At 42.2% G+C, this 72089-nt stretch overlaps 1 protein-coding gene and 1 long non-coding RNA gene across 2 annotated transcripts; both read right to left on the reverse strand.

The window, feature by feature from the left end:
* Window positions 1–14359: 14359 nt before the first annotated feature.
* On the reverse strand, window positions 14360–45324 carry LOC141148243 (uncharacterized). The gene is made up of 10 exons (XM_073635500.1): window positions 43883–45324; window positions 38348–38589; window positions 33202–33405; window positions 30326–30354; window positions 29160–29577; window positions 25872–26102; window positions 23193–23218; window positions 20599–20869; window positions 17929–18129; window positions 14360–16664 (listed from the first exon to the last, which is right to left on the reverse strand). The coding sequence occupies exons 1-10, from the start codon at window positions 44191–44193 to the stop codon at window positions 15172–15174; spliced, it is 3426 nt and encodes a 1141-aa protein (XP_073491601.1). The 5' UTR covers window positions 44194–45324; the 3' UTR covers window positions 14360–15171.
* Window positions 45325–58654: 13330 nt separating this feature from the next.
* On the reverse strand, window positions 58655–69072 carry LOC141147537 (uncharacterized). The gene is made up of 3 exons (XR_012245063.1): window positions 68800–69072; window positions 65864–66073; window positions 58655–59806 (listed from the first exon to the last, which is right to left on the reverse strand). It is a non-coding gene; the product is annotated as an uncharacterized lncRNA (long non-coding RNA).
* Between the last annotated feature and the right edge of the window lie 3017 nt (window positions 69073–72089).

Consider the following 72089-nt stretch of genomic DNA (forward strand, 5'->3'; position numbering starts at 1 on the left):
GGTGTTCTATCCCAGCTTAGTGCAGCTACAGGCCATTAGTATGTCTGGAAGGCCAAGAAGGAGAGGCAGACAGTCACAAGCCAATAAGAGAGGGCAAGCAGGCTCTGTGTCTAGTGCTGGTCGTGGAGACGGTGCATCCTCATCAGCACGTGGCCATGGGACACGCTTGGCCTTTTTTTCGGCAGCTGGCCATGTTGAGCCGCAACATGCGGAAGACTTGGTCGAGTGGATGACCAAGCCGTCCTCATCCTCCTCATCCTCTCTCACCCATGCCCAGGGTGCTTTGTCTGGCAAAGCAGCGGCCTCTTCCCTCAGCTCAATGTCATCAGTGACTCCTTCCCTAGCTCCACCATGTCCTCATGAGGATTCCCTCGAACTGTTTGACCACAGTGTTGGGTACATGCTTCAGGAGGATGCCCAGCGTTTGGAAGGCTCTGATGACGATACTGAGCTCGATGAAGGCAGTAACATGAGCGCGGACAGAGGGGGTGCCCAAGAAGGACAGCAATCTGGCAGTCATGCTCCCCCTGCTGCAGCATACTGCCAGGTTTGCTCCAGTGATGAGGAGGGAGGGGATGATGAGGTCACTGACTCAACGTGGGTGCCTGATAGGAGAGAGGAGGAGGAGGAGGAGGAGGAGGAGGAGGAGGAGGAGGAGGAGGCGGCAGCACATCACCAACGAGGCAGGATGCCCTCCAGGGGCCAGCCTAAGGGCAGCACATTGACTGCATCACACCCCAAAGCTCCACATGTGCAGGGCGCTGCAGTCTCTGCGCGTTATTCAAAAAGTTCTTTGGTGTGGGCCTTTTTTGAGACAAGTGCATCAGATCGCACCGCTGCTATTTGCAACATATGTCTCAAGCGTATCTCGCGTGGCCAAAATATCTCCCGCTTGGGTACCACATGCTTGACCAGACATATGTTGACCTGCCATGCAGTTCGTTGGCAAGCGTATCTAAAAGACCCACACCAAAGAACAAAGAGGATCTCTCCTTGCTCCTCATCAGCTGAGATTTCCAACCCCACTAGACCTTCAGTCCTCTCTGAGACCTGCAGTGAGAGGAATGAAGGTGTAGAATTAGGTGTGTCACAGCCAAGTACTTGTGGGCAATCTGCTTTTGGTACACCGACGTCAGATTGTACCAGGCAAATTTCCCTGCCCCAGCTGCTGCACCGCCGAAAGAAGTTTGCTCCCAGCCATCCACATGCCCAGCGGTTGAATGCTAGCTTGGCAAAATTGCTAGCACTTCAACTGCTGCCTTTTCAGTTGGTAGACTCTGCCCCCTTCCGTGAGTTTGTGGAATGTGCGGTTCCTCAGTGGCAGGTACCCAAACGCCACTTTTTCTCACGGAAGGCGATTCCGGCTCTCTACCGGCATGTGGAAGGCAATGTCCATGCCTCGCTGGACAGGGCGGTCAGCGGTAAGGTGCATATTACCGCTGACTCATGGTCCAGCAGGCATGGACAGGGACGTTACCTAAGTTTCACGGCGCATTGGGTGACTCTGCTGGCAGCTGGGAAGGATGCAGGACAAGGTGCAGTAGTGTTGGAGGTTGTTCCGCCACCACGCCTCCAAAATGCTGATTGTGACACACCTCTCTCCTCCACCCCCTCCTCTTCTTCTTCCTCCATGGCCTCTTCCTCGGAACCAGCGGTGCTCCGTAGGCGTTCAAGGGGCTACGCAAGTACGCAGGCCAAAAGATGCCATGCGGTGCTTGAGCTGGTGTGCTTGGGGGACAGGAGCTACACTGGGGCAGAGGTTCTGTCAGCTCTGCAGGGGCAGGTTCAGAGGTGGTTGACGCCACGCCAACTTAAGGCAGGAATGGTGGTTTGCGACAATGGCACCAACCTCCTCTCTGCCCTCCGACAGGGACAAATGACCCATGTGCCCTGTTTGGCTCACGTCCTTAACTTGGTGGTGCAGCGGTTCTTGGGCAGGTACCCGGGCTTACAGGATGTCCTGAGGCAGGCCAGGAAAGTCTGTGTGCATTTCCGCCGGTCATATAATGCCAGTGCTCGGCTGACGGACCTCCAAAAGGAGTTTAACCTGCCCAAGAACCGCCTAATCTGTGACATGCCCACCAGGTGGAACTCAACGTTGGCCATGCTGCAGCGGCTGCACACGCAGCAGAGGGCCATCAATGAGTACCTGTGCGACTATGGCACCAGGACAGGGTCAGGGGAGCTTGGTTTTTTTTCCCCACGCCAGTGGGCCATGATCAGGGATGCATGCACTGTCCTGTCACCATTCGAGGAGGCCACGAGGATGGTGAGCAGTGACAGTGCATGCATCAGTGACACTGTCCCCCTTGTCCACCTGTTGGAGCACACGCTGCGTGGAATAATGGACAGGGCACTTGAGGCAGAACAGAGGCAGGAAGAGGAGGACTTCCTTAGCTCTCAAGGCCCCCTTTATCCAGACAGTGTTCCTGCGTGCCCGCCGATCACACAGGAAGAGGACGAGGAGGAAGAGGAGGAGGAGGAAGATTGTGTCAGTATGGAGGTGGAGCCTGGCACTCAGCATCAGCAGCAGTCTTTAAGGGATCAGTCCCAAGAAACACATGGACTTGTACGTGGCTGGGAGGAGGTGGCTGCGGACCATGTCGTTCTTAGTGACCCAGAGGACTCCGGACCGAATGCCTCAGCAAACCTACGCTGCATGGCCTCCCTGATCCTGCAAAGCCTGCGTAAGGATCCTCGTATTCGTGGTATCAAGGAGAAGGACCAATACTGGCTGGCAACCCTCCTTGATCCACGTTACAAGGGTAAGGTTGCGGACCTTATCTTGCCATCGCAGAGGGAGCAGAGGATGAAACATCTTCGGGAGGCCTTGCAGAAAGGTCTGTGCAACGCGTTCCCAGAGACTGGGAGGTTACAAACTCCTGTTTCTGGACAACGTGTTGCTGAGGCTTCGGTCAGTCAAAGAAGGAGCGGTGGAGAAGGTGGCCGTCTGACCGATGCGTTCAGACAATTTTTTGGTCCGCAGCCCCAAGGTATGATCGGTTCCAGCAACCATCGCCAGCGTCTGTTTTACATGGTGCAGGAATACCTAGGGGCAAGATCAGACTTGGACACCTTTCCCACCGAAAATCCTCTGGGTTACTGGGTCTTGAGGATGGATCACTGGCCAGAGCTTGCACAGTATGCAATTGAGCTACTGGCCTGTCCTGCATCCAGCGTTCTTTCGGAACGCACATTCAGTGCTGCTGGAGGCGTGGTAACCGATCACAGGGTGCGTCTGTCCACCGACTCGGTCGATCGGCTGACCTTCATAAAAATGAATGAGTCTTGGATCACCACCAGCTACCAAGCACCTGATGCTGATGTAACCGAATAATTTTTTTTGAAATCTCAGATCCCTTCAAAGACTGCCTATGCTGATGCTGAGTGACTATCCCTGAGTAATTATCCTCTTCCTCCTCAATCATCACGCTGATAGCTTGTAAGAACATTTTTGGTTCTGGGCGCCACCACCAGTGCCTAAGGCACAATTTTTCAGCCCCTGTTTAACAGGGGCGTGTAATTACAATTTTTGATGTAATACTTTGCAGCAGGGCTCGTTCCTGCATTCCAACTAGAGTGTCTGTGAGGGGTTGCAGTGTTGTGGCACCAGCACCAGTGCCTAAGGCCCAATTTTTCTGCCCCTGTCTAACAGGGGCGTGTAATTACAATTTTTGATGCAATACTTTGCAGCAGGGCTCGTTCCTGCGTTCCAACTAGAGTGTCTGTGAGGGGTTGCAGTGTTGTGGCACCAGCACCAGTGCCTAAGGCCCAATTTTTCTGCCCCTGTCTAACAGGGGCGTGTAATTACAATTTTTGAAGCAATAATTTGCAGCAGGGCTCGTTCCTGCGTTCCAACTAGAGTGTCTGTGAGGGGTTGCAGTGTTGTGGCACCAGCACCAGTGCCTAAGGCCTAATTTTTCAGCTCCTGTTCAACAGGGGCATGTAATTACAATTCTTGATCTAATATTTCACAGCAGGGCCCTGTGAGGGCTTACAGTGTTGTGGCCACAGCAACACCTAAGGCCCAAATTTCTGCTGAGTATATAGGGCAGGACCCTACTTTCAAACATCTAACTTACAAACGACTCCTACTTGCAAACGGAAGGAGACAACAGGAAGTGAGATGAAATCTACCCCTAGGAAGGGAAATTCTCTCCTGTAAGAGTTAATATGGGAAAACAAGTTCTCCTTTCCACTGATGCTTTCCAATCCTTGTTCCACAAAAAAACCCAAATTTTCAAAAAACATTTTTCATTGGGACAAAAAAGTGAGGTGAAATCTTCTAAAGAGGAGGAAAGACAGCAAAACAAATGTCACAGGGGTGATAACCCTTCCCTATGTTTTCCAAAAAGCTTAGAAAAGATTTTTTGGCTGGAGCTAAACACGTTAAAAATGTTCAAAATTACAAAGAGATTCTACTTAACAACAAACCTACAGTCCCTGTCTTGTTTGCACCGCCTGTATACTGCTGTTCAGAGTATATAGGGCCTGGTGGCCCCACACCTTTCCTTATTTTAATTTGGGTGCGGGGTTCCCCTTAATATCCATACAAGACCCAAAGGGACTGGTAATGGACTGGGGGGTACCCATGCCGTTTGTCTCACTGATTTTCATCCATATTGCCATGACCCGACATGACATTAAACCCGCAAGCAGTTTTAAATGAGATTTTTTCCTTTAAAAATGACATTTGGTGCAGGGACTGTTCTAAACATGGGAAACACGCGTCACTTTACAGGCATACTATAGACACCCCCCAGGTACGATATTTAAAGGAATATTTCACTTTTTTTTTTTTACTTTAAGCATCATTAAAATCACTGCTCCCGAAAAAACGGCCGTTTTTAAAAGTTTTTTTTGCATTGATACATGTCCCCTGGGGTAGGACCCGGGTCCCCAAACCCTTTTTAGGACAATACCATGCAAATTAGCCTTTAAAATGAGCACTTTTGATTTCGAACGTTCGAGTCCCATAGACGTCAATGGGGTTCTAACGTTCGTGCGAACTTTCGGTCCGTTCGCGGGTTCTGGTGCGAACCGAACCGGGGGGTGTTCGGCTCATCCCTAGTTGGCACATTCTCTATATACTTGCTTCCTCTATCGCAGGGGACACAAATATTTCCACCAGCTTGGACAGAAGTATTTCTTTATCCTTCTTCTCTTCCGGGGTGACAAGAAGAAGATTGCGAGCGTAGTTTCGGGTGCTGGGATAAGTGTATAGAATCCTCTCCTTTTCCTTTGGTCCGCTGTCCTTGAGGTTATCAATTACCACTAAAATGTTGCACCGTCCTGTGCCAGATAGAAAGACAGTAATATCCTATTACCAGAGGTGTAGTTAGGTCTTGTGCCGCCCTAGGCCTGACTAAGCTTAACTAACTAAAATTTAAATATGACCCACCCCTTCCTATCTAACCCCCCCCTCCCTTTTTAAGATCTGCCCTGTCAGTTTCATGGGAAGAGGACAGAGGGACGCCGTGGAAGGAGGAGAGAGGGACACTGTGGGGGGAGGACAGAGGGACACCGTAGGAGGAGGGGGACAGAGGGCCACCATGGGAAGAGTACAGAGGGACGCGGTGGGAAGAGGACAGAGGGACACCGTGGGAGGAGGAGGAGAGAGGAATGCCATAGGAGGAGAAGGACAGAGGGACGCCATGGGAAGAGAACAGAGGGACGCCGTGGGAAGAGGTCAGAGAGACGCCGTGGGAAGAGGACAGAGGGACACCGTGGGAGGAGGAGGAGAGAGGGACGCCGTAGGAGGAGAAGGACAGAGGGACGCCGTGGGAAGAGGACACAGGGAAGCTGTGGGAGGACAGAGGGATGCCATGGGAGGAGGACAGAGAGGGACGTGGCATCTTTTAATTTGGGGGAAGAGGGGGGCAAGGGGATATGTGCTGGGGGAGGGTAGAGGACATGTACTAGTGGGGGGGGGATCAGACCCTTCTACCAAAGCACCTCCCAGCAAATATTCCCTTACCCCCCTCCCCTCCCTTCACTCCATGTGTGTATCTGTTATCTGCCCCCCCTTCCCAGTTAATGTGTTCACCTCCACTGTAAACTATACACAGACTTCAGACCAGCAGTGTGGCTCTTGCACTGAAGTTGTGTCCCTCCTCTGTGGCTCCTTCTCCTCCTGGCTGTGTACACTAGAACATTGGGAGCTGAGGAGGAGGAGGATCCAAGGAGTGTGTGCAGCTGTCAGTGGGGAGAGAGGTGTCGGCTGCTACAGAAAGCCGATTGCCTCTTGTGGGACCCCTAGCGGCACTGTCTGGCCAGTTACCGGAGCTCAGTGCCGTAACTTGTTGTGGCACTTAGCTCCGGGATTCAGCTGTACTCCTCTGATGGCAGGAGAGTGCGGGTACTTTTTTCGTGCAGGGGGAGTATGGGCTTTATTGCTGCCCCCCCCCCCCCCCGCACAAAGTGCCGCCCTAGGCCTGGGCCTTGTCGGCCTAGGCCAAAACACAGCACTGCCTATTACTGTTATTTTTATTATGATTACTACTATTATTTTTTAAATTAGCATTTCCAGAAAAACCAAAGCCGTGGGTGGTGGGTTTATCAATCACAAGACTTAAAGTAAACCTGTGTTTTGTCTATGGAGTGCAAAGTAACAGATTTCCCTTAGGCCCCTTTCACACTGGGGCGTTTTAGCATTAAAAAAAGCGCCTGTAAAGCGCCTGAAAGAAGCCTCATCTGCAATCCCAATGTGTAAAGCACTCGGGCTTTCACATTGGGATTGCAGATGAGGCTTCTCTCAGGCACTTTTTTAACGCTAAAGCGCCAGAAAAACACCTGAAAAACGCCCCAGTGTGAAATGGGTCTTAAAGTGGTTGAAAAAGGGTGAAGGTTTTTTTACCTTCATGCATTTTATTCATGAAGGTAAAAAAAACCTTCAGTGTGCAGCTCTCCCCACAGCCCCCCTAATACTTACCTGAGCCCCATCTCCATCCAGCGATGTGCACAAGAGTGGCTTCTGTTCCAGGTCTCTCCCTCCTCATTGGCTGAGACACACTGTCAATAACAGCCAGTGAGGAGGGAGCAGGGGACAGGCCTGAGCCACACTCTGTGTGTCCCATAAACAGACAGAGGTGGGTCAAAAGTGAGCACACACTTGCTCTGGGGCACCTACCAAGGAGAAGTGCCAGAAGCACCTGCGGGGGACCCGAGAAGAGGAGGATCTTGGCTTCTCTAAGCAAAACCATTACACAGAGAAAGTAAGTATAACATGCTTATTATTTTAATGGGAGAAAAAACTGAACCTTTGGAACCACTGTAATTTGCCCCTTACTAGTTGCATATACAGTATATGTACATTATCTTTGATACCCCACTTTTCAGTCCTTGGGAATAATAAAAATACTCCGCACTTCCTAGTATGGAGGAGCGTGTGACACGTTCCATGTGAAAGTGCTAATGTGCTTAGTGATTTGTCCGGTGCTTTAGCATTGAGGCTGGGTGGGAGGAAGTCCATAGCTTTCTGATAGCAACATGGAGCTTACAGGAGGCTGTCTTTCTTTTCTCCTGGTACTTGAACTAGGTGGTGGTTGAGTTGAGTGAAGGAAAGGTGAATATGCAATGTTTGATTGGGGGGGGGGGCATTAAAGTGTATATATAGCCAAAACTTTTTTTCTTTTTTCATTGTCTTTTTTCATTTTCAATTTTCTTGTAGAGTAGGGAGGATTGTCTCCTCTATCAAATTGTCATTGCTTTCTATTATCCCACTGGGTACATTCAGCCTGTTAGACATTTTGAGTCACTATTTTAAGTGATAAAAGTTTCTGAAAAATATATGAAACACATGAATGCTATAATGTAATTAGTATTATGCCGCGTACACACGATTGGGATTTTTGTTCGGATTCTGTCGGAAAAAGACGGCTTTTCCGACAGAATTCCGCTCAAGCTTGCCTTGCATACACACGGTCACACAAAAGTTTGCTGAACTTTCGACCGTCACAGAACGCGGTGACGTACAACACTACGACGAGCCAAGAAAATGAAGTTCAATGCTTCCGAGCATGCGTAGAATTGTTTCCGAGCATGCGTAGGAATTTTGCGCGTCAGAATTGCTACAGACGATCGCATTTTCGGATAGGAACTTTTTCAGACCGAAAAGTTGAGAACCTGCTCTCAATCTTTCGCTGGCTGGAATTCGGCCAGCAAAAGTCCGATGGAGCATACACACGGTCGCATTTTCCAATGAAAAGCTCTCATTGGTCTTTTGCTGGCCCAATTTCCGATCAATTAGTCTCTGAAGGTGACGGGACAGAGGACAGAGAAAAGTAATTTTGCTGTGTAGGTATTTCTATTCTGAGTTATAATGTCAGGACAATGGGAGGAGTTAACTATAACTATAGATTGAAGCCATATAAGCTTATATGCAACATTGTGTGATACTTTAGGAAATGCTGACATAACATTATGAAACAGTATAAGAATTGAGAAGGGTTGAATGGCTAGTTGGGAAGAGAGGTGGGAAGAGAGGGAAGGAACTCTACACTTTGGAGAATGAAGAACATCTGATATCTCTTCCTCCTTCTGAAGCCATCACCATACCATATCTTACCAGATGTCACTATGTAAGTCTTGTCTTTCCTTATCTTTCTGAACAATAAAACAACTTTTCTGGAAGTATTGTACGAACAAAGGATTCTTCAATTTCTACTAAGAAACAAATTCCTAGCATCATTTGGTGAAGATGCGGCCTTGGATAAAGACAGACACACTTCTCCTTCACACACCCATTAGGAGAGATGACACTGACATATTTACACAAAGACTTGGCTATTCATCCAGAAACGCCCCTGAGATACAAGAATATTAGATATTAATCTTCATTCTTCCCAGCCTCTATACCTGTCCTGGTGTCCATTGGACAAAAAATGATGGAAAAATTGGAATACTGGAATAGAGAGGAAAATGTCCAAGTGGGGACAACTATTTATGTGACAACTGTCGGCAATCGGGGGAGTCCACTTACTTTGTAGAGATTTCCTCCCACTTTCTCTTGCTTCTCTGACACAGGAAATGAAGGGAAATCTCCCCAACAGGACATAGCAAGAAAAAACTCCCAAAAAAGTTAATGAATACATACACTGTAAAGTGAACATGTTGATTTTTTTTTGCATGGGCAAAACTTGGGTTGCCATTAAACTCTTGTAATGTATGTTGGTATAGTAAGCTTTGGCTGCATACACATGTAAAGTTGGTGGGTTAATTCTGCTATAATGAGTTATACAAATGTACAGTGCCTTGAAAAAGTATTCATAGCCCTTGAGATTTTCCACATTTTGTCATGTTACAACCAAAAACATGAATGTATTTTATTGGGATTTTATGTGATAGACCAACACAAAGTGGCACATAATTGTGAAGTGGAAGGAAAATGATAAATGGTTTTCATTTTTTTTTACAAATAAATATGTGAAAAGTGTGGGGGGCATTTGTATGGCGCCCCCCGGAGTCAATACTTTGTAGAACCCCCTTTCACTGCAATTACAGCTGCAAGTCTTTTTGGGGATGTCTCTACCAGCTTTGCACATCTAGAGAGGGACATTTTTGCCCATTCTTCTTTGCAAAATAGCTCAAGTTCTGTCAAATTGGATGGAGAGCGTCTGTGAACAGCAATTTTCAAGTTTTGCCACAGATTCTCAATTGGATTGAGGTCTGGACTTTGACTGGGCCATTCTAACACATGAATATGCTTTGATCTAAACCATTCCATTGTAGCTCTGGCTGTATGTATAACAACACTGGCTGTATACACTGGTGCCGGTACACAGGCACTGCAGCATGTGAGTGTAATCTTCTATTTTTATTGGTTGTTCTTCTTTTACAAATAAATACTACTCTATGATACTTTTTATAGTATCTCCCGCTTTGTCACTCTAGTTGCCAACATACTGAAGAACAATCCGGGGAATATTTAAAATTGCAAGAACCTTTGAGAGCCGAAAAGTCGCTGTTTGACCTACCTGTGAAAAAAGGGGTCATGCACTTCTGGTGAGTGTGCGTTTGTGTTTTGAGCACAAGTTGTGAAGAAATCGGGAAACTAGTGTGATAGAAGAATTGAGGGTAACTGTATCCCAGTTTGGTGTTGGGTGCACCATATTGGAGTTTCTTATTTGATTATTTTTTTCATAATTTATCACTTATTTTATTATTAGTTTGGGATTGGCTATTTGTGTTACACAGTAAAGACTGCGAAGCACCACACATTCATGTTTTATATTATATGAGGAAGAAGTTGTTTAACTCTGCCATTTATTTAGTAAGCTGAGATGCTGGTTAAGTGAATCTTTTGATCTGATTTACCGGGAGTATGGAGTGAGAGGGATATCCTACAGTGAAGTGCTCTTGTATGAAGCTCAGATATTCCACAATATATAAATGCATAAAAAAAATCTACTGGTCATTATATATCGAAATCAACAATGCAAGAAAAATTGAACTATTTTATCACACTGGTTTTTGTATAAGATAGTAGTTGTGATTATATTATATTTATTGAATATCTTTCTTGCATTGTTGACTTTGATATATAATCACCAGTAGATTTTTTTATGCATTTATATATTGTGGAATATCTGAGCTTCATACAAGAGCACTTCACTTTATTATTTGTGTTTTTTGATATACAGTTATAGTGTAGTGTATGCACTGTTTTAGTGGTAGCAGCTCTTTTTTTTTTTTATTCTTTTCTTGATTTAATTTTTTCACATAACGATCACAGGGATTTTTCTTTACATTTTGATATCCTGCAGTGCATGAAACAGGAAAAAAGTGTAAACATCCATGTTAAGCTTATGGGTAATGGACAAGTCAGAGATAAAAAGGAAGAAGAAGCATCCAGTAGACATGTGCAATTTGTTTAGTTCGAAATTCGTTTCCCGACTTTTTTTTTTTCTGAATAACCAAATTTTCGAATTTCTGAATTTTTCCAAATATTCGGAAATTTAAAAATTAAAAATTTCAGAAATTCGGAAATTCGAAAATCCAAAAATTCAAAATTTCGAAAATTTGGAGATTTGAAAATTCCAAAATTCGGAAATTGGAAATTCGAAAACCCGAAAATTCGAAATTTTGGAAATTCGAAAATCCAAAAATTCAAAATTTTGGAAATTCGGAATTCAAAGATTTGGAAATTCAGAGATTCAGAAATTCGAAAATCTTAAAATCCGGAAATTTGAAAATGCGTAAATTCAGAAATCCAAAAACAGAATGAAAATCCAAAAATTCTAAAGAACAAAAATCAGAAAATAAGAACAAAAATCTGAAAATTCAAAAACCTGAAAACTCGAAAATCTGAAATAATAACTAACTAATAATAACTTAACTACTACTAACTATTAAATTATAGGTATTGGAATTTCCTTTCAAATTTGGCTGTTAGTGAACGTAACGAATACAAATTTATCCGAAGTTACGAATTATCCATAATAATGACTGCCATATCTAAACAAATGGAACGTAACAAATAAATAATAATAAATAACAATAATAATAAAAACTTATAATTATTATTATTTAGTTTCGTTCCAAGTTTTTATTTATTTCGGATAATTCATAACTTCAGATAAATTTGTTTTTGTTACATTCACTAACAGCCAAATTTGAAAGGAAATTCCCACACCTATAGTTTAATAGTTAGTTATTATTAGTTAGTTAGTTATTTAGAATTTTTGAATTTTTGGATTTTCGTTCTTTCTAATTTTCGGATTTTCCTTTCTTATTTTCATATTTTCGGATTTTTAAATTTCCAAATTTCCGAATTTTCAATTTTATGAATTTTCGAGTTCCGAATTTACGGATACCAAATTTTAGAATTTTCGCATTTACGAATTTATCGAATTTACAAATTTTGAATTTACAAATTTACAAATTTATTGAATTTCCGAATTTTGAATTTTATGAATTTCTGAATTTTGAAATTTACGAATGCCGAAATTTCGAATTTGCGAATTTATGAAATTTCAAATTTACGAATTCACGGAACTTAGAATTTCTGAATTTTCAAATTTATGAATTTCTTCATTTACAATGTTTTTTTAATTCTCTCATTTCCGAATTTCCAAAAAAAAACCCAAAAAAACAAATGAATTGAAAACTAAAACGAACACATTTTTCGGCAGTGCACATGTCCAGCATTCAGTTCAGGAGAGACCCTAAGTTGGACGCTGCATAACAAAACAGTCCAATGGAGAAGGCCTGTACCACGAGTGTTCAAGGCCTTGCAAAATATACAGTATCTTCCCTCCATACCTTTAGATTGAGGAGTAATTGTAATGTGTGTAAAATAACTGGTTGAGGGAAATCAGTTTTTCCTGCTATTTCCCTCAAAATTACTTTTTGGTCGGTGCCATTCTACCGGCCACCAGGGGCATTAACCCACACAAAAGAGAGCATTACCATAAGGCGAATACTTGATAAAAGTAACCATAAAGTTGGTGACATGTGGTTCCTCCATGAACCCACCAACACTACTGATTACCAGTTATTCAGTATTCTATGGAGAACTGTATACGTGCTTTTCTCCACCTTTGCACAAGATGGCCAAGACAAGGAGAAGAATTGCTGAAGGACTCTTTTGTGTGAACATTTTAACATAGGAGAAGCAGGTTTTTTATCATAATAGATCCTCCACTTCTGGCCACTGTACGGGCAGGAATAGATTTTGGTATAAATATTTCAATGAAGTCCAAACTGAGACATTGCAATACCTGTAGACTACAAAGGGTTCTACAACATGTGACTGTTACTAGGACGTGAGAGCTTTGATACAACTGTGGTGTGAGCTGTTGAGCAGGATGATGAAGGCACATCCCACTCTGAATTCTTCTAGTAGATCAGCACAGAGCCATGCATGGACACTGAACCGAGAAACTTTTATTTAAATTAATATACCTAACAACCATCAGCTTGTGGTTCTATGTTTGCAAAATCAGAAGTCCAAAGTATGAACACAAAAATACAAATGGATAAGTAGTATGAGAATGAGAACGGCACTGCCCTCTCCGTTGTTAAATAATGGGTACAGGTGTCATAAATTGCAAACTAATTTTATATAGCTACAGTATATAAAAAACTTTACCATCAGCTATCATAATAGGGTCCCAAACAAGAAAACCCATAATATTCGGGCATAACCAAAATACTCAAAGCACCAGTGATTTGGAAATTGCTAAATAAAACTACTAAATAAAATATGTCCCCCCAGTGAAATAGAATGTCTGCCAAGGTGAAATATATGATAAATCAGTGGGAAAATAGTATGGTGAATGATGCAGTAATTTACGAATAAAAAATAATAAGTTGACCCCAGAGCTCAAAAATATTGAGACAAAATGGCGCCAGAAAATTTTTTAAAATCGATGAAAATTGAATGTGCATAGTGGTGTCATTGTAATATCCATGTTAACCCTTCCATGAGTGTATAAAAAAAATTGAGTGAGGTTGTGATTGATCCCAATGTTCAAAAGTATTGGGACAGTATGGCGTTTATAATCCTAAAAATTTTCTTTATTTGTGACAAAATAAAGATCAAATCAAACACTCCCTGTGCATTAAATACAATAAGATAGGAACATATAAATATATAAATATAAGGATGACATGCATAAAAGGTAGATTCCAATTGTTCTTGTTTATACCAGGTGATGATTAACTACTAAAAAGTATTTTATATATATAGTCCATGCAAAAATGGGTGTTTTTAACCAGATAGGAAAACAGAGTTCAAATGTGAAAGTTGATTATTTCACCCTTAAGGGCTCACCACAGTGACTTCTGTGCATTTTGTTCAGATGGTGACTTGAAGTGCTCACCCCCCAATGCTACCCCACTCACCAGAGATAATCACCCCTACAGGGGTACCGAGCGACAGAGTGGGTGCCTCAGGACAAATGATAATGACTCCAGTAATGCTGCCGTTCCTCTGCTCAATGCGATCCTTACGGCTGTTCCAAAGGAGATATGTGCTTTTTATGTAACCTTGCTACTCCATCGATATACCACCTTAATCTGTTAGACTCTCCAGAGATGCAGAGAAAAGAGAAAACACAAGGGGGCTGTAGTGATGGAATTCTTCCGCTGTATCCTACATATCACTATCCCACCAGCAGCTCTTCTGTAATCAGCAGCAACACAGGAAGCAGCTGTTCTGCAGGGGAAGTACTGCAAGTCAGAGATTAACCCTCTATGGACAGTAGCTTCAATTTCATGAAAGCAGTCACAGGTAATCTCAAGCCATTAGGGCTCTTTCACACAGACGTGCACAGGGAGTGTTTGATTTGATCTTTATTTTGTCACACATAAAGAAAATTTTTAGGATTATAAACGCCATACTGTCCCAATACTTTTGAACATTGGGATCAATCACAACCTCACTCAATTTTTTTATACACTCATGGAAGGGTTAACACGGATATTACAATGACACCACTATGCACATTCAATTTTCATCAATTTTAAAAAATTTTCTGGCGCCATTTTGTCTCAATATTTTTGAGCTCTGGGGTCAACTTATTATTTTTTATTCGTAAATTACTGCATCATTCACCATACTATTTTCCCACTGATTTATCATATATTTCACCTTGGCAGACATTCTATTTCACTGGGGGGACATATTTTATTTTGTAGTTTTATTTAGCAATTTCTAAATCACTGGTGCTTTGAGTATTTTGGTTATGCCCGAATATTATGGGTTTTCTTGTTTGGGACCCTATTATGATAGCTGATGGTAAAGTTTTTTATATACTGTAGCTATATAAAATTAGTTTGCAATTTATGACACCTGTACCCATTATTTAACAACGGAGAGGGCAGCGCCGTTCTCATTCTCATACTACTTATCCACTTATGCAATTAGACCCCTAGGGGTACTAATTAGGGATAGGCAGCAGCCCTCACACTGTCCTAAGCGCGGATTCATTTATCTATATCTACAAAAATACAAATGTCCATATTCCTTGTATTTCCCTGGGTTAGATTATCCCTTTGATATTGTCTCTGAAAGTTCACTGTTCATGAGGATCTTTTTGTCTGAGTTTTCATCAGGTCTATTAGTTGGCATCTCAGGTGTCCCAGTAGCCTCACAAACACCTGATGGCTCAGCATTTTCAGAGTTGCGATGACACTTCCGTTTCATTAGTTTCTTTTGCTGTATTTGGTTCAGTCTCCGGCAGAATTATTTGTGTCCTCTCTGGTGGAATTCCTTTTGTCCTTCTCTCCGGCAGAATTCTTTGTGTTCCTCTCTCCAGCAGAATTCTTTGTGTCCCTCTCTCCAGCAGAACTCGGTGTGTCCTTCTCTCCAGCAGAATTCTTCGTGTCCTTCTCTCCAGCAGAACTCGTTGTGTCCTTCTCTCCAGCAGAACTCGCTGTGTCCTTCTCTCCAGCAGAACTCGTTGTGTCCTTCTCTCCAGCAGAACTCGTTGTGTCCTTCTCTCCAGCAGAATTCTTTGTGTCCTTCTCTCCAGCAGAACTCGTTGTGTCCTTCTCTCCAGCAGAACTCGTTGTGTCCTTCTCTCCAGAAGTATTATTTGTGTCCTTCTCTCCAGCAGAATTCTTTGTGTCCTTCTCTCCAGCAGAACTTGTTGTGTCCTTCTCTCCAGCAGAACTCGTTGTGTCCTTCTCTCCAGCAGAACTCGTTGTGTCCTTCTCTCCAGCAGAATTATTTGTGTCCTTCTCTCCAGCAGAACTCGTTGTGTCCTTCTCTCCAGCAGAACTCGTTGTGTCCTTCTCTCCAGCAGAATTCTTTGTGTCCTTTTCTCCAGCAGAACTCGTTGTGTCCTTCTCTCCAGCAGAATTTTTTGTGTCCTTCTCTCCAGCAGAACTCGTTGTGTCCTTCTCTCCAGCAGAATTCTTTGTGTCCTTCTCTCCAGCAGAACTCGTTGTGTCCTTCTCTCCAGCAGAACTCGTTGTGTCCTTCTCTCCAGCAGTATTATTTGTGTCCTTCTCTCCAGCAGAATTCTTTGTGTCCTTCTCTCCAGCAGAACTCGTTGTGTCCTTCTCTCCAGCAGAACTCGTTGTGTCCTTCTCTCCAGCAGAACTCGTTGTGTCCTTCTCTCCAGCAGAATTCTTTGTGTCCTTCTCTCCAGCAGAACTCGTTGTGTCCTTCTCTCCAGCAGAACTCGTTGTGTCCTTCTCTCCAGCAGTATTATTTGTGTCCTTCTCTCCAGCAGAATTCTTTGTGTCCTTCTCTCCAGCAGAACTCGTTGTGTCCTTCTCTCCAGCAGAACTCGTTGTGTCCTTCTCTCCAGCAGAACTCGTTGTGTCCTTCTCTCCAGCAGAATTCTTTGTGTCCTTCTCTCCAGCAGAACTCGTTGTGTCCTTCTCTCCAGCAGAACTCGTTGTGTCCTTCTCTCCAGCAGTATTATTTGTGTCCTTCTCTCCAGCAGAATTCTTTGTGTCCTTCTCTCCAGCAGAACTCGTTGTGTCCTTCTCTCCAGCAGAATTCTTTGTGTCCTTCTCTTCAGCAGAACTCGTTGTGTCCTTCTCTCCAGCAGAACTCGTTGTGTCCTTCTCTCCAGCAGTATTATTTGTGTCCTTCTCTCCGGCAGAATTATTTGTGTCCTTCTCTCCGGCAGAATTATTTGTGTCCTTCTCTCCGGCAGAATTCTTTGTATCCATCTCTCTGACTGATGCCTCTGCTTCTTGTGGTGTTTCTGTATAAAGCGAAAAAACATTATTTTTTTTATTTTTTTTTTATCCAAATGCACATTGCTACACAGTATATAAAACAATATGAAGAATGTAGAATAGAATGTTCATACTTTCTTAGTTAAAGGTTTGACCCCTATTTTTATTAAGTTTATTCTTTCTCAGATTACACATTGGTTATTTATTTTCTTAAAGCGGAGTTCCACTCATAAATGGAACTTCCGCTGATCCCCCCCCCCCCCCGGTGTCACATTTGGCACCTTTCAGGGGGGGAGCAGATACCTGTCTAATCCAGGTATTTGCTCCCACTTCCGGAGAAAGTTCACTGCAGTATTCACGGCGCTCTACGCCATGTCTGGCCCCTCCTCAGACACACGGGTCCCAGGAGACAACAAGGACCATTCAGAATGTACAGCGAGACTCGTGTATACGCAGTAGGGAACCAGACTGTGAAGCCACAAGGCTTCATTTTCTGATTCCCTTACTGAAGATGGCGGCGCCTCCACCCAGAGCTGAGGGACGGGTCGGCTTCGGTGAGAACATTGCGGGCGCCCTGGACAGGTAAGTGTCCTTATTTTAAAAGTCAGAAGCTGCAGTATTTGTAGCTGCTGCCTTTAATTTTTTTTTTTTTTTTTAGGCAGAACTCCACTTCAAGACTACTAAAAACATTTTAAGAAATACCTGCTTCCTCTATTATTTTACCAATAAATGATAAAGATACGCGCCCTCTGGTTTAATTCTCCCATATCCACTGGGTAGACTTTTTGACTTGTGGGTCCATATACGTGGTTAAGTTGTGAGTAAGATAAGGGTGCACTCCATATTGTTATTGAATGGTATACACACTATTTCTTTTCTCTCGGTTCATAGAAATCAAGTTGATGCTTGCTCTGTTAATATATTTAAGCGCCTGAAAAAGTGGAAGTGCATCCGCAAATTATGTTGAGCAATAGCTATACAACTACATGTGACAACTAAAGAGCACTCGCCTTTTGATGTCACTGCATTTGTGTCTTATTGAATATACAGAGCAATTAAGTATACCATAGCGACACATACCGGTGTCTCTATTTTATAAATGTTTGTCTTTTTTAACCAATGAATATTTGTAATGAACTTAATTTTTTTAAATAATGTTGCGTTTGTAAAGCCTTTGTATACGGTACCATGAAAAGTCCATAGTAGCCTCAATTCAATCCTCCTCTCTTCAATGTTTAGGATATAGGTACCTTTTATGGATGTTATATAGTTGGCACATTCTCTATATACCTGCTTCCTTTATCGCAGGGGACACAAATATTTCCATCAGCTTGGACAGAAGTGTTTCTTTATCCTTCTTCTCTTCCGGGGTGACAAGAAGAAGATTGCGAGCGTACTTTCGGATGCTGGGCTGAGTGTATAGAATCCTCTCCTTTTCATTTGATCTGCTGTCCTTGAGGTCATCTATTACCACTAAAATGTTGCACCGTCCTGTGCCAGATAGAAAGACAGTAATATCCTATTACCAGTGGTGTATTTAGGTTTTATGCCGCCCTAGGCCTGACTAAGCTTGTGCACCCCCTAATTTAAATATGACCCACCCCTTTCTATCAAGGCCCCCCCTCCCTTTTTAAGACCTGCCCTGTCATCTTCATGGGAGGAGGACAGAGGGGCGCCGTGGGAGGAGGACAGAGCGATGCCATGGGAGGAGGACAGAGGGATGCCATGGGAAGAAGATAGAGGGACGCCGTGGGAGGAGGACAGAGGGATGCCGTGGGAGGAGGACAGAGGGACGCCATGGGAGAAGGACAGAGGGACGCTGTGGGAAGAGGACAGAAGGACGCTGTGGGAAGAGGACAGAGGGACACCGTGGGAGAAGGACAGAGGGACGCTGTGGGAAGAGGACAGAGGGACGCCGTGGGAAGGGGACAGTCCTTGAGAATAATAAAAACACTCCACACTTCCTAGTATGGAGGAGCATGTGACACGTTCCATGTGAAAGTGCTAATGTGCTTAGTCATTTGTCCGGTGCTTTAGCATTGAGGCTGGGTGGGAGGAAGTCCATAGCTTTCTGTTAGCAACATGGAGCTTACAGGAGGCTGTCTTTCTTTTCTCCTGGTACTTGAACTAGGTGGCGGTTGAGTGAAGGAAAGGTGAATATGTAATGTTTGATTGGGGTGGGGGGGACATTAAAGTGTATATATAGCCAAAAGTGTTTTCTTTTTTCATTTTCTAGAGTAGGGAGGATTGTCTCCGCTATCAAATTGTCATTGTTTTCTAGTATCCCACTGGGTACATTCAGCCTCTGTACTTGTCCTGGTGCCCATTGTCTTTGGGACAAAACATGATGGAAAATTGTAATACTGGAAAAGAGAGGAAAAGTGGGGACAACTATTCATGTGACAACTGTCCTCCCACTTTTTCTTGCATCTCTGACACAGGAAATTAAGGGAAATCTCCCCAACAGGACATAGACAGCAAGAAAAAAAAAAAAAAAAAAGTGAATGAATACATACACTGTAAGGTGAACCTGTTGCTTTTCTTTGCATGGACAAAACTTGGGTTGCCATAATGCCCAGTACACACGATAGGATTTTCCGATGGAAAATGTGTGATAGGACCTTGTTGTAGGAAATTCCGACTGTGTGTAGGCTTCATCACACATTTTTCATAGGGATTCCCGTCACACAAAATTTGAGATCTGGTTCTCAAATTTTCCGACAACAAAATCCGTTGTCGGAAATTCCCATCATGTGTACACAATTCTGACGCACAAAGTGCCACGCATGCTCGGAATCAAGCAGCAGAGCAGCACTGGCTATTGAACTTCATTTTTCTCGGCTCGTCGTACGTGTCATACGTCACCGCGTTCTTGACGTTCGGAATTTCCGACCAACTTTGTGTGACCGTGTGTATGCAAGACAAGTTTGAGCCAACATCCGTTGGAAAAAATCTCATGGATTTTTTTGTCGGAAAATCCTATTGTGTGTATGGGGCATTAAACTCTTGTAATGTATGTTGGTATAGTAAGCTTTGGCTGCATATACATGTAAAGTTGGTGGGTAAATTCTGCTATAATGAGTTATACAAATGTACAGTACATGCTGCCTCCCAACGTTCTGAGATGTGTAAGACAATTTATAGATTAAATATTACTTTGCACAGGGCTTTTTTTCTCAGAGAATAGGTTCAGGAACTCCCCTTTTCAAGTCACCCCTTGTCTTCGGCCCCTATCCAACTCTGAGCACCGCCCCTTGGTTCCATCCTCTACCCACCTTCCAGTACGGACCTTTTTAGAGAATACAGAACCAAGTATCATTTTGTGGTGCTAAGTAATTTGTATAGATTTTATTAATAAGCATTAAGATATATACCCTTCTTTCAACAATAGACCCCCGCAACAAAATGACCCTCCAGTAACAAAAGATCCACCCTAGTAACAACAGATCCACCCCAGCAACAGTAGACCCCTGTCAGCAACAACAGATCTCCCAGAAGCCAGCATCAATAGACCCTCCAGCAGCCAGCAACAATAAACCCCTCTCTCATCAGTAGATCCCTCCCAGCAACAATTGGCCCCCAGCAACGATAGACCCCCCATCAGCCAGCATCAATGGACCCTCCAGTAGCCAACAACAATAGACCCTTCCCATCAACAATAGATCTCCCAGCCTCCAGCACACCCCAGCACCCTTTGCCATTACATACATTCAGTGCAGAAGGTGCCGGAACTGCGTTCCCCCACGTTCCCGCTGAAAAAAAAAATCCCTGGCTTTGCATAATTTTTTTAACCTCTAATTTTTCTATTCTACATTTCATAGCCAATATCTGTCCTGTGTCTTGTCCTGGTATTCCAAAGCATGCATTGCTTAGAAGACACACTTAAAAAATTTTACCTTAAGGGTCAAATTAAATTTGTTCAGTCGAAGACTTTACCACTGGTTACATGTGACTATTTACCAAGTGCAGATGACATATATTCTATTTCCATGTCATACAAGGAGTCTGTGACATCAGTGATATTGACTCTCCCTCTGTTCTTGGTGTGATACAGGATCCCAAAGGTGCAATTAATGACCTCTTTATAAAAATCTTCATATCCTTTGTTAGATATATAAAACGGTCTGACATCTTTTACAAAATCCTGACATTTTGGTGATTTCAGCAGTTTCTCCAACCATTCATAGTCCTCTTTTGCAGATCTGGAGAAGATCCCGACAGTCCTAGGTCCCTACAGAGATACATTTTGGGTTAAACATCAGACATGGACCTTCTGAACCTGAGAACAATCATAAATTACACCATATTCTATGGTGTGGTTAAGAGAAGATATATAGATTTTTGAAAAGTATAAGATAAATAATAATGATTTGGGATGAGCGAAATTTAAAGTCTTTTCAAATTTTTGATAAAATTGGGACATTTTGGACACCACTTTGAAAAAATTTATTGGAGTCAATATGGGAAGTAAAATTGAGATTTTTTAATGTTTTTTTTTTTTTTCTAATTCAATAGATTTTTTTATTTTAGATTTAAATCCACATACAGAAAAGGAGAAGACATGTGCAATGAAACTACAGTTAGAGCATGGTCTAGAAGTCAACAGGATATGTAAGTAGCCTGTAGACAACCCTTATAAGTCATAAGACATTGCAGCAGTACATAGGAGAGTTGCTCCAATGATATAAATGAGGAGTTAGTGTGAAGAGGAAGAAGGAGGAATTGGGAGGGAAAGTGATATGAAGTGTAAAGGGGGATGGGAAGGGTATAGAGATACAACACAGCAATCAAAAAGATTACAACAGGTAATTGCGACCAGTCATCAAAGGAAAAAGGATGTATTAGGTCAGCAAGGGGTAACTATGCACTTAGGATGGTTTAACCATGGTGACCACAGAGTAGAACATTTTTTACACCGCAAGGTTTTACGAGCAATCAGTTTTTTGGTGGTTTGTAAGAGTGCAATGGGCTTGAAATGGCGCGTGATTGTCAAAGAATAGGGATGAGCTGAGTGATTCCCAGCTGCAAAAGCAAAGGAGTGGGGATAGGGGGTGACATTGTTGCCTAAATATGACAGGTTCTTGTCCTCTTCAACATGGGGACAAGATGGTTTGCAAGGGGCACCACTGGCAAAGTACCCCCCCAACAGTCAGGGCATGTGGCCTGGTATTGTTCAGGAGGGGGTCACACCCTCATCCTCCCCTTTCCTGGCCTGCCAAGCTACATGCACAGATAAAGGTCTGATGTGAATTTTTTCGGGGGGAGGGGGTACCTCATGCTTTCTTTTTTTTTATTTTTTGTGTGGAGTTCCAAAATTCATACCAGAGCTGAGCTTTGGGTCCCTGTGACAACATTGACCAAATATGGTTATGGCCATTTATGGTCAATGTTATTACCCGGGAGACTTTACTGTTATCCACCGGAGCTGTCAGTAGAGGGCAAGAAGTCATCAGGATGAGAGTTGGCATCAGACATCTACATTGCTGGACAACATGATTGATGATGGACATACATCGTAGGACTTTTGTTTTTATTGTTAAAGAGGGCTTCCAGATTCCAATAAGTAGACCCTCAGATGCTCACAACCAGCGAGTCAGGATTGTGGGGAAGATGCTCTTGTCCTCATCGACAAGAAGACATGAGGACAAACTGCCTTGCCAAGGAGTTCCCCCCCTGGCAAGGTAACCCCCCACATTGAGTGCATGTACAATGGAACCTTGGATTACTAGCATAGTCCATTCCAGGAGTATGCTCGTAATCCAATGTACTCGCATATCAAAGCGAGTTTTCCCATTGAAGTCAATGGAAATGAAAATAATTAGTTACGCATTGACTTCAGTGGGATGCAATACCGTATGCGGCCACAGGCGAGGGGGCGCCGGAGAGCTTCGGAAACGGCCGAAAAGGCCCGAGCACGCTTCGGCTGACCTTGGCAAATCTCGGAAAGACTCAGCAAACCTCAGAAAGACTCAGAGCCTTTCCGAGGTTTGCCGAGGTCAGCCGAACTGTCCTTGGGCGTTTCCGTGCATTTCCAAACGCCGACGATTGGCGCTGTTCGGCTCTGGCGCCCCCTACCTCAGGACGAAAGCGGTATTGCACACTGCTTTTGGCCTGAATCCTGCTTGTTTTGCGAGACAACACTCGCAAACCAAGGTAGGGTTCTTAGAAATACAGTGCTCGTTTTGGAAAACGCTCGTTAACCGCGTTACTCGCAAACACCCCCTTTCCTGGCCTGTCAGGCAGCATGCTCAGATAAAGGTCTAATATGGATTTTTTGAGTGGACCTCAGGCTTTCTCTTGATTTTTGCATGGGGTTCCCGCCTTATAGAATTTGGGGGTGACCTCCTGCTGTTTTTTTTGCATGAGCCCCCCTTAAAAATATGTTGAATTCTTAAAGGGATACACATAAATGCATTCATATGCATGAGCCCTTAAAGCGGAACAGTCATTTTGCCTAGCAGGGTCTAAAGTTATGAAAGGTGATTGGAACGCAGAGACCCAGCAAACAAAATGCTTACACTGTATATAAAAAAGATTATATTTTAAAAACTTACCGGCCATGGTGTATCAGGTCCCCCAACTGTGAGATTAAAACAGATTGGAAAAAAATTAATAAACCTTATAGATTAAAGTGGTGTTTTTCAATTATTCAATAGTCTTTCTAATACAAAGCATACCACCAAATAGAAATTTCTTTTGGCAGTATTTAAACACCACTGGGTATTTTATTTTTTATTATATAAACGAAAAAAAAAATTTTGAAAAAAAAACACATATTCTTTACTTTCTGTTATAAAACATATCCAATAAAAAATGTAAACAAAATCAAATTTCTTCACAAATTTATGTCAAAATGTATTCTGCTACATGTCTTATATAAAATCTATCTTATATATCTATCTTATATAAAATTATATAAAATCTCAATAAGTGTATATTAATTGGTTTTGAAAGTTGGAATGAAAGTTATAGCATCTACAAACCATGTTATATACAGTTTACTGGAATTTGTATTTATTTATTTATTTATTTATTTATTTATTTATACTAGACATGGCAGTAACTAGTGGGTCAGTTCCTACCCAGGGTCAGTTAGTGTCAGATTGTCGGCCGCAATATCCCATTATAAGTCGCCATTGATCGCCCCCATTAGTAGCATAAAAAAAATAATTAAAAATAAAGATTTCAGTATATATCACATACTTTTGACAAACTATAACTTTCACGCAAACCAATCAATATGCACTTATTGGGATTTGTTTAAAACCCAAAACATGTAGCAGAATATTTAAGAAATTAGGTATATGGTATTTTTAAGGTGCTAAATTAGAACAAAATAGTTTTATAAAAAGTAGAAATTTATTCAAGCAATAAAAACAGACATACGAAAATAGATATTGATATTACTGTACTGATACATGTGCTGACTGATTTCATCTCTACATGTTTCGCCTTGATAATTGGCTTCTTCAGGAGATTTAATTGATATCAGGCACAATGAGCACTAGAAATAAACAGAAATAAAAAAAAAAAGAAAAATCTGTTTATTTCTAGTGTTCATTGTGCCTGATATTAATTAAATCTCCCGAAGAAGCCAATTATCAAGGCGAAACATGTAGAGATGAAATCAGTCAGCACATGTATAAGTACTGTAATATCAATATCTATTTTTGTACGTCTGTTTTTATTGCTTGAATAAATTTCTACTTTTTATAAAACTATTTTGTTCTAATTTAGCACCCTAAAAATACCATATACCTTTCCTAATTTCTTAAATATTTCTAAGGGATATGGTGCTTTATTTTCTAGATGATGGGCAAAATACCTTCTCTCCCATGTAGCAGAATACATTTTGGACAAAATTTTGGACAGAATTCATGAAAACATTTGATTTTCTTATTTTTTTTATCGGATATGTTTTATACCAGAAAGTAGAAAATATTGTGTTTTTTTTTTTTTTTCAAAATTTTTGGTCTTTTTTTCATTTATATTGCAAAAAATAAAAAAACACAGTTGTGATTAAATACCACCAAAAGAAAGCTCTATTTGTGGCAAAAAAATGATATCAATTTAGTTTGGGTACAGCATTGCATGACCGCGCAATCGCCAATTAAAGTAGCTCAGTGCCCAATAGCAAAAAATGCCTTGGTCATGAAAGGAGTAAAATCTTCAGGAGCTGAAGTGGCTAATGTGTGCATTATACAGTTTATTTCTTTCATAAACCGCTTCAGCCCCAGAAGTTTTTAATTCCCCTTCCTGACCAGAGCACTTTTTTGCGATTCGGCACTGCGACGCTTTAACTGACAATTGCGCGGTCGTGCGACATTGCACACAAACAAAATTGATGTCCTTTTTTTCCCCACAAATAGAGCTTTCTTTTGGTGGTATTTGATCACCTCTGCGTTTTTTTTTTTTTTGCGCTATAAACAAAAAACGAGCCACAATTTTGAAAAAAATGCAATATTTTTTACTTTTTGCTATAAAAAATATCCCCCAAAAATATATAAAAAAAAACATTGTTTTTCCTCAGTTTAGGTCGATATGTATTCTTCTACATATTTTTGGTAAAAAAAAATTGCAATAAGTGTATATTGATTGGTTTGCGCAAAAGTTATAGCATCTACAAAATAGGGGATAGATTTATAGCATTTTTATTATATATTTTTTTTTTTACTAGTAATGGCGGCGATCTGCGATTTTTATCGTGACTGCGACATTATGGCGGACACATCGGACACTTTTGACACATTTTTGGGACCACTGGAATTAATACAGCGATCAGTGCTATAAAAATGCATTGATTACTGTAAAAATGTCACTGGCAATGAAGGTGTTAACACTAGGGGGTGATCAAGGGGTTAATTGTGTTCCCTCAGTGTGTGTTCTAACTGAAGGGGGGAGGGGACTGTGTAGGGGAAGAGATAGATCGCTGTTCATACTCTGTATGAACAGATGATCTGTCACTTCTTTACGCAGAGAACCGGAAATTGTGTGTTTACACACACAGATCCCGGTTCTCCATGTCGCATCGGCTCGGGGGGGCGCGCAGCCGGCGCGTGCGCGTCCCCGGTGGCGTGGCGCGTCCCTAGTGGTCACATGTTATGTTACTTCGCCCAGCCATACCATTCTGCCGCAGTAAAACTGCGGCGGCTGGTCGGCAAGTGGTTAAACATTTAAAAATAATTCAACAACTTCTAGACAGAGGAAGACGGTGATGATTCAGAAATTCTTACTTCTCTCATTTATCAGATTTTGGAACTGTTTCATTTTTTGTTCAGCTTTTTCGGCGACCTGTTGGTTCTTGGTGAGATGTGTCAGATAATCCGTCTCTTTCTCCCTCTTCCAAAAAAGAAAAAGGTGTTTGGAAAGGCTGCTGATAGGTAATTTGTGGTAGAGTTTTGTAGCTTCTTGCTCATCGTATTTATTCTCCAGATTATCTATCACTACAATTATTTTCTTATTTTCTGCAAAAAAAAAAAAAACAGTTACAGTAAGATTATTACATGGAATATTTTCAAAAACCATTTATGGACTGATGATCTTCTGTTCTTTGCTCCTATTCAATCGCTGTGTTGATACACCACCAAAGTAAAAAAAGGTTCAACACACGCAATCAAGAAAAACTTTGACTCAAAAATTAAAAAAATAAATCAAATGTATTACTTACACATCACAAAAAACAAACCCTTAAAAAACAGGGAATGTTAATCTGCAAACCCCACAAGTTGATGTTTAGACATTATTTAGGATACATATATAAACCTACGTGACTGCGTATAAATGTATAATAAGAACATAGGTCAAATGCGCCAAATAGTGGCTCATATATGTTGTATATAATTACAACAGGGTATCCCATGTGCCTACACATTTCCTGAATATTTACCACTTCTACAGGACAAGGGGAACCCTCAGAAGATAGCATGTTAGATTCCCCCCTTACATCAGAGTCCACAGAGTTCCCCTTTACATCTGAATCCACAGAGTTCCCCTTTACATCTGAATCCACAGAGTTCCCCTTTACATCTGAATCCACAGAGATCTACTTTACATCTGAATCCACAGAGCTTCCACATACACCTAAATCTTCAGAGTTCCCTTTTATATCTGAATCCAAAGAGTTCCCCTTTACATCTGAATCTGCAGAATTCCCCTTACATCTGAACTCGCAGAGTTCCCTTACAGTGTAAGGGGCAACTCTGTAGACTCTGGTGTAAGGGAGAACTCTGGGGACTTTAATTTAAGGGGGAACACTGAGAACTCTGATGTAAGGAGAGAACTCTGATGTGAGAAGGAATGCTGCAGACTCTGGTAACCAGAGCCCCCACTTACATCAGTGTTCCCAGCACTCCCCTTTAATCAGGGTTCCCAGAGCCTCTCCCTACATCAGAGTTGTCCTCTACATCAGAGATCCCAGCATTCCCCTTTACATCGAAGTCCACAAAGCCCACCTACATCAGAGTCTGCAGAGCTCCCCTTACATAAGATTCCGCAGAGCCGTGCCTTACATCAGAGTCTGCAGAATTTCCACTTACACTAAGGGGGATCTCTATGGACTCTGGAATGTAAAGGGAACCCTGATTTAAGTGGGGGGGTCTGATGTAAGGGGGAATGCTGTGGGAACTCTGATGTGAGGCGGTCTCTGCTCACCAAAGCCCCCCTTACGTCATCACATAGAGTCCACAGAGCACCCCTTACATTGGAGTCCCTCTTACAATAGTTTACTCACTGGGGGGGCAGGAGAGTGAAGGGAGGGAGGGGGGAGACTTTACTCACAGTGGACGGATGGAGAGCTCACTCAAGCATTGGCACCTTTCCTCATCTGGCAGCTGGACTTCAAACTTCCTGCCCACACTCCCCCTCCTCAGATGCATAGCACTGCTGGGGAGTGTGGGCGGGACAGACACAGGAGGAGAGGGATGGGAGGAGAAGAAGCTGATCAGCTCTCTCTCCCTCCTCTCCCATCCGTGTAGGGGGAGGGAACTGTCAGCACTGGCTCTGGGCTGTGAGAGAAAGAGACATGCAGCTCAGAGCCTTGCAGCCACTAGGGGGCCACAGTCAAGGCTCTTGGGCCCCCTCCCCCATAGTGGCAAAACTCCAGGACCCGGTCGCAAATGTGAGCTTTGTGACCCTGATAGTTCCACCACTGGTTATAAATAAATTCCAGTGTTTCTACAAGGGCAATTGGATAAACAGCTCTATATTTATACTATATCTGGTCTATAAACCAGAGGCTTTGGATGTACAGTTAGATAAATTGCTCTATATTTAGGAGGTTTATAAACCAGAGGCTCTGGATGGACAGTTGGATAAATGGTTCTATATTTAGGATGTATCTGGTCTATAAACCAGAGGCTCTGGATGGACAGTTGGATAAATGGTTCTATACTTAGGATGTATCCGGTCTATAAACCAGAGGCTCTGGATGGACAGTTGGATAAATGGTTCTATATTTAGGATGTATCCGGTCTATAAACCAGAGGCTCTGGATGGACAGTTGGATAAATGGCTCTATATTTAGGATGTATCCGGTCTATAAACCAGAGGCTATGGATGGACAGTTGGATAAATGGCTCTATATTTAGGATATATCCGGTCTATAAACCAGAGGCTATGGATTGACAGTTGGATAAATGGCTCTATATTTAGGATGTATCCGGTCTATAAACCAGAGGCTCTGGATGCACAGTTGGATACATGGCTCTATATTTAGGATGCATCTGGTCTATAAACCAGAGGCTCTGGATGGACAGTTGGATAAATGGCTCTATATTTAGGATTTATCCAGTCTATAAACCAGAGGCTCTGGATGGACAGTTGGAAAAATGGTTCTATATTGTGGATGTATCCGGTCTATAAACCAGAGGCTCTGGATGGACAGTTGGACAAATGGCTCTATATTTAGAATGTATCCGGTCTATAAACCAGAAGCTCTTGATGGACAGTTGGGTAAATCGTTCTATATTTAGGATGTATCTGTCTATAAACCAGAGGCTCTAGATGGACAGTTGGATACATAGCTCTATATTTGTATGTATCTGGTCTATAAACCAGAGGCTCTGGATGGACATTTGGATACATAACTATATTTGTATGTATCTGGTCTATAAACCAGAGGCTCTGGATGGACATTTGGATACATAACTATATTTGTATGTATCTGGTCTATAAACCAGAGGCTCTGGATGGACATTTGGATATATAGCTCTATATCGTGGATGTATCCGGTCTATAAACCAGAGGCTCTGGATGGACAGTTGGATAAATGGCTCTATATTTAAGATGTATTTGGTCTATAAATCAAAGGCTTTGGGTGCACAGTTCAATAAATGGCTGTAACTCTGCTTTAAAGATGAAGCAGCTGGTTGCCCTGGGTTGGATCTAGAGTTGTAAGAACATATTTTGTGTAAAATACTGGAAATTTCTCCCTCAACAGCCAATAGATGAAACGTCTTCATGTCCTCAAACTGGTATAGCTACTGTATATGAAGAGCCCGTTGTATAGTTGGATGTTTACTTACCAAAATTAGACAGAAGCTTCACACTGTTGTGTAGCTGAGAATTAAATAATTTCAGGCTTTCCTTGGTAAAATAAAAAATGTATGTGGTGACAGATGAGGTCTGTTCTGTGATTTTCTCAAGTTCACTTCCAGTCACGTTGATGGTCTCCACATCCTTCACTGTTTCCCTGAAATATGGAGACCGCAAAAGTGTCAGCAGCCAATGACTGTCGGTCTTTGGCCAGGACAGAATGCGGATGGCCTGATTCATTTCTCCATGCCTTTCTACTTGTGTTGTATTGTTTGATGGAGGTCCTTTCTGTAATTGTTGATTTTTCGTCATGTTGTCCTTGTTATGTTTATTTGATTGTTGCTTATTCATCTTATCTTGTTTGCCCCGTTTAATTTTCTCGGTTATTTGTGGCACTTGCTTCACTTCCTAAAGTAAAAGTACAGAAATAGATGAAATAAATAATACTGCAGTCTGCTCACATAATTTGGAATAAAAACATCTTTGCCATTTCTGAAGCTTCCCTCCAACCACTTTGCATATTATGTTATATATATTTTCTGTACTTGCCAAATATGCTGCAGAAATCTCCCTCCACTGAGTCTGGTTGCATCCATTTTAACTGTGGGCAGCTGAAGCTGCTGCCTGTTCACTTCCTGGATTTACACAGACACACACAGAGGCGCACCTCCAGCTCTGCAGCTCTCATTGGCCCTCTTATGACTCATCTCCCCCTCCCTTCCTTGCAAACTCTCATGAGAGTCAGAGAGAGAGCTGTGCATGATGTCATAAGCCTAGGATAATGACCAGACAAGAAACAGGAAATGGGCTGTATAAGGGATTTATTGAGAAGAAGGAGGGTCCTAGTTAATAAAGTACCTTAGACCAGGGTGACACTGTAGGTACTTATAAAAATGTGCCAACGTCCCTATAATTTAGATGCAAAATTGGAAGCTAAGAGAGTGGAACTCAAAGTCCCACTCTCTTAGCTTCCAATTTTGTGTATAAGGGATTTACTGAGAAAAAAAAAGTTTTACTATCCAAAGTTAAAACAACAACAAGGGCAGAAGATTTAAAGGATGGAAAGATGAAAAAATGACTGAAGTTCCTCTTTAATAATAATTATTGGCATATCTCTCTTTAGTGAAGAACTTACTGTTATGAAGGAATCTCTTACCTTATTTCCACTTGGTTTCTCTTGAAGACCTGTTAGTAAGAGAAGATCAGTGTAAGAGAAAGTTCCTGCATCTACCAATGCCTTGACCAGGCCCACTGCCTCCGGAAATCAGAATCACATCACTTTCCTCATATCTCAACTAGACCAGTTGAAGGTCCAGTAGAGGATTACCTTGACTACAGTATATATGCAGAAACGGCAGTGTCTTTTTTTTTTTTTTTGCAAGAAGGTCCAACACTATTCTGGGTATAGTATTTTAACAGTATATTAGCAGCCTTGGCACATGGAACACTTCAGCTTGCATTTTATTTTTCTAGGCTTGTTAGAGCAATATACTAATGTATAGGCATGAGGTGAAGGCCCATTATTACGGGAGGCTCAACTAAAGAATGTAGAATGTAACAAGAAACGTATTTTATTGGTATCAGCCAAAGTGAGGAGGCAGAGCAGCCAACTGAATATTACAGCATCTCCCAAATACAGTGGAACCTTGGTTAACGAGTAATGCGGTTAACGAGCTTTTTGAAAGACGAGCAACCATTGTTTTTTAAATTCTGGCTCGGTTTGCGAGTTATCAAGAATTCAAGCTAATGGGGTGTGCAGTACCGCATTTGGCCAGAGGTGCAGGGGTGCCATTGACACTCTGAACGGTTCGGAGCCATTCGGAAATACTCGGAACCACTCGGAAACACTCGGAAATACTTGGTTCCTGAGTGTTTCCGTGCCTTTCCAAGGCTTTCCAAGTTCAGCCGAGCAGTCCCCGAGTATTTTCAAGGCTCTCCGGCACCCCCCCCCACCTCTGGCTACATGCGGTATTGCATGCAATAGAAGTCAATGCGGAAACAAATTATTTTCGTTTCCATTGACTTCTATGGGGAAACTCGCTTTGATATGCGAGTGCTTTGGATTACAAGCATTCTCCTGGAATGGATTATGCTCATAGTCCAAAGTTCCACTGTACTAGAATTTCTAGCAAGTACTCAGGGCAGATTCATACTATGCATTGCATTAATGCATGTGTATTAATGCAACATAATATTGTGCATCACTTGCCGGCCAGCAGTTTAACATGTATTGCTGGTCGTCAGTTTTGCTGTTCCCCCGAAATGTACAGGTACATCACGGGGGGGAACTTTCTGATTTCTCGTGCTGTGCTTGGACAGAGCACAAGTTGGTCAGCAGGCTCGCAGCCAATGATTTACGCTGTGATTCTGCTGATGGTTGTGGTCAACTACAGCCCCAATGTGTGTGTGTGTGATAGTAAACACATGAGCCAGATTTGGCTGATTCTGCCTCCAAATGTCACTTACAAACAAACAAACAAAATCCCAATAAGTGTATATTGATTGGTTTGCGAAAGAGTTATAGCATCTACAGACTATGGGACATTTTTATTTATTTATTTTTACCAGTAATGGCCTCAATCAAAGACTTATATCGGGACTGCGACATTGCGGTGGACAAATCGGACACCTAACTGACAGTTTTTTTGGGAACCAGTGACACTAATACAGTGATCAGTGCTAAAAATATGCACTGTCACTGTACTAATGACACTGGCATGGAAGGGGTGAACATCGGGGGCGATCAAAGTGTTAAATGTGTTCCCTAGGAGTGCTTACTAACTTTTGGGGAGGTGCTTTGACTGGGGGAAGGTAACGATTTGTGTTCTTGCTTAGCAGAAACGCAGGATCAGTACATTCCCCTCTCACATGGATGGAGGTCTGCCTTGTTTACGTAGACAGACTGCCGTTCTGCCTGTGTCTAGAATGATCGTCGGGTCCCAGTGGACATCGAGTTTGCTGGACCCGCTGATTGGCTCCTACTGTGTCCTAACACAGTGGGAGGAGGTCGCCGGCGGCCCGCGCCCCAGACCCGGAAGTATCAGATCACATACTAGGTACGTGATCTGGCACAGAACGGCCACCTCTGTGTGGGGCGGTCCGCAAGCAGCTAAGCAGATCCATATGATGCCATTTTATCTTGATAGCTCTTAATTTGCTTTACACAAAACCTTTCCCATACACGTGTACACTGCCTAAAAATGTGTTCATTTTCATTTGTTTCATTCGTTTCCTTTTTTTTTTTCGCGTCATTGGTTATGATACCAATTCGAAAATTCGGAAATTCATGAATTCGTAAATTTTTGAAAAAATTGTAAATTTGTAAATTAGAAAATCCACATCCAAAAAATCCGAAAATAACAACAAAAATTCTAAAGAATAACTAACTAACTAATAATAACTAACTATTAAATGATAGGTATTGGAATTTCCTTTCAAATTTGGCTGTTTGTGAACGTAACGAAAACAAATTTATCCGAAGTTACAAACTATCCAAAGTAATGAATGCCGTATCTAAACAAATGGAACTTAACAAATTAATAATAAATAACAATAATAATAAAAAGTATTATTATTTATTATTATTTAGTTTTGTTCCATTTGTTTATTTATTTCTAAACAAATGGAACGGAATGAATTAATAATAAATAATTTATAAAAAAAGTATTATTATTGCTATTTATTATTAATTCATTACGCTACATTCATTTAGATACGGCATTCGTTATTTTGGATAATTGGTAACTTCGAATAAATCCACATTCGTTACGTTCACTAACAGCCAAATTTGAAAGGAAATTCCAATACCTATAATTTAATAGTTAGTTATTATTTCAGATTTTCAAATTTCCGATTTTCCAAATTTTCGAATATACGAATTTATGAATATTTCGAATTGGTTTTCATTTTAATTCGGTTTCCGAATTATCAAATTTCTTGAAATTAGTTAAAAAAAAATAATTTGGAACGAAACAAATTACACATGTCTACTTTCTCAGCTATTTACACTTTGACCAACAAATCCTCACATACCTGTTGGACTGATCAGGGATTTTCTCAACTTTTCTATTTTTTCCAGCATCTCTTCAACAATATCTTTCCTGGTGATACAGTCCAGCTCTGCCCGTGAAAATCTGAACTGATCAAGAGTTTTGGAAAATTGTTTTTCTTCCCACTTATCCTTCCACTTCTGTATATCATCTTCTTCTCCAATCACCACAATCACTTTTTGTGTCCCTAGCCGATGTGATACAAAAACAAAAATGACATTCAAAGCCATGATCTTCATCTAGCAACGTTTTTAATGCTTAAGGACACTGAACATTGCTATACAAAATACTGGTCCTTTATACAGTGATCTTGTGGTCATTTGACTTTGACAAGAGTACTGTAATTGGGGTGCCGATCCTTACAGGGATCGTTCATTTTCTTGCGCCTAACTTGTTTAAAAACATTGACAGCTGTTGGGCTGGCTCTAGGTTTAACACCATATCAAAGCCATTATTTTTATGTCCTGGATGTATAATTTGCACCATGGTTTGATCATGAGCCTCTATTCAATTTTGAAAGAGGGTCTTCAATCAGTTTCTGTTGGCCGATGCATGATGTGAGGAGCACAGAGCAAGGCAATGAGTTGACCTAAAGAGAGAAAAATTGGAAGGCGGACTTTTAATGCTGCCACTGTAATCCCAATGGGGAAACAGAAGTATTCAAGAGTATAGATAAAATATCAAAATGTATTAAATATCATCATAAAAACATGTCACAAGGATAAGCGCATGGGTATGCCATGGTATGTACATTCTCCCATATATGACAAATATGGCTGGACAGGAAAACCTGTACGGGTGGCCTCTGGAATAGTGAATATGCTGTCATAACAGAAATCTGAAGGCCAGCCGATGGGATTGACAATGCCAGCAGCAATGAATCTCTACGCGTTTCGCCAATAGCTTCCTCAGGAGATCCTATTGGTATGAAATCAAACACATGAGTACCAATAGCATCTCCTGAGGAAGCTATTGGCGAAATGCAGAGTATTCCATTGGTGCTGGCATTGTGATCCCGTCGGCTGGCCTTCAGATAGAAGATTCCTGTTATGACAGCATATTCACTATTCCAGAGGCCATCCATACAGGTTTCCCTGTGCAGACATATTTGTCATATATGGGAGAATGTACATACCACAGCATACCCATGCACTTATCCTTTGTGACATGTTTTTATGATGTTTTTTAATACATTTTGATATTTTATCTATACCCTTGAGTACTTCTCTTTTCCCATTGGGAATACAGTGGCAGCCTTAAAAGACCGCCTTCTAATTTTTCTCTCCTTTTGTTCATATAATCTGGATGTGGTGCCACGCATTGCGTATTGTGTCTCTATTTTCTTTCAATGAGTGGACCTAATTATCCATCATACTTGTACAATGTATATACAGTATCTCAAAAAAGTGAGTACACCCCTCACATTTTTGTAAATATTTTATTCTATCTTTTCATGTGACAACACTGAAGAAATGACACTTTGCTACAATGTAAAGTAGTGAGTGTACAGCTTGTATAACAGTGTAAATTTGCTGCCCCCTCAAAATAACACACAGCCATTAATGTCCAAACCGCTGGCAACAAAAGTGAGTACACCCCTAAGTGAAAATGTCCAAATTGGGCCCAAAGTGTCAACATTTGTGTGGCCACCATTATTTTCCAGCACTGCCTTAACCCTCTTGGGCATGGAGTTCACCAGAGCTTCACAGGTTGCCACTGGAGTCCTCTTCCACTCCTCCATGACGACATCACGGGGCTGGTGGATATTGGAGACCTTGCGCTCCTTCACCTTCCATTTGAGGATGCCCCACAGATGCTCAATAGGGTTCAGGTCTGGAGACATGCTTGGGCAGTCCATCACCTTTACCCTTGGATTCTTTAGTTTTTGCGAGTTATCAAGAATTCAATGTATAATTTGCACCATGGTTTGATCATGAGCCTCTATTCAATTTTGAAAGAGGGTCTTCAATCAGTTTCTGTTGGCTGATGCATGATGTGAGGAGCACAGAGCAAGGCAATGAGTTGACCTAAAGAGAGAAAAATTGGAAGGCGGACTTTTAATGCTGCCACTGTAATCCCAATGGGGAAACAGAAGTATTCAAGAGTATAGATAAAATATCAAAATGTATTAAATATCATCATAAAAACATGTCACAAGGATAAGCGCATGGGTATGCCATGGTATGTACATTCTCCCATATATGACAAATATGGCTGGACAGGAAAACCTGTACGGGTGGCCTCTGGAATAGTGAATATGCTGTCATAACAGAAATCTGAAGGCCAGCCGATGGGATTGACAATGCCAGCAGCAATGAATCTCTACGCGTTTCGCCAATAGCTTCCTCAGGAGATCCTATTGGTATGAAATCAAACACATGAGTACCAATAGCATCTCCTGAGGAAGCTATTGGCGAAATGCAGAGTATTCCATTGGTGCTGGCATTGTGATCCCGTCGGCTGGCCTTCAGATAGAAGATTCCTGTTATGACAGCATATTCACTATTCCAGAGGCCATCCATACAGGTTTCCCTGTGCAGACATATTTGTCATATATGGGAGAATGTACATACCACAGCATACCCATGCACTTATCCTTTGTGACATGTTTTTATGATGTTTTTTAATACATTTTGATATTTTATCTATACCCTTGAGTACTTCTCTTTTCCCATTGGGAATACAGTGGCAGCCTTAAAAGACCGCCTTCTAATTTTTCTCTCCTTTTGTTCATATAATCTGGATGTGGTGCCACGCATTGCGTATTGTGTCTCTATTTTCTTTCAATGAGTGGACCTAATTATCCATCATACTTGTACAATGTATATACAGTATCTCAAAAAAGTGAGTACACCCCTCACATTTTTGTAAATTTTTTATTCTATCTTTTCATGTGACAACACTGAAGAAATGATACTTTGCTACAATGTAAAGTAGTGAGTGTACAGCTTGTATAACAGTGTAAATTTGCTGCCCCCTCAAAATAACACACAGCCATTAATGTCCAAACCGCTGGCAACAAAAGTGAGTACACCCCTAAGTGAAAATGTCCAAATTGGGCCCAAAGTGTCAACATTTGTGTGGCCACCATTATTTTCCAGCACTGCCTTAACCCTCTTGGGCATGGAGTTCACCAGAGCTTCACAGGTTGCCACTGGAGTCCTCTTCCACTCCTCCAGAACGACATCACGGGGCTGGTGGATAATGGAGACCTTGCGCTCCTTCACCTTCCATTTGAGGATGCCCCACAGATGCTCAATAGGGTTCAGGTCTGGAGACATGCTTGGGCAGTCCATCACCTTTACCCTTGGATTCTTTAGCAAGGCAGTGGTGGTCTTGGAAGTGTGTTTGGGGTAGTTATTATGTTGGAATATTGCCTGCGGCCCAGTCTCCGAACGGAGAGGATCATGCTCTGCTTCAGTATGTCACAGTACATGTTGGCATTCATGGTTCCCTCAATGAACTGTAGCTCCCCAGTGCTGGCAGCACTCATGCAGCCCTAGACCATGACACTCCCACCACCATGCTTGTCTGTAAGCAAGACACACTTGTCTTTGTACTCCTCACCTGGTTACCACCACACACGCTTGACACCATCTGAACCAAATAAGTTTATCTTGGTCTCATCAGACCACAGGACATGCCTCCAGTAATCCATGTCCATAGTCTGCTTGTCTTCAGCAAACTGTTTGCTGGCTTTCTTGTGCATCATCTTTAGAGGAGGCTTCCTTCTGGGATGGCAGCCATACAGACCATTTTGATGCAGTGTGTGATGTATGGTCTGAGCACTAACAGGCTGACCCCCCACCCCTATAACCTCTGCAGCAATGCTGGAAGCACTCATACATCTATTTCCCACAGACCACCTCTGGATATGACGCTGAGCACGTGCACTCAACTTCTTTGGTCGACCATGGCGAGGCCTGTTCTGAGTGGAACCTGTCCTGTTAAAATGCTGTATGGTCTTGGCTACCATACTGCAGCTCAGATTCAGGGTCTTGACAATCCTTTCATAGCCTAGGCCATCTTTATGTAAAGGAACAATTCTTTTTTTCAAATCCTCAGAGAGTTCTTTGCCATGAGGTGCCATGTTGAACTTCCAGTGACCAGTATGAGAGAGTGAGAGTGATAACACCAAATTTAACACACCTGCTCCCCATTCACGCCTAAGATCTTGTAACACTAACAAGTCACATGACACCGGGGGGGAGGGAAAATGGCTAATTGGGACCAATTTGGACATTTTCACTTAGGGGTGTACTCACTTTTGTTGCCAGCGGTTTAGACATTAATGGCTGTGTGTTGAGTTATTTTGAGGGGACAGCAAATTTACACTGTTATACAAGCTGTACACTCACTACTTTACATTGTAGCAAAGTGTCATTTCTTCAGTGTTGTCACATGAAAAGATTTTATAAAATATTTACAAAAATGTGAGGGGTGCACTCACTTTTGTGAGATACTGAATATTTGCAATTAATAAGCAGGCAGAGGGTCACAGTGAAAAAAATAGTATGTCATCTCCATCATCTGCTTCCATTTCATCAAAGTAGAAAGTACAGACAGGTCCATGTCTATTGCAGGTCTAGTGTTTATGTCCTATGGTGTCCATGTTCTAAGGCTAAGCCCAGTGCACATGTCAATTCCAGAGGACTTAGAAGTACAGGAGGGTGTAGACCAGGGATCTTCAAACTACGGCCCTCCAGCTGTGGTGGAACTACATGTCCCATGAGGCATTGTAAAACTCTGACATTTACAGACATGACTAGGCATTATGGGAATCGTAGCTCCCAAACAACTGTAGGGCCATAGTTTGAAGACCCCTGGTGTAGACACTGCCTCTGGACCTGGGCAGTCAAGGCAGTGTAAAGTTGAATTTACCTGCGTCCAAAGTCTGCTTTTGTGTTGCATAATTTAATCATGAAAACCAGGGGGTAGGGGGTCGGGTTTTGTGCAATACTACAATAACCCTTTAAAGAGATGAATTAGCAACCTTGGTACTTTCCACCTACAACCAGCCAAAGTTTGCTAGCCCTTCCCAATTTCAGCTGCACCTTTTATTTTTCTCCTTTATTTCCTCTGTAAGTTCATTTACATATCACTTATCAGCATAGACAGTATTAACCAACCCTTTTTGCTGCTGCAGTAATCCAGGTAGCGTTCCATCTGGTATAGTGGTGTCTCTGATTTGGGGGAAGAGTAGATGATGACAATCGAGGATTGGTCCACTGGAGGTGTCCATTCCGAGTCTTTTGTTGGAGGTGAAAGTGCCACATAAGAGAAATCACTGACCTTATTACCGTTTGCCAAGCAGGCTGCTATACCAACGGCGTTCCAGCTTACCTCCCAGGACAGAAGCAGTGCCCTGTAACTGAAGGACAAACAGAAACAATGGATGTTATTGAAGGCTGAAAGTTAGCTGGAATTTATAGGAGACCTGTAGGGAAAAAGATATAGGAGATGCCCATACTGATCCTTTTCTGAAGACATCTGACAATGTGAAATGGAAATGTGGAACTCAAAGATGCTACATTATGCAACATTACGTTACAATGAGCTTATACTTTTTTCCATTCAGGGTATTACCACATTTTCATTTAATAGTCATACACACCCCTTCCTAACTATCTTGTACACCCACAGGAGGCCCGTGTGATATGCATGTGGGAATGGTGCAGCATATTCGTAGCAGACGGTAAACACACAAACTCACAAACTTCAGCGCCCATCAGTGCCTGCCCATCAGTGCCACCCATCAGTGCCTGCCATCAGTGCCACCCATCAGTGCCTGCCCATCAGTGCCACCCATCAGTGTCCATTAGTGCCGCCTATCAGTGCCGCCCATCAGTGCTGCCCATCAGTGCCACCTATCATTGCCCATAAGTGCTGCCTAAGCTGACTAAGAGAATTCCAAATCATGAAATGCGTTAATCTGTGCCAAGTCTGCACTTATGTCATGATGTCTATGATGTTGTCTGATGATTTTTATCTTTAATAAAGTCTTCACTTTTGCTTCAAACCTGTGAGTGTGGTAAACCTTTTCCTGTTCCAGTGCTGCCTATCAGTGCCCATCAGTGCCGCCTATCAGTGCTGCATATCAGTGCTGCATATCAGGGATGCCTATCAGTGCCCATCAGTGCCACCTATCAGTGCCCATCAGTGCTGCATATTAGTGCCTCCTCATCAGTGCCCATCAGTGCGGCCTCATCAGTGCCTATCAGTGCAGCCTCATCAGTGCCTATCAGTGCAGCCTATCAGTGCCCATTAGGGCAGCATATCAGTGCCCATCGGTGCCGCCTCTTCAGGACACATCAGTGAAGGAGAAAAATTACTTATTTACAAAATTTTCTGTTAGAAACTAAGAAAAACATATTTTTGTTTTTCTAAATTTCCAGTCTTTTTTATTTTGTTTTTTGCGAAAAAAAAAAAAAAAAACAACAGGGGTGATTAAATACCACCAAAAGAAATCTCAATTTGTGGGGAAAACATGATAAAAAATTCATTTGGGTACAGTGTTACATGACCACGCAATTGTCATTCAAAGTGTGACAGTACTGAAAGCTGAAAATTGGTCTTGGCAGGAAGGGGGTGAAAGTGCTCAGTAGGCAAGTTTGTTAAAGGTCCGATTTTCCATTATGGGGAATGTTTGACACTCATAAACATATGTCATAAAACTAAGCGTCCTTGTACCAATCTGCAAACTAGGATTTTAGCTTATAAAGGATAGTCACAAACAGGTAACAACATTTTCCTGTGACAGAATTCTTTGCTTTTTATTAAAATGACCTTCAAAGAAAAAAAAATTGTATGGTTCTAGCAGAACAGAAACCTATAAATTCACCAGTGTTATCAGTGCTCCTTTATGGCCAATAAGACAAATCATTACTTTGGCGGTATTTGTACTTTACTCCTTGTAAATACCAACCAATTTACCTGTAATAGTTCCTCATACAGAATCCAGCGCAGATAAGGACAATTATGGAACATGTAGAAGAAAAAATTGTAGAAAAAAAATGTCCACAGCAATCTAAAAGGAATGTCTTTTTCTTGGTCCTATAGAGCAGTGGTCTCCAAACTGTGGTCCTTGGCTAGCCTTTATCTGGCCCTTGAGACACTATTCCTTCCAATGATATGACAGTCTGGTACACACATTCAATTTTTTTTTTTCATTCAACCCAGCGAACCAAACAAAAGAAAAGCCTAAAAGATTGCTGTTCTAACTAAGCAATGTTATTGCAGTGATCTCTCCTGCTGTGCCTTTGTGTTCTGACAAGAACCGCTAGAACACACTAATCAACGCTCACAGCCATTGACTGATCGGATTCTGGTTTTCCAGCATGTTCCTTCGACAAAAGCTGGTCCTTAGACCAATGGAAAAAATGTCCCTTTTGAGATGGAGGAGGATATGGTGGTACTTATTATAGAGTGATTAACAGCAAGGAATGTCACATAACCGGGAGCATTAATAGACATTGTAGGGGTTGGATTGATAACCATCGCTACAGCTCTCTGGGACCATAGCAGTCATCATTCCAGGAAGCATCTAATTGTTTTGTTGTACTATGGTGCTCCATCAAATTTTCATGACCTTTTGGCCAAACGAATAGATGTGAATAGCCAAAAGTCAATACCAGACAAGCAGATGTAGTATCAGGAATTAAGACATCATAACCACAGGTAGACCAAAGTAAAACCCAGCCTGGCACATACAGAAGTGGGATGAAGCTAGTAGGCAATCCAAGGATTCAAACTAAGATGTCACTTGGGCCCTATATCAAACCCAAACTGGATGAAAGAAGTTAGAGCTGATGGCAAAGAAAGTTAGATAATGAATAAATAAAAGACTAAGATTACCAATAACAAGAACACTCTCAGAGACAAACTACACTATACAGTGGGTGAGAAGATGCTGCCATCTTGTACTAGTAAGACTGAAGCAGGGACATTTCTGATAGGTTGTTAGAGGCAAATACATTTTAGGAATGAACACCAACGAGTAGGAACTCCTTACAAAGGAATGTTGCTAATGTAGACGAATTATGATTTACATTCTCAGCTCCAAAAAAAAAGATAGAGTCATACCTCCAAAACCCAATATTTCTCTAAGGGAAGGATTACAGTAGAACCACTGACAGGTTTTTATTGCTATCTGTGTCCACACTAGAGATCTTTACCATCTATACTGTATTTGTCCTGGTGACCATTGTCTCCAGGACTAAAAATGAGGAAATATCTAAAATTTTGAGTTGTCACATTCAATACTCATCCAAAACAAGACGAACATAACATTTCGAACCCCTCTATGGAACTACCACAGATTCATGGAACTAGATGGTCACAGTGACCACCTGGTGGTCCAGTAGAGGTATTTATATATCTCTCAGCTCTTTGAGAAAGACATCTTTATATCCTTTGAGGCACGCAAGGTAAAAAAAAAATAATAATTCTGATACATTTCTTTTCAAATACCTCCTACTATATCACATCATTAGGAATCAAGTTGGCACACTGAAAGTGTAGTTGTCCACTGGCTGTGCAACTCTGGCCACACCAAACGTACCACAATTTTTTATAAACGTTTGCAAGGCAAAGGATCAATTTTAATAAATCCTACCAGAAATGGCTCCAATATATAACTGACCTTACATCTTGGTTTCAAGATGTAATCAGCACCAAGGACAAGCTGACACCATTTAAATTCATTCACCACCTGCATTACACACAGCTAAGCTATTCTGTATGGGTTTTGGGATTCATGCCCGATGCCCAAGGTATGGTGCTACACCAGCGGATGTGCTATATAGGTTCTGGACCTTTCCACGAATCATTATTCTCTGGAAAAGTTGTTTAAAGTACTGGAAACTCACTTGGGTCTTCAGACTCCGAAGACCCCTGAAGTTTGTTGCTTGGACATTCTAAACCACTTGTTCTCTCACTATATTTAGGCTCATTTTCTTTCAAGCCAAGAAAACTATTCTTCTTAATTTTAAAAATGCTCTCCAAACTTTACAACTGTTTTGTCCAATCTGTGGCCCAAGATGACTATGAATGCAGCCCAACACAAAATCGTAAACTTACTTAAAAATGTTGATTTTTGGGGGATTTTTTTTTTCTATTGAATGCGTTTAAACTGAGCAAACGCATGCAGCTGAAGAAAAATTTTACTGGACTTTTGCGAGTTTTATCTTCCCAAAGAAAAATGATCCACTCTTCACAATCAAGGCTTATTCATGTCATCAGTTTGTGGCAGCACCTACGTATATTTGTGAGCAACTATTTTCAAAGATGAGGCACACGAAGGGCAATAAAAGGGCAACCAAAATACACTATATTACCAAAAATATTGGGACACCTGCCTTTACATGCACATGAATTTTAATGGCATCCCAGTCTTAGTCCGTAGGGTTCAATATTGAGTTGGCCCACCTTTTGCAGCTATAACAACTTAAACTCTTCTAGGAAGGCTGTCCAAATGGTTTAGGAGTGTGTCTATGGGAATGTTTAAGAATTTTTCCAGAAACGCATTTGTGAGGTCAGGCACTGTTGTTGGATAAGAATGCCTGGCTCCAGGGCCGGCCCTACCATGGGTCCCGATGGGTCCATTGGACCCAGGCTGCACTCCAAGAGGGGAGGCAGGGGAGCTTCTAATTACGGGGTCGCCTTAGGCCTCGCGCTTACAGAGGCTTCGCAGCCGCCTATTAAAGAGCCGTCTCTGGGGGTGGGTAGCAGAGCTCCCTGCTCTACTGCACTGGCTGCATTTTAGTTTTGGATTCCCCGCCTGTGTGCTCATCCAGCTCCTCCGGGTCCCTCTCTTCTGCTCCATGCAGCACTGCTCAGTCCAGTGTCTGTCCTCCCCAGCCAACCCCCTGAGTCTGCTCACACTGCACTACATGCTTCTTCCGGGCAAACAAACTTTAGGAAAAGATGCAGCCCTATGAGAGCTGGCTCCCCTGAGGACACCACAGGCTTGTCTGCCAGCCCCCCCCATACACAGATGACAGATCTCCCTTGGAGGTAATGCTGATCGCCTGTCCATGATGCTGCTGGAGGGAGCCCAGGCGATCATGGATGAGTGCCCTGCAACCTGGTAATGGGGAGTGAGATGACTCCATATCCCCCACACACCATCCAATAAGCCACTCTGTCCCTTGGGGACAGGGACCCTTTCTCATCTGGAGAAAGGGACCCCATCTCACCTGGGGACAAGGCTCCCTTCTCCCCTGGGGACAGGGACCCCATCTCCCCTGGGGGCAGGGCCCCATCTCCCCTGGGGACAGGGAACCCTTCTCCCCTGGGGACAGTATGTACTGTATGTAGTATATGCTTGTGTGTATAAATGTTATTACAACTTTTGAATCTTGTTGTTCAGGCTAGATGTCATTACCTAGACAGAGCTGTGCCTGCAGGTGCATTCAAACAACCAATATGAAAAATAAAGAATAAAAAAAGATATCAGATTAATCACACCTCCTCTGGTCATAAAACATCTCATATTCTTCTCACAGAATACAAGGAGTTCTGTGAAGGAATGTGGGGAGAAATGGATGAACATTACAATCTCCCCTCATAAAATGTATGAAAACACTATGTAAAAAAAAATATTATCTGTAACTAAAAAAGTTGTAAAATAATTGGTGGCCATAAACTAACAGACCACATCCTACCGTTTTTGTTCTTCCTTTCCTAGTTGATGCTCTTTTACATCCTGGTCTCTGGGTGGCACTGTATCTTTCGAGGACACCGATGTCTTGCTTGCAGCTTTTGTTATTTGTTTTTCCGTCTCCTTTTCGTTCCGTTGGCTTTGATTGTTTTTTTTCTCAACAGTTCCTTGTGACTCAATAGCTTCAGTGTTTGATACACTTTTAACACTCTGTGATGTCTTTTTGCCTTCTGTTGGTGGTCCTGGAGTGACCTTGCCATTTTTATTTTGAACTCCTTGTTTCTCTGGAGCTTTGTCTGAATTGTTGTCCATCATTTTTAGCCGTCTTGACACATTAGGTCCTAAGATTTCTGATGCTTTACCCGGTTATGCTGGGCTCCAGCCTGGTTGACAAGGTAGGTCACAAGCCGTTGTGTCTTGCTGAGGTTTTCAGTTAACTGAGGACTTGCTATGTCCTTCTTTTCCTCCTGATCTTGGTAGGGTTCAATCATTGGGTTATTTCTTAATAAAATTTTAGAGGAAGCTTAAATCCTGCATCACTTCTAGAAGCCAAATGAGATTTCTCTTTATTTTTGCACCTTTTCTGTGTTGACTGTTAAGTTTTCATTAGCATTTTGGTTTTTACTTGGTCAGTAGTCTTTTAGGTTGGTCACTCTTCCCCAGTCCTAGTGAATCCCATGCATTTTATGGTGGATCCTTTGGTCCAGGCACTGTCTCTGTTATTAATTCTGGCCCAACGTTAGTACATACAGTTTCCTTCCAATGGATGATCTAAAAATGCTGGATTCTGTGAGCCCCTTGTCTCTTCCAGTATCACACACAGTACACGGCTCCCTCTGAATGCTTCTAGACACAAGCGCATAAACTTTAGAACCTGGTCAAGGTTTACAAGGAAAGGTGGAGCCTAGATACAAAGGTAACATAGTATAATGCAATTTATATGTTTATTGCCCTCATGCAGTGTGATTGTATCTAACACTTCCTGGATTCCAATGTTTTCTGCATAAAGTCGATAGATTTTAGTCTTTTACTTTTAATGACAATGTAACAAAATACTTTGTTGTACACAATGTGATTATCAGCATAAAAGTGAAATCTATTGTTATTAATGTAGATCTAAACCTTGACTAGCTGTGTATTGTAATTGTTATTTTTTTTTTTTTTTGTTGTTGTTCAAAAAAACCTGTTTACACCTGTTTTTTACTCTTGTTACTTGCAGATTTCCTCCATTTTCTTTCAGTCACTTACTGGTTACACGTACCACAATATTGGCTGCCCATCGTTGCTCTGCTCCTGACTATAAATGTGCATTTCATGTAAGTGCAGCTTTTGTGAAAGTATTGGGACGCCTGCCTTTACACACACAGGTATATTCGTGAGCAACTATTTTCAAGGATGAGGCACACAAAGGGCAAAAGTAGAACCAAAATACTCTATATTACCAAAAGTATTGGGACACCTTTCTTTACACGCACATGAACTTTCATGGCATCCCACTCTTATGCCCCATACACACGGTCGGATTTTCCGATGGAAAATGTCCGATCGGAGCGTGTTGTCGGAAATTCCGACCGTGTGTGGGCTCCATCGGACATTTTCCATCGGATTTTCCGACACACAAAGTTGGAGAGCAGGAGATAAAATTTTCCGACAACAAAATCCGATCGCGTCAATTCCGACCGTGTGTGGCCTGTTCCGACGCACAAAGTGCCACGCATGCTCAGAAGAAATTCCAAGACGGAACAGCTCGTTCTGGTAAACTTAGCGCTCGCAATAGATACAGCACTTTCGTCACGCTGCAATGTTCAAAATGGTTTAATACAGCGCACTCTCTTCTTCTTTATAATGTGACAAGAATTAAGTAGTTTTGCTGCTCATATTCACACACACTTCTCACAAAGTTTTATTTTTGTTTTTTTATTGGGATTCCCTAAATATATTGTTATTAGTTGTCACATCTGACAGAATTATTTTTTTTTTATTTTATTTTTTTTGGATTTTAAGCCTTTTTTTTTATTTAATGTTTGGATTTTTTCAAAGGCTGATCTTTGTTCAATGTTATTTTTATTTTTACTCCAGAATATTTTTGTGTGTGTTTTGTGTGTCAAGTTACCCCAACACCATTGATATCTTTTATTATTTAATCTCCAGGAGATTGTTTGGTGTTGGTGTCCCTTGTTCATTTCACATTTTATATTTGAAATGTACCTGAATCCTCACAAACAAACTGTCATTTTTGAAGTAAAACACATAGGAGAGTATAATTCAAAACAAAAATCCTTTATTAAGGGATCAGAACCAAACAAAGAGGAAGGCAACACTGGATCAACATGAGAAATTAGCAAAGCCTGGGACCCCCACGGCAGACATCAAATCTTGAACATTAAAATCGGTGGCCTGAGGAGTCCATATGTAAGGGAGGGCAGTCTGGTCCAGAATTCGCAGAGATCCGGAAAGCAGCAGATGACATATGTGTCCCCAGGCTGTGGTACCACAAGAGGCTGCATCTTTTGGCCGACCAGACTGGATCCAGGGTCCTCACTTTCTGGTCTTCCTTTCACGCTTCCTTCCGGGCTGTGGCTGTGCAGTTGGAGATGTGACAGGAGGAGGAGTAGGACCTGGAGGAGGACTGGGAGGACCTGGAGGAGAGGGAGGACGAGGAGGAAGACCTGCAGGAGGAGGAGGAGGACCATCGCAAAGGTGTGTCTGAGCTGTCATTTGGCCCCTCATACCTTTGTTAAGAGCCTCCGATATGAGCGCCTCACATAAGACTTGTTGGCCCTCCTCCATCCTCTGCATTTTGTATGCAATGACGGCAGCAATGTCCTCCTCCACGGTCTGTCGTGCTCCCAGGACCTCTGTAGCCCTCCAAAAGAGTCCTCCGGTAGAATCCTCTAGGGCACTCCTCTTCCTGCCACTTTCTCTTTTCAGGGGGGGTGGAGGGACCTGCAGATCAGCCAGCCGGCTCGGCCCGGCCACCTCCTGGCTGAGACTTCCCTGTGTATGAAAAAGGGACATGGTTTTAGTTGTTGCTTCATCAATCACAATCCTAAATTAGTACTCCCAACTAACATCTAGTTAACATCATTGATTGGACAAGCAGAAATATTTAGAGGAATGCTATACCTGGCTCAATCTGGGCTCCTCCACATGTTGCCTGGAAGGCCCAGGTTGGGCGTCAGAAGCCTCAGCCGGGGGGGAAGGAAGCGTGGAAGGAAGACTGGAGAGGAATGGCCTGGGTTCAGTCTGGCCTGCCAGAAAATGCAGCCTGTCGTAGTACAACATCCTGGGGACATAGATGTCATCTGCTGCTCCGGATCTCTGTGAATCCAGGACCTTCTTGCGCTCCCTTAGATATGTGCTCCTCAGGCCACCAATGAAGATGTTTAAATAGGTGATGTCTGCCGTGGGGATCACCTGCTTCACAATTTCACACAATTGTACCAGTGCTGCCTTCCTCTTTGCTTGGTTCTTGAAATGGGGGTGTTTAATCTCCCACAGACATGGCAGCTCCCTTAAGATATCTATGAATACTGACATGAAGTCATTATCTTTGAGTAGCATATCCATGTTCACTGCAAGACACAACACAAGACAAAGCCTAATGTCAGACAAAACTCTCCTAATCTTGTTACAATATAGGCTTCAATGTAGAAGCAGTATAGGCACAAGTTTGTCTCTTACCTTCGTTCTTACGATCGGCGCGTCCAATGCTCCTTCCTCCGCTCACAGATCGTACGTAATACGCACGCGTGTTACGATTTATACACACTGCGCATGCGTGTAACTCCGCCCGCCCCTGACGTTCTTTCTAGTCTATTCCCCGCCCCTTTTCGTTCGACGCAGTGGGTGAAGAGCACATGGCGGAGTCAGAGCAAGTGCGTGCTAATTATAGCAACGAGGAGGAAAGCCCGGATCCGGACACGTCCCGATCCAGAAGGAGACGTTTTAAGGCCACAAATATGTCCTTTGGGGAGATGTTGGAGATGGTCGACATCATGAAGAAGTCCGACTATGACGGAAAGTATGGGCCTTACCCCAACCCCAATATCAGAAAGGCCAAGATCATGGCGAAAGTGATCAAAAGTCTGCAGAAGAATTTCGGGGTACGACGATCGAAAGATCAGCTCAGGAAGCGGTGGTCGGACCTGAAATTGAGAGAGCCAGAGCAGTACCGAAAGATCCGGAGAGTGCTGCAAAAAAGTAAGTAGTTGTGCTGTGTTCCTATTCTTTCTGTCTTTATTGCGTTCATGCTGCTCCATATGCTTTTATTAATTGTAACGTTTAAAAGGGCAACTTTAATGTTTATGGGCCCATTATTCGTTCGTATCAAACATTTATCTTTCGGCCTCTAAAACACCATTGTTTAGGCCATATGCATTTTCCCACATTTTTTTGGGGCCTACTTGGATGCCAAATAGTTTTTTGTGTAGATGGGTTTGTTACTAGAATGAAATGCAAACTAGATTGTGTGTAAGGAGAGGACACTGAGCAGCTGTTTTCACATCTGGACACTGGAGCACTAGTGTGGGACACAAGAACAACATTTTTATTAGGGGGCCACACAGGTGCTCCAGTGTATACTATAGGGGGGTCTCCATCTGTGAAGCTTGTACTAAACAGGTAAAGTATTGCAGCTTGACAAAGGCCAATAAAAAAAATACATCTTGGAACTCGGCTAAAATTGACAATTGTACCCCACTTCCAAGCAATGTTTCCTATTTCTAGTCCTGCCATCAAATATCTGTGTGCTAATTCTACCATTTTTGTTTTACATCGGGGAGAAAAGACTCGGAGGACACCCCTCATCCGAGGAGACCAGAGACCCCCCCCCTCTGGAAGAAGGTGAAATACCACCAACCCAAGCTGAGCAGGAGGAAAAAGAAGCTGTGGTGGAGATTGGCACCACAACAGGTGAGTGTCTGCGACCACAGACTCAGGTAAAAGAGATGGATGGTGGCAGATTTTTGATACCTGTTTTTGTTTTGTTTCTCTCTTTTTAGGTGATCGTCATGTGAGGGATCCAGAACTTTTCACATCAGAAAGTGCCCAGATCCTGATTGGGGAAATCATGGGGTGTAATGTAGAACTGCAAAACATACAGCAAAAAAACAATGATGTTATTAAAAAAAATAATAACATCATTGATGTTTTGGGGCGAATTTAAAACCAAACAAAATCACTTTTTGGATTGTGGTCCAATCTTTTAAAACTTTTTGCAATGTTTTGAAAAGCCAAATTTGGAGGATGCACACAGTGTGTCAACATGTGCTATCTGCCATCACGGGAGATCAATGGACGCGTTTTGGGGGTGCAACCCCTTCCTCAATTATAAAGTAGCGTTGAGGAAGGGCTTGCTCCCCCAAAACACATCCCTTGATCCCCCCTGATGGCAGATAGCACATGTTGACATTCGTAAATTGGTGTGCATCTTCCAAATTTGGCTTTTCCAGGGGTGATTTCCCCCCATCTGAACGCTATATCAAACCCAGTTCCTAAATACTGATGTCTGATATAGCCTTCAGGTTTTACCATATGTGAACTTTGTAAGTTCAAGTTTTTTGTCTTTCTCGTTGGTTTTACACAGGCCTGTTTTATCTGAAATGGACATTTCGATTTTTGATAATGCTACTGCAAAAATTGTTAAACAACAAACATGTTGGTTTGTTTTAAAAACCTTTGGTAAATGCACATGTGATTGTGCAGGTATAAAAAAGTTGCTTACTCAAGAATGTGTGGATTATTGTCTCAACACTACAATACAACACTTTTGGGGTGATGTAATTGCCGTTTTCAGCAAAAATGGGGGATATTTCCTAAGGACAAATCCTCTTTGCACTACAAGTGCAGTTTCAGTGCAGTTGCAAGTGCACTTGTAGTGAAATGTGTTTTTGCATTTAGGAAATAACAGCCAACAGTGCTTTGTATAAGGTTACACAATCACAACATTATCTGGACTTAACACATTTCTGTCAGGGTCAGCTAAAACAAACACAAGCAGTAAATGTCCACCAAGAACTTCTTTTTTTTTTTTATTATAAAAAGGCTTCACAGATTGTCTGGCATATTGATAGCCCCCCCTACCCGCAAAGAACTCCAGGTAGCGTAACCGGACATCACGGGCACTCAGGGAGGGCAAGCCAGGACGGCCACTTTCAAGCGCCGTCAGTGTGGTTTGATGTAGGATTCCGGCCTCAGGCCCAACTGAGCCAGCATAGTTGGCCGAATGTTTCCTTAAAAAGTTATGGAGAACACAGCACGCCAGTATAATAATATAATATATTCAGTTTATACTCCGCCATATGGATGGGTGTCAGAAATAGTCGGAACCGGCTGGCCAGGATTCCAAATGTGTTCTCCACCACTCTTCGGGCTCTGGCCAGCCGGTAATTAAAAACCCTCTGTTCCGGGGTGAGGGTCCTCACCCCGGCCGCATCAGGTGGTCCCCCAGCGCAAACGCTTCATCAGCAAGGAACACAAATGGGAGTCCTTCCACATTGTCCTCTGGAGCTGGCAAGTCCGAGCTGCCATTCTGGAGACACCTGTAGAACTCCGTCTGGGTGATGACTCCATGACACCATCGGACATCCGGCCATTCTTCCCCACGTCCACATACAAGAAGTCGTAATTAGCTGACACCACCGCCAACATCACTATAGTATTAAACCCCTTGTAATTATAATAGTACGACCCCGAGTTGGGTGGTGGGATGATGTGGACGTGTTTCCCATCAATTGCCCCTCCACAGTTAGGAAAGTCCCACCGCTCGGCAGAGTGGGAGGCCACAGTCTGCCATTCCTGTGGCGTGGAAGGAAACTGTTGAGGAAAAAACAATAAACATTACTATTTTTACTCTGAAAAATGGCAAGCAGATCAGACACAAACATTATGGGCCAACCTCCAGATAGCATTTATTAAGGGGAATTTAACAAGGCCAAAGTATAAGGTACACCTATCATATTCCCCCACCCCCCCTCTCATGGGCCATTTCTAACATTATAGGGGGTGTGTGTAAATCTTGGACAGGTAACCCTCTTCACTTCATTGAGAGATGAATGCCTAAATAATGGGTATTACTTTGAACAGCCCCTCCTTAGTTACACTATTGGCAGACCACTGGACAGGTAAGAAGTGTCAGAATACAAAGATATAAATACACACTGTACACATTTGAGGACATTTGGACATTCTGCTATTACTTGTCAAGATAATAATAGGATACAAAAACTTTAAACAGTACCATTGGAAAGTATACAGGCAGGCCCTTGCACTACATGCTTTGGGGAATTCATCCATAAATCTGACCAGTAAAGAGGTGGGTATAGTGTGTATGGGTTTGGCAAAGTCAGCAGATAGATGATTGAGGATAGAGAATTGGGATTAGCTGACTTAGCAGTTGGGGGAGGGAGGGTTACTAAAAAATATTTGGGGACACCACAAAAAAAAGCCTATGGCACTCTGCCTGAATTTAAATCAAAAATAACATTTCCAAACATTTTAGGGGGTGTTTGGGGTAAAGCACTACTATGGATCTGATAAAATACATTGTTAAGTGACTACATGAGGTGAATATAGGGCAGGAGACACCATGCTGGGGAGGTTAGTGAAGGGCAAATATGTATGAAGGACCTAAAATAATAATTACATAAAAATCCAGCATGCATGAGAACAAAGGGGACATTCACAGCATATTACAATCATGGTAATTAGGGAATGAGGAAAGAAATACAATATATTAGTAAACATTCAATACAATAAAATGTGATATAAAAGGATAAAAATCTTACCTTCATATACTCCTTCTGCAGGACCTGGATGATGGCAGAACAGGTCTCTGGGATAATGATCCCCAGAGCCTGGGGGGAGATGCCTGTCGAGAACTTCAAGTCCTGCAGGCTTCTCCCTGTCACCAAATACCGCAGGGTAGCGACCAACCTCTGCTCTGGAGTGATGGCTTGCCTCATGCAGGTATCCTGCCTGCTGATATAGGGGGTCAGCGAAGCCAACAAACGGTGAAACACAGGGTCCGTCATCCTGAGAAAGTTCCTGAAATCATCAGGATTATTCTCACGGATCTCACGGAGCAAAGGCATATGACAGAACTGGTCACGCTGAAGCAACCTATTCTTGGTCCATGAACTCCTCCCCACCCTGTTCATGGACTGGACTTGTGTCAAGGTCAGGACCCCAACACCAAGCCCCCGCACAGCACGAACTCTACGAGGAGTACGCATACGAAACATGGCTAGAAAACGGTCGGCTGCTCAGAACGAAGTAACAGAACGCACTGAAGAACAGCAAGGCCTGTGAAGAGCGACCTGAAAACCAGTAACGAATGAACAAGAATACAATGACTACCTAAAGTCACGCGGAACTTGCTGCACGCACTGAAGAGCAGATACAAACCCACAAGCACAAACTGAACGGCAGAAAACGATCTGAAAGCCACGAGTCTGAAAAAGTGCGAATCGTCTCTCACCAAACTTTTACTAACACGAGATTAGCAAAAGGAGCCCAAAGGGTGCCGCGCTTGGTTCTGAACTGGCCTTTTCTAGTCTCGTCGTACGAGGTGTACGTGACCGCGTGGTTGGCGATCAGAAATTCCGACAACTTTGTGCGACCGTGTGTAGACAAAAAAAGTTTGAGCCAACATCCGTCGGAAAAAATCCTAGGATTTTGTTGTCGGAATGTCCGAACAAAGTCCGACCATGTGTACGCCCTAATAGTCCGTAGGGTTTAATATTGACTTGGCCCACCCTTTGCAGCTATAACAGCGTCAACTCTTCTGGGAAGGCTGTCCACAAGGTTTAGGAGTCATACCAAGACATTTTGGACAATTTCATGCTCCCAACTTTGTGGGAACTGTTCGGGGACGTCCCCTTCTTGTTCCAATATGACTGCGCACCGGTGCACAAAGCAAGGATGGATCTCAGATAAGAGCAGCATACATGCAGGGAAACAAAGCACACAATTCTCGTGTTCTCCATTTAAAACTCTAATTTAATGTGTAGGATAAAATATTACACTTACAAGAAATAGCACTATAGGCAGTGCTGACCATATATCACTTGTCTTTAACAACCACTAGCAGGACAGATACGCACAGAGATGGCCGTGGGGTGACGTGGGGCCCTTACTGAGGAAGTCCTGACTATTAGAGGTAATGTACTGTATGTATAGGACAAGGAACCCTGTAAATAACGTCATACCATGGCCATCTGTGCACCTAGCTGTCCTGCTAGTAACTGTTAATAGGGATGGGCGAACGGTTAGACCCGGGCATAAGTCTGGGCCGAACTTTGGTTGTTTGGATGTTCTGCGAACACGTCACCGAACAATATGCGCTGTTCGGGGCAAATTCAAAAGCCGCCGGAAGGGGGCGCTCTCTCGTCTCTCCCTCTTTTCCTGCGGCCTGCCAGGTTGCGTGCTCGGATAAGGGATGGATTTTGGGGGGGACCCCCACGCAATTTAAAAAAAAAATGTTGGTTTGGGGTTTCCCCCTAATATTCATACCAGACCTAAAGGGCGTGGTAATGGACTTGGGAGGGGGGACCCATGTCGTTTTTTTTTCAATGAGTTTTATCTATATTGCCGAGACCTGACAATTCATTACCGCCTCGATCAGTTTTAAATGACAATTTTTTCCTTTAGAAATGTCATTTTGCTGTGGTACTGTTCTAAACACAGGAAAAATGCTCCACTTTACAGGCACACTATAGACACCCCCCAGGCACGATATTTTTAATGTTTCACTTTAAGCATTAAAAAAATCACTGCTCCCAAAAAAGTTAGTTTTTAAAAAAAAATTTTGCATTGATACATGTCCTCTGGGGCAGGACCCAGGTCCCCAAACACTTTTTATGACAATAACTTGCATATAAGCCTTTAAAATTAGCACTTTTGATTATTCATGATCGTGTCCTATAGAATTTAACGGTGTTCGCATGTTCAAATGAATTTTTTGCCTGTTCGCAAGTTCTGGTGAGAACCGAACCGGGGGGGTGTTTGGCTCATCCCTAGTAATTAAAGACGAGTGATATTTGGTCAGCACTGCCTATAGTGCTATTTCTTGTCAGTGCCATATTTTATCCTATACATTAAATGAGAGTTTTAAACGGAGAACACTAGGGTTGTGTGATTTGTTTCCCTGCATGTATGCTGATCTTATCTGAGATCCATCCACTCAGAGTAGGAAACAGTGAAGATTTGGAAGTGGTAGATGTTTACTCCATCCCCAGAGAGGGAAAACTATGAGGTGTGACCTACTGGTAATGCAGGGGTCATGTCAGTGAGGTGAGAGGCCATTCTAAACGGGTGGTGGATTCACTTAATTCAGTTTTGGCACAGTGGTGATTTTTGTTGATTAAAGTTCAAATATATTCATCGGCTTATCACAATTTCTGTTGCACATTTGGACATTTGTTGGACGGTATTATAATTTCAGAAGTTTTGTGTGTGATACACAGAGAAGAAATACCGTATTATTTTTGGTATTTTTTTATTATGCACATTTAATAGGGTGTGATATATGTACGCTGTTTTTGTTAATATCGTTTATTGGCACTTATGATAGCAATTATAGTATTTTAGGAGAGCTGTGCTACACCATTTTGGATATCAGTTTATATAATAAGTTTTGAATCGCTTATAGGTGTTGGCCAGCAATTCACTGAGCCCCGATTTTTGGTTTAGTAAAGAGGATTGTTTGATTTATTATTTACACACATGCTACATTCTTTAGTCTAAGTTACTGAAAAATATCATTTCAGGAAAGAGGACTCCATTGCAGCACCACATTTTTGCAGACAGAAACTCTTAAAATTGTGTAATTAAGAAAGTAATCAAAAATAATTTTGGGTACAATGAGCATCAACAAAAATTTGTTTTGAAGTTTTTTTTTAATAGCACAATTTTGACACTTTTTTGATCACACACTTTTGACATTTTTAATATGCAAAAATTTGGAGCTGCAATGGGGGCTTCAATCCTGCCTTTCCTAAAAATCTTTCAATGAGTTGTGGGACATTTTTATAGCTATAGTATAAACAACCTACTGAAAACAAAACTCAAACTTTGCTTTCATGTGTTTACTACTAGCAACATGCAGCCTTAAATGACTGTGACAGTAATAGGTGTGTTAACCAGCACAAGGAAACAAACACCGATCTCAAATCAATTGCACACTATTCCCAGACAATAATTTCCATAATCACATGTAATTAAAGCAGAACTTAAAGGAGTTGTACAGGCAGAAGTTTTTTTTTTATCCTAATGCAGTCTATGCATTAAAATAAAAAGCCTTCTCAGTGCAGCAGCCGCCCCAGCACCCCCTAATATTTACCTGAGCCCCATCTCTCTCTTAAGTGAGGTCCACGAGTGTCTCCCTCCTGATTGGCTGAGACACAACAGCGGTGCCATTGGCTCCTGCTGCTGTCAATCAAAACCAGTCAGCCAATCAGGAGAGAGAGGGGGCTGGCCAGGCTGCAGCTCCTTGTCTGAATGGACACAGGGAGTTGTGACTTGGCTTGGGTGCCCCCATAGCAAGCTGCTTGCTGTGGGGGCGTTCACCAGGAGGGAGGGGTCCAGGATCACAGACGAGGGACCCGAGAAGAGGAGGATCCGGGCTGCTCTGTGCAAATCCACTGCAATAGAGGAGGTAAGTTTAACATGTTTATTATTTTTCTTGAAAAAAAAATGAAACTTTACAATCACTCAATTTATTTTATTTTTAATATTCAAAGCAAACTCTTTCATCTAAGTCTCCATGCTTCAATTTGTTGAGAAATCATTTTGAAATGTACCCCCTTATCATCTCTAGCCGCAGCCATCTTGAGTAAGGGCAGATGATTCATGTAGCCTTTAGGTGAGGTATGCAGGTAGGAAGGCATGCTTAGCTGAGAAAGACCCTCCTCCCATCAAGATTTCTGCAATCTATGACATCATTTTGGCCTAGGCTCCAAACCAGAAAGAAACTGTAAATGTAAAAAAAAAAAAAGATTAAAGCAGTAGTAAAGCCTGCATTGTTATTTTTACCTACAGGTAAGTCTATAATAGGGCTTCACTGTAGGTAAAATGAATATCTCCTAAACATGCACCGTTTAGGTGATATTCACCCTGGTTTCAGCCAGTTACCTCACCGGCGCATGTCTTTTGAAGGTCCGGCATACCACATCGGACCTTTAGAGATTCTTGCCGAAACCGAGGACTCCCGCGCGCATGCGTGGAAGTGATGTCATTGCTGCTCCGACCACTCACAGTGCCAGAGCTTGCAAACCCGGAAGAAAGGCCGGGGGGAGATGTCAGCCTTCTCAGCCCTGACAGCGCATCCGCTGGAAGGGCTTCGTTCTAAGGTTAGTATTTCATAATGTGCTAGTACGCGATGCATACTAGCACATTATGTCATTGTCTTACAGGGTTTTTTTTATATTTCTGCAGCGCTTTACTACCGCTTTAAAACAAGAATATGAAATATACCTCCCTATCTATTTACTAAAGCTAGCATCATAAGGATAAAAAAAGTTAATGTTGACTGAGAAGTAAATCTTCCATGAAAAAATACATATTTGGCCTAATTCTAAAAAAGTGGAATCAATGTTTTCAGAGTCTGATGGGGGCATTCTGCAACCTACCCACCCATGGTGTGGACAGGTCAGTTTATACCACTTTCCTCAATGGCTTGGGAGACGGGTCCACTGGAAACCTTACCTACTAAACATGATGCAAATATTAGCAATATATACTAAAAGCAATGTTTTATATACATATTAATACAAATTATGTAGTACTTTCATTCTCTCATTATGAGTAATGTATAGGGTATTTTAGTGATTATTATTTTTACACAACACTATGCAAGGCATGATTAGGAAGATCGAATACGAAGCCTGGTGATCAAACTTCTCTGGGGAAGCCTTACAGCTGGCTCTCACATTTAAGTTTTTTCTCTATTGGGGAAGGCATGATTGCTATAATCCCGAGGCCACACCATCATTTGGTTGTAATGTGGTACAGGAACAGAAAAGATGAGCCAGCAAGTTGTGGACACGTGCTGATCTGTATTCCTTGTGTTTGAATTTTAAGATTATATAAAATAACAGTATATACGTGTAGCACCCTCCTTGTTGGTGCAGACTAACTAACTAACTTGCTAACTAAATTTAGTTTAGCTCCTCTGTAATCAGTGGAGCAGGGACTGATTGTTCTAGGCTAATCAGTGTTTCAAAGGCTGCTGGTCTGATTGTTTCCCCCTGCATTCTGGAGGATTCTTGAGAAGTGGGAAAGCAGCCTCAATAGTTATGGGACTCCAGACAATCCCTGGGGGGGTGTGCCCAGTAGGTGGTGGGGGAACGCATAAATAGTTTGAAGCCTAAGGCAGGGGGCAGAGTGTTCCTGGGTCCAGTCCTGCTGGAGGAAACCCCTCTGTGGGGCCTCTGCCCTTGGGCAGGGGTGCTAGAGAAGCCTTTGTGAAGACACCAAGGTCCCAGCTAGGCTTAACTGGGGGGGGGGGCTCTATTTGCAACCTTAGTCCTGGATATAATGTGGGCCAGGTGAAGCTGGGGGAAATAGTGTCCAGCTGTCCTTTGGTGGTGTGAGTCTGTATCTCCCTCCTGGTGAAGAGCCTGGTAGATATTGTAAGGAGGCAACAGAAGATCCTGTGGCTGCGTGAGTAGATGGTCCATGTGCTGAAGATTCAGTGACTGTGTGTAGCTTTTGGTCTCTGGGAAAATCCATAGTCACAGTCGGCATTAGAGATTTTGTGGTACTTTTTTTTGTACAGTGCAGCAAGATAGTTAAGATGTCCTCCAAGTGTTTAGTTCTTTAGTTCTGGTGTATCCCATGCTCCCTCACCCAATCCAAGTTCTATGTTCCCATAAAAAGGTAAAAAAGACAGCCCTAGACTGTTTCTTAGAGCCAGTGGAAGAGTGAAGAAAATGTTATGTGCCTGGCTGTGTGTGCTCTAGCTGGGGGAAAAAGGCTAAGTTCACCAGTGGCCCTCTAGGGAGGTTAAAGGGTTTTTTCACCTTCATGCATCCTATGCATGAAGGTGAAAAAACACCTGGCAGTGACCGGCCCCCCAGCCCCCCCCCCCGTTTTTCTTACCTGAGCCCTGGAACTTCACCCGGCGGGGACACGCTGTCCCTCTGCCCTGAGTTCTTGGCTCTTGATTGGATAGATATATAGCAGCGCAGCCATTGGCTCCCGCTGCTGTCAATCAAATCCAATGATGCGGGCGCCGGGGGGCGGGGCCGAGTCATACATTCGGCGGCTATGGACGCCGAATAATGGACTCGGGAGTGCGCTCGCAAGGTAACCCCCCGGGAGAGCGTTTCTCCTAGGGGGTTATCTGATGTGGGGAGGAGCCACGAGAGCCGCAGAGGGACCAAAGAAGACGATGTTCGGGGCCACTCTGTACAAATTGATCTGTACAGTGGAGGTAAGTATGATATGTTTGTTATTATTTTTTTAAGTAATTGAAGCTTTACAATCACTTTAAGCAGCCAGCTTGCTTCCTAGTCCCATTTCCTGTTCTCAGCAAGACACAGGTTTGCTCAATTTTCTTTCCAGTGTGCCCCCCTAATACACAACCTTCTCTTATTGTTCCCTCCGCCCTTGCCTAAGAATCCAGGCCTATTTCTCTTTAGGTGAACTTTACTTGACTATTGACTGCTTGAATATTGACCATTTTACCTCAGGTGGACAACACCTTGATCACCCCACAAAAAGTTATTTTATGATTGAGAGATAGAGAATTAAAGGACACACACACACAAAGAGATTGTCATTTTTAGCATTTTCACTTTAATGAGGGAAATGTGTGAAATACAACTGCTTCTTAATGAAGATGTTTCAGGCTCAACGGGGCTAGCTTTGGCACGGTACATTTTTATCATATCTGTCAGTGTTATCCTCTACTTTGCATCAAGGATTCACAATTATGGCCTTCAATTCACCAAGGGGAGCACCCAACAGTAGATTAATGCTCCCTCGGGCAGAATTTTATTAGATGCTCACAATGGAGGAACTTCACATTTTGCTTCAGGCAGCCTTCACAGGAACAGAAGTGGGGGGACCATGCTGCTCCTCTCACCTCGTGATATTTAGAGGTCCATGTCACATCTGTCACCTCAGGCGTCCGTGCCCCCTAATTGCAGCTGGGACTGCAGCTGGCCTCATCTTTTCCACATGTACCAATCCCAGAATGGAGATCACATGATCTTTTAAGAACCATTGGACAGACCCTGCCCTTTACAAAATTTAACCCCCTTCGTTTTTTCCCCTTACACTTATATTGGGGGAATATTTGTAATCTAGGTTGATTCCAAATTCACTCTAATCAATTTGCTTATCTCCAGTCCCAATATTTGAGTTATCTTATCTGCATTACTGTATTTCCATGGTCCAATCGTCTCTCCGGATTCCCATGGATGAGTTTTTTTTTCACAAGATAGTCATTTCTAGTCTGTATCTCTGAAATGTTTGTACCATTTCTGTGCTTGAACAGATTTTCACTGCAATTCTGTTTTAGGATTGTCTTCAAACCTTGGTGTTCTTAGATTATTTCTGCTGGTTGATTAACCTCTCCATTGGTCGTTGACCTGGTTATTACTTCTGAAGGTCGATGCCCCAGGATTATTTTCTTTTGTTGGTATCTCAGGATGGTTTTGAGCAAGGATCAAAGCTACCAATCCGTGTGTCAGGATTATGTCCTCCAAATGGGGTGCCAGGACCATATTCACCAGTTGGTGTGTAAGGATATAATTCACTCACGGGGTTGAAGGGTCAGGATACGTTCTGTCAGTCAGTAAATCCTTTAATTTCTGTGTCAGATGTCTTAGGATCATTTCTATTACTCAGTTCTTCAGGATCATTTTTAATGGTCAGTTTTTCTTGGCTTATTCGGGATTATGTCCGTCAGTCTCCCAAGGACCTGTGTTCAACCAAGCAGATAAACCTTTACTCTTTGTCCTATTACTTACATTCAGATTGTTATATATGCAATTAGAAAATGTATACAACGTTCACATTCCAGGACTTTGATCAGCATTTAACACCTTTTTATTACAGGAAATACTCCTTTATTTTCTCTACAGAAATCAAAGTGCATTGAGATCTCACTGCAGTCAACTGGAATAGAATGAAGAATGTGGCGTGTAATTAAAATGAAAATCTATTCGCTTTCCATTATAAATAGGATGAAATAAATCGCTCATGTACTCAATGGGGTTGATTTACTAAAACTGGAGAGTGCAAAGCTTGGTACAGCTGTGCATAGTAGCCAACAAAATAAATAAATCAAATAGCAAACCCGTTATACTTACCTGCTCTGTGTAGTGTTTTTGCACAAAGCAGCCCCAATCCTCCTTTTCTCGGGAACCCCCGCCAGCGCACTTGGCCCCTCCCTCCTGCCAAGTGCCCCTAGAGCAAGCAGCTTGCAATGTGACACCCATGGAGGCTCGCTCTTGAGCCGCGGCTCTGCGTGTCCATTCACACAAGGAGCCCCGGCTCGGCCCCACCCCCTCTCTCTCCTCATTGGCTCACTGGCTGTGATTGACAGCCACTGAGGAGGGAGAGTCTGCAGACAGCCGAGGCTCTCATGCACATTGTTGGATCGTGATGGGGCTCAGGTAAATATTGGGGGGGGGCTGTTACACAGAAAAGGTTTTTTACCTCCATGCATAGAATATAGTTTTAGTAAATCAATCCCATTGCAGCTTATTTCATACACTTTAAAAGTTGCATTGTTGCTCATGTGAACTTAAAGCGGAGTTTCGCCGATTTTTTTTTTTTTTAAAGTCAGCAGCTACAAATACTGCAGCTGCTGACTTTTAAAATATGAACACTCACCTGTCCAGGGCGCCCGCGATGTTGGCCCCCGAAGCCGATTTGTCCCTCGGCTCTTGGGTGGAGGCGCCACCATCTTCAGTAAGGGAATCAGGAAGTGAAGCCTTGCCGCTTAACAGCTTTGTTCCCGACTGCGCATGCGCGAGTCGCGCTGCGTGATCCCACTGGTCCCTGCTGCCAGAAGACAGTGGGGGGGACTGAGGAGGCACAAGATATGGCATAGATAGCCGCGGATACTGTGGCTATCTATGCCCGGAAGTGGGAGCAAATACCTGGATTATACAGGTATCCGTTCCCCCCCTCCCCCCAGAAAGGTGCCAAATGTGACACTGGAGGGAGGGGATTCCAAAAAGCGGAAGTTCCATTTTGGGTGGAACTCCGCTTTAATGTACACAAGCAACAAAGTAAACTTAAATCAGAGAGGGCCACAGACCAGAGTTTCAGGGCTAAACAATTTTAGTAGGAAACATGTAATATCTTCTTTTTGTCAGAAATGTTACTTACATTTTACAGAAAGTAGGGATTTTTACAGTAAAGTAGGGGTCACTTTAAATGGAGAAATGTTCAAATCACTGTTTTCTAAATAATCCCCAAATACATTTTTAAACCATAATAATGCATTGGCATTGCAACATTCTGTAGACATCAGTTATTTTATATTGGCAATCAACGTCTATTATTTTATGCTATAGATAAGCCATATCTTGGCCCAGTTAAAACATTGTTTCCATTTTTTTATGTAATATTACCGTGTTCCTACTTATTCAGTACTGATTGTGTTACATGTTTAGATATCACCTGTCTGCTGCATTATACAGTAGATCCATTGAAAGTCCGTCCACCAGTCCTGGTGGCCTCTTCTGTTTAATTTTCATGACATCCTTTCTCTGTACCTGTACCTGTGTTCTCTGTACTTACCTTCACCCTATCCTTCCCCTTCAGTACCTATTGAATATTGTATGTCTCTGCTGCCTAATGAGCAAAATTAAAATGTCTAACTAATGCCCAGGTTTGGTATGGAGCACCATCAAGTGCCTGCTGTTACCCAGTATAAGAGGAACACGTGACACGCCCCCCTTGTCTAGCACAATGAAGGACCAAGTGCCCGATTGTCCAAAAGCTAGGAAACTGGTTCAAACATGAAAATACATTTTAAACCCCCTTCACATAGACCTGTGTAGATATGAAGGGCTCTGGCCAATTCTGGATCAAAGATTCTTACACGTGAAGGTACTCTGGATCCTCCTTGCTCTTGGGATTACCTTTACATGCTGAATTTAGCAACTAGTCATCTTCGAAACTTACCACCCATCCCAATAAGGCCCTGATATAGGGGGGTGCCAGATTTTAGTCCCCCCCCTAGATCTCTGAGTGTGCATCCACTAATCCATGAGACTTGAAGGATACAATTGATGTAAGGGGGACTCTGATGGGGGCATATGATGTGAGTGGGCACTCTGACTGGGGCAGTTGATAAATGATGTAAGTGGGACTCTGATGGGGGCATTTGGTGTAGGGGACATTCTGAAGGGGACATTCTAATGAGTCAATTGATGTAATGGGGGCACTCTGGGGGGGGGATTGATATAAGGGTGCACTCTGGTGGGGACACCTGATCTAAGGAGGTACTCTTATAGAAATTCTGATGTAAGGGTAAACTCTGCTGAGTACTCCTGATGTAAGGTGGGACTCTGATAGGGATACCTGATATAAGGGGGCAGGCATAGGTTCTGTTTAATCATCCTAAACTAATGACAGCCTTATACAGTACATACTAGTGTTCTCTGTTCACTCCTGTACCACCTCTGCACCACCCGTCAGATGTTACTTCCAGGTTGTGGCTCATGATACAGAAGCATTCAGAGTGAAGAGGGAATTCCAGTTTCCTGCATCTCTTTCAGACTATTGAATATTGTGCTCCCTGGTTATTATTATCAGATCAGATAGGCTAGATCAGGCCCTGATTCCAATTATATATTTTATAAAGAAATTATTTATTTTAGGTATTTGGTTCACACCCAGAACATCAGTTGTGTCTGCGGGCAGACAGAATAGTGATTGTTGCTGCTAGGAAACATTACATTTCAGTCAATGCTCTATTCTCACTATCATTCCATTATACTTCACCAAAACCACATGTGGTGGAAGTTCCCTTTAGCATATATTACAAGAAGGAGTCCTTCTAATCCCGCGTACACACGGTTGGAATTTCCGGCGGGGAATGTTGGATGTGAGCTTGTTGTCGGAAACTCCGACCGTGTGTAGGCTCCATCGGACATTTGCTGTCTGAATTTCCACACGCAAATGTTTGAGAGCAGGTTCTCAAATTTTCCGCCAACTTAACTTTGTTGTCAGAAATTCCGATCATGTGTACACAAGTCCGTCGCACAAAAGTTCACGCATGCTCGGAATCAAGCAGAAGGAGCCGCACTGGTTGTTGAACTTCCTTTTTCTCGGCTCATCGTACGTCTTGTACGTCACCGCGTTCTCACGTTTGGAATTTTGGGCCAACATTTGTGTGACCGTGTGTATGCAAGACAAGTTTGAGCCTTCGGAAAAAAATCAATGGTTTTGTTGGAAAGTCCGATCGTGTGTACGGGGCATTAGAGTATGAGAAGATTCAAATTCTTACATTGATACCCTTCTGATACCCACGATTCCTGAGCACTATGGTGTTATTTTTTATTTAGTTTTTTTACGTATAACTCTTTATTCAAAGATTTTTTCAATTATAACCGAACATGCAAAAAATGACAAATAAAGAAATAAAACAATTTTAGAATCATAGAAAAAAAAATCACAACCAACTTCGCTAAGCATATATAACAAATAAGCCAACATTGACACATGTTAAATTTATCACTATGGTGTTATGACTGCGGCTTGTTGCTTCAGTGAACAGACCTTGGCAAGAGGCCAAGAAAACACCAATTAAGTGTCTCGGCAAACAGGCTTGAATAGCAAAAACCCATGATATACTATTTCCCAGAAATTTTACCAAATCTGATGGATAAAGATAAACTATCTAAGTGTAGTTGTAACCAATAATGGGACATACCCACAGGAAAGGACTAACCTGATCCTAAAGGCTAAGTATAATAAACCATTAGATGTTATGGATCTACAGGGTAGGATGGAGAAAAGGTAGATCACAATATAAGACTAAATTCCAGATTTAATAAAATCATTAGGTTTTAATTTATTTCATTAAATCTGGAATTTTCTCTTACAAATTTTATTTTTTATTGATTACAATTACACTTAGATGGTTTGTCTTTATCCATCAGTTTTTGAAGTTTTCTGGGCAAATTCCATGGATTCTTGCTGCTCAAGCTTGTTTGTCGGGACGCTTAATTTTCAAGCTTGTTTGTTGGAACACTTATTTGTGTCTTCTCAGCCTTTTGCCAAGGTGAGCTCTCTAATTTTATTGATTTGGTGATTTATTTCACCATTTCAGTCTTCTGATACTCTAAAGCCTCGTACACACGATCGTATTTTCCGCAGACAAAACCGCAGACTTTTGTCTGAAGGGCGTTGGCCCCAAACTTGTCTTGCATACAAATGGCACACAATTGTCGGCAAACAAACACGAACGTAGTGACGTACTACGTGGTTTTTCAGCTCTTTAGCGCTACCCTTTGGGCTCCTTCTGCTAATTTCGTGTTAGTTGAAGTTTGGTGAGTGTTGGTTCACACTTTTCAGTTTGCACTTTTCAGTTCGTACTTTTCATTTTGTTTCTGAACGGCCGTTCGTCAACCAGCCATGTTGCGGAATCGGAGGAAATAACGTGCTATTTATTATTGGCCTTGGAGTTATTGCTTTGACGCAAGTCCAGTCCAGGAACAGGAGGAGGAGGATTTATTGGACCAAAAATTGGTTGCTTTATTAATCGTGACCAATTATGTCATATGCCTTTGCTGCGGGAGCTCCAGGAGAATAATCCGGATGATTTTTGAAATTATCTCCGGATGACGGACCCCTGCTTTCACCAACTCTTGGCATTGTTGACCCCCTATATTAAGAAGCAGGACACATGCCTGAGGCTTTTATTTTATTTTTTGGTTGAATAATGCTTTGATTTGGTATATGTTCTATATTTTTGGATGCATAGAATGCACTTTTTGGTTAAGTTCTATTGGCAGATAACAAATCTAATTTTATTTGTTTTCTTTTTTTAATGCACAATAAAAAAAATGTGTAGAATAATACTTGGCTATGTGTTTTACTTCAAATTTTGTTCAGTTTGGGAGTAGGCAGTTAAGTTTTAAAAAATACAATATAAAATTAACAAGGGACACCAACATAGTTGTATCTTTGATCTTAAAAACTACGGGATAATGGTGTTGTGGTAACTTGCCGAAAAAAAAAAAAAATAAGCATAAGAATATTATTCTTGATATCACTAGAAAAAAAAGCCTTTGAAAATGTGTTTGCAATAACTCCATCAGTATGACCAGCAAAGCAGCTTTATTATTATCCCATTAAAGAAGAAGAGAATTGTGCGCTGCATTTCGAGATTTCATAATTTGCCGCGTCACGAATGTTAATTCTCCAATACGAACGCTAGTTTACCAGACCGACTGCTTCCGGCTCATCCTTGCTTCCGAGCATGCGTGTTTGTACTTTGGACTTTTGTCTGACGGACTTGTGTACACACGCTCGGAAAATCCGACAACAGACATTTGTCAGCGGAAAATTTTAAAGCCTGCCATCCAACATTTGTCCATAGAAAATCCGACAACAATTGTCCGATGGAGCGTACAAATGGTCGGATTTTCCGCCAACAGCCTGTCATCGAACATTTCCCGTCTGAAAATCTGATCGTGTGTACGAGGCTTTAGAAGTGTTCCATCTTGTTTGTTTTTTAGTACATATTCCTTTGTGAGGATTTGCATCAACTGTTGAAGATTTAACTACATATACATAATGGTTTGTGTTGGGTTGCCAGGCTACCCCTTACATTCTTTAAGGTATTTGACTCTGGCTTTAGCATTAAATGACAAATGTTTGAACTGTAGCAATAGAATGACAAAAGCAAAAGAAATGTCAACAACACTCTAAATGGAATGCAAACTGCCAACAAGCAGTCTACATCGGTGGCCATTACATTGATCGTTTCACAATTAGCTTGAAAGACAAGTACCTTCTTCATCCACCGCAGGGGACACAATGATCTCTATCAACTTAGTCAGGAGCTTTCCTTCATTTTCTCCCTTTTTCTTCTCTTCCTCAGAGACAAGAAGCATATTCCGGGCGAACTTTGGGATGCTGTACTGAAACTTCAGAATTCGATTCTTTGTCCTCCAGCTGCTGTCCTGGAGATCATCTATTACCACCAAAACCTTGTACCGTCCTATACATGACAGAAGGACAACATCCTATTAATATTTATTACACGTGCCCTCTATCTGTGCCCTTCTATATGACCTTCTAATTAAGTTATATCTGTATAAACAGTTCATCCTTTTGTCTAAGGCTGGCCATAGATGAGGCACTTTTTTTTTCATTTAACCACTGGGTTGAACCCGCAGTGCAATTGTATTTTGATGGCAGAGAGCCTTCCCTGCCATCAGAATACAAGGCTCAGCATTGCCTGCTATAGCAGATGGTGCTGATCAAGCGGCAAAGATCTGAAAGGGCAGTTGTACAGACATCGTTCTGCAGATTGACTTAGGTACAACCACTCTGCCCATACATGGATCAAAATTCAGCTGGTCCCTGCTGAACCATTTAAATTTCAAATCATGTATGGCTGGCTTTACAATTATTCAATTTAATATTGGAGGTGGGGAAATATTGAACAACCCAGTCTAACAGTATTTCAGCAAAGTGAACCCCTTTATTTATTCTCTGGCTGATATGAGGTCAGTGGTGTGAGTTTATAATTTATTAGGACCCACAAATCCTGCTTTTGGGGCCAAAGGAGGTTATGGAGTGAGAATACTTACTCCCTATGTAATATCACCAGGGCTTTTTTTCAGTGGGAACGCAGGGGAACGCAGTTCCGGCACCTCCAGCACTGAATTTATGTAATAGCATGGGGTGTGGGGTATGCTGGAGGGTCTATTGATGTTGGCTGCTGGGGGATCTATTGTCACTGGTGGGGATCTGATTTTGTGTGAGGGTCTATTGTTGCTGATGGGGAATCTATTGTTGCTGGGTGGGGTATTATGTTGCTGGAAGGAATCTACTGTTGAGGGAGAGGTCTATTTTTATTGGCTGCTAGAGGATCCATTGATGATGGCTGCTGGGAGACCTGTTGTTGCTGCTGGGGGGTGTCTAATGTTGCTTGGGTGGATATTTTGTTACTGGGTGTGATATTTTGTTGTGGGTGGTTCACTGTTGCTGCAGGGAATCTATTCTTGTTGGGGTGGAGTCCATTGTTGCTGGGGGAGTCTATTGTTGTGTGGGGTGACTCAGACGAGGGGAGTTCCTGCACCTATTCTCCGAGAAAAAAAGCCCTGAATATCACTATAATCCTAAACAAGTATTTATAATACCTTATTAGGACAACAGCTAAAAGGAAGTGTCCTATTTTCTGACATGGCACATACATCACATGGGGCAAGGATTCTTGGGTGGGGGGTACACTCTCTTGGAGCATGGCCTTCCTGTTCTGAAAGCCTCTAATAGTCTTTAGACTACATCTGAACCTAAACTTTCTTTTTTTTATTCCATAAAGACTTTAGGAGGGGGGAAGAAGGGGGGGGGTAAAGGGGAGAGAGGTGAGGGTAACCCTCGTAGGGCCAGGGTAACCCCTTCTCCTATACAGAAAAAGAAAATGACTCCTGCGAAGTGGTCAACCAGACGGATGGTAAAACAACACAAGCCTTGCTGCCCTCAAGGATGGGGAATCCTAGCAGACAAAGAAATAAAAAGAGAGAGGGGCGCACCGGCCATGTGCATTATCTTTTGTAAAATTTATTGAATAAAAATGATAAAAGAAATAACTCACAAGCAGTTGTAAAACCAGGTGCCGTAAAACTCGAGCAGCAACTAGCAGCAAGCGGTTATAATGATGAGTGAAGCCTTCCAAAGGTCTTAGAGGAACATACAGGCCTCACTACCAGCTAACGCGTTTCGAAGGGCACGTCCCTTCTTCATCAGAACTCAGCAGTTGACTGCTGAGCTCTGATGAAGAAAGGACATGCCCTTCGAAACGCGTTAGCTGGTAGTGAGGCCTGTATGTTCCTCTAAGACCTTTGGAAGGCTTCGCTCATCATTATAACCGCTTGCACCTAGTTGCTGCTCGAGTTTTATGGCACCTGGTTTTACAACTGCTTGTGAGTTATTTCTTTTATCATTTTTATTCAATAAATTTTACAAAAGATAATGCACATGGCCGGTGCGCCCCTCTCTCTTTTTAACCCCTTCTCCTCCGTCCTCTTCTCTTGGGACCTCCATCTGTAAGGCAGGATGTGGGTTTCTGGGTACGAGTAACTTTATTTTATTTGTTTTTATGAAGGGTTAGACCCACTTCAAGTTTTTTTTTTTTTTAGTAATGTCTGTTTTCTATTGGGGGGAATTTCCTTCACTTTCTGTCCCGTGGCATAACAGGAAGTGAAATAAAATCTTTCCAAAATGGGAATTAATCCCCCTCTTTGATGATTTCCCCTCTCCTCATGTCCTGCTGAAAACATAAACATTTTGGAATTCCCATCACTTTCTGTACCAGAGACAATGGTCACCAGAACAAATAAAGGAGGATGAATCGGGGCCTCCAGTGCTTCCACATTTAATATAAAAATTGTTGGCTTTATACAGTATGTACTTTAAACATTCAGAAAATAAATCTGTGTTAAAAAATACCTAATGGGTTTATTCTATATACATTGTAAGATAACACCAAGGAAAAGGGTGTTTAACACATCTGGACATCAAAAGAAGGTTCTTACTTGTTCTAAGCTTTTAAAATACATTAAGGGATGAGCAATGGGGATCATTTACTGTATCAAAATGAATTAATTATGTTTGTCCTTTGTCCCATTTCTTTGAAGTCTTCATTGTTTTCACAACACATTGAGGCAGGGCTAATGTGTTAAGAAGGAATGCGGTACGACAATACACACGACTATTTACCAAGAGCTGTAGACAGTTCCTCTATTTCCACGTCATACAGGGAGTCGTTGACATCAGTGATATTGACTCTCCCTCTGTTCTTAGTGTGATATAGGATCGCAAAATCACAGATTGTGAGCTCTTCATAAAACTCTGCATATCCTTTGTTTGATATATAAACCGGTCTGACTTCCTTCACGCCAAGGTCTGCAGATTTCAGCAAGGGCTCCAGCCATTCGTAATCTGTTTGTGAAGATCTGGAGAAGATTCCAACCTTCCCAAGTTTCTGTTAAAAATCAAAACATTAAGATGTGAAAAGTAATAGTGGACAATAGTTTTGTGAAAGACCCTAAATGAAATGATGGGTTTTTTAAGCTGAACTCCAGCAATGATATATGTTGTACTTTGCAAGTGATCATCGGGCCAGCTTGACACATATCTGTAGAATGGTGGAACTATATGTGGAAGTCAAATCAGCATTTATATAAATCAGTACTTAATAAGGATAATCAGTCTTTTTATGGTTTTAAATTGATTGATTTATTTTGACTGCCAATTTTGTAAAGACATTATTTGTTGGTACCTGTAAAGTTCTGTACTTCTTTTTTTATTTTATTTTATTTTGTACAATGTACTTATATATTGGGATGTTGGCACGCCCTCTTGTAGGGAAATGATATAGAGTGGCTGTACAATTTATTTATAGATGTACAGTTACCATTAAATAACACTTTACACTTTCCAAAAAATGTCATAATTTGTTATAATGATGTCCAATATCTTACCAATCCCTGGGGATCTGGAAGTTTCACTGTAAAATACAAACAGAGAGGGAATTTATAAAATGGTAATGTATCCTGTATGAATGATTTTTTTTGGTGCTTCTAACACAAAATAGGGAGCAATAAATCAATTTTTTATCATCTCTCAACCTTTACCAAATCTCAGATAAAGACAACATGTGCAATTAAGCAATCAAAATAATCCAACTTTTATAAAATAAATGTTTTTGATGTTTTCCCTATTTCGTTTTAGGGGAATCGTTTGTCCTCTCAATATGTATGCATTTTTAGTTATACAGTACATTAGGGTGAAAATAATAGGGGTAGGGGAATAGAGAGAAAATATTAGCCCCCATATTGATGTCAGTGAAAGCAACCATAACCTCCAGCATTGGTATCAGTGGATAAAATAATAACTCCCAGCATTGGTGTTAGCGGAAGCAACTATAACCCCAAGCATTGGTGTCAGTGACTGCAATAATATCCTCCAGCATTGGTATCAGTGGATAACATATTAACTCCCAGCATTGGTGTTAGCAGAAGCAACTATAACCCCAAGCATTGGTGTCAGTGGATGCATTAATAACCCCCAGCACTGGTGTCAGTGACTGCAATAATATTCTCCAGCATTGGTATCAGTGGATAACATATTAACTCCCAGCATTGGTGTTAGCAGAAGCAACTATAACCCCAAGCATTGGTTTTAGCAGAAGCAACTATAACCCCAAGCATTGGTGTCAGTGGATGCAATATAATCCCCCAGAATTGGTGTCAGTGACTGCAGTAATAACCCCCAGCATTGGTGTCAGTGGATGCAATAACATCCTCCAGCATTGGTGTCAGTGGATAACATATTAACTCCCAGCATTGGTGTTAGCAGAAGCAACTATAACCCCAAGCATTGGTGTCAGTGGATGCATTAATAACCCCCAGCATTGGTGTCAGTGGATGCATTAATAACCCCCAGCATTGGTGTCAGTGGATGCTTTAATAACCCCCAGCACTGGTGTCAGTGGATGCAATAATATCCTCCAGCATTGGTGTCAGTGACTGCAATAATAACCCCCAGCATTGGCATCAGTGGATGCTTCAATAACCCCCAGTACTGGTGTCAATGGATGCATTAATAACTCCCAGCACTGGTGTCACGGATGCAATCATTTCCCCAGCATTGGTGTCAGTGACTGCAATAATACCCCCAGCATTGGTGTTGGTAGATGCATTGGTGATCGGTAGCAGTGCGATTTAATCCACCATTGGTGGCCAGTGGCAGTGTTTTATGACCTGCCCTACTGGCAATCAGTGCAGTGGCAGTGAAATCCACCACCCCCAGCATTGGCGTCAGTGTAAGCAATAATAACCCTCACTATCGAAGTCGGTGGATACACAGCATTGGTGCCAATGTAAGCATTAATAGCCCCCAACATCGATGTCAGCGGATACAATAATAACCCTCAGCACTGATGATCAATAGAAGGGCAATTAACCCTCCCCGCCATAGGTGGTCAGTGGCAGTGTTTTCTAATCTCCCCACTGGTGTTCAGTACAATGCTATTTAAACCTCCCCCCATTGGTAGTGCAGTGGCAGTTACATTTAACCACTGTAATTGGCAGTTAGCACGATGACTGTGAAAATTAACATTCTCCACGCATTTTTGGTCAATGCAGTGCCAATGAAATTTAACCCCCCCCCTTACCTGATCAGTCTCCACTTTCTCTCTCTCCTCAACAAGGCCAGGACTATACTTGTACTGTCAAGGGGAAATCACCCCATCTGGCAGTACTGTCTGTATTAGTGCCTTGTGCCAAAACTCAGAGGTCATTCCAGTAGCCATCACCCCGATTCTCCACTACAAAGTGCACAGCTGTCCACAAGGTGGAAGACCCTGCTCAGAGCATAGTGGGCCACAGACAGAGGGCCAGTGGGTCATGTTTTGGGAATCAGGATCCTTATGCATACATTTATCCCACAAATATAATTCATGTTTTTAGAACATTTCACTTCCTACTGTTAAAACATGATGATAGATAGTGAACTGAAAGACAGTAATGGGTAAATGTAAAATCAGGAACTCTTACTATTTCTACTTATCGCATCTTGGAAAAGTTTCTGTTTTTTCTCAGCCTCCTTGTTGTCTGGTTCACCCCCTGTGAGATGTGTCAGGTAGTCCACCTCTTTCTCCTCCTTCCCGAACATGAACAAATCTGAGGACATGCTCCCCATATTAGATTTTTTATAGAGTTCTTTAATTGTCATCTCTGAGTTTTTCCCATCCAAGTCATCAATCACCACAATGATCTTCTTTTTCTCTGCACAAAACACAATTATACCATTAATAAAAATGATTTGGATTAAATATAAAGTTTACTTATATTTTGCTTTCCTCGATTCCCCATTTCCTCTTACGTCAACATGCTAATAAAAATGTTAAATGAAGCCTTTCAATTTCCATTGCATATTTTATTTTAGAACGTGTGATCCCATCCCTGGGTCTCTGTGGTTTTTTTTCTATGCAAGGCAGGCAGATC

Source organism: Aquarana catesbeiana, linkage group LG06, assembly GCF_042186555.1.
Source record: "Aquarana catesbeiana isolate 2022-GZ linkage group LG06, ASM4218655v1, whole genome shotgun sequence".
Taxonomy (NCBI): domain Eukaryota; kingdom Metazoa; phylum Chordata; class Amphibia; order Anura; family Ranidae; genus Aquarana; species Aquarana catesbeiana.

Bases quoted from the DNA above. Each gene is read 5' to 3' on its own strand.
- LOC141148243 (XM_073635500.1), bottom strand. From the start codon at position 44,193: ATGATGGACAACAATTCAGACAAAGCTCCAGAGAAACAAGGAGTTCAA. The intron at 23,219-25,871 runs GTAAGAATTTCT...TTAATCTCACAG, and splicing joins AAATCTGATAAATGAGAGAA to TTGGGGGACCTGATACACCA. The intron at 16,665-17,928 runs GTATATAGAGAA...CGCTTTATACAG, and splicing joins CCCTGCGATAAAGGAAGCAG to AAACACCACAAGAAGCAGAG.